Source organism: Coffea eugenioides, chromosome 4 (genome assembly GCF_003713205.1).
Source record: "Coffea eugenioides isolate CCC68of chromosome 4, Ceug_1.0, whole genome shotgun sequence".
Classification (NCBI taxonomy): Eukaryota; Viridiplantae; Streptophyta; class Magnoliopsida; order Gentianales; family Rubiaceae; genus Coffea; species Coffea eugenioides.
The window spans coordinates 7,534,499-7,604,250 of record NC_040038.1 but is presented as its reverse complement, the minus strand read 5'-3'; the positions used below and the strand labels follow the sequence as shown (position 1 = coordinate 7,604,250).

The window sequence follows — 69,752 nt, the reverse complement described above, 5'->3', positions numbered from 1 at the left end:
TGGGCTGGGGAAAGTTTTAGGGGCATCAGGTGCCTCTAAGTTAGTTGGGGAAAAAGGGGTACCTCTACTAACAGTTGTAAGTTTCCTTCTAAGACATATATAGAGGGGTAACTGTAACTAAGCCAAGTCAAGGCCAAGGGCTAGGGGCCAAGGCCACGGGATGACTATGGCTTGGTGGGTTGTTCGGGTGGTTCCAAGTGCTTGGAACCACGGTGCCTAAGATTGCTAAGTGTTGGGGCAAAGCTGGGCGCAGAACGTTGCCGATGGCGGGAAACGGGGCGCGCGGAAGTGGGCGGCAGTTGCCTGTGCGCGCCAAAGCTAGACGTTGGGCGGTTGCTAACCGTTGCTGGGAGTTGCTGGCGGTTACCAGCAACTCAGCCTTGTTCTTAGCGGATTCCTAAGTTTGGGGACGTTCAGATAAGACCAGCGGTTGGGTCTTTTGTCAACCGTAATTGTGCCTATAAATAATGGGCTAGGCAGAGACTAAAAGGGAGGAGATTCTAAGATAGAGAGAATCACCTTTAGATGTTCTGCACGCCAAGTGTTTGTAGAAAGTCCTTGTAACCGTTGTGGTGTGAAATACAGGGTTGGCCGTGTTGGCTGTAACTTGTGCGTGTGTTCATTTATTTTGCCTAAGTGTTCTAGGTTCTGAATACTTGTGTGCAAGTGCGTTGTGTGGGCTGACTGGTAGCGGCTACCAGTGCCATTACGTGCGTGGTTTGCTAGGGTAGGTAAACACCTCGTGACACCTAGCCACCACATGTAGGGTTTAGCATGGGTCGGATATCCGTCTTGTACACTGTTTAGTTGACTCAGACTAACCAATTATTTTTTGATCCTTATTCATCTTGCATATGAGTGGTTACTTAGTTGTCAGATACTTGTCAAAAAAAGATTAGATCAATGAGTACCCTGCTCCACTCATTATTTAATTTTTTAAATGATTGATATTAATTTACTTTTATATTTTACATATTCATCTAAAACCCAATATAGATTTTTTTTCTAGAAAAAAAAGTTTCTTGCTAAGAAACAAATATACAAAGAGAATACACTAAAAAGGAAAAATTTTAAATAATTCAAAATCAATGAAAATTTAAAATAAGTAGTTCCCTTTTTTTAATATATATTCTACATCAATTAAACTCTTTCCTTAAAAACATAAGACCATGACATCTATCAATAAATCTTATAAACAAACTATAGTTTCTTATATTTGTAGTGCAATGTAAACTACAGTTTCATGTATTTGCAGTGCAATTTGTTTGATGAAATTATTTAGTTAATTCAAAAAATATTATTTTATAATATGTGTATAAAAATAAAAAATATATATATAGGGTAGGTCGGGTATTCGCGAATTTTTAATCCTGTAACTCTCATCCGCCTCGCATATAAGTAGGTATCCGATCCTCTTTTGACCTAGTTAAATAATTTGAATCGAATACCCTATTCTTCAAAACAAATTGGATCAGATATTCTGGATTTTTTGAGTGCACGAATATTTTTGCCCACTCCTAACCGCATGGCACATTGGTGTATCGGGCGGTAAGCTACAGTAAGTAACTGTACTCATAACTATTCTAAGCAGACCGACATAGCTAAAGCTAATTCGTGAATATCCCAATGTATGATTGTTGCAAATAGACAAACTATGAAAGACGCAAATAGACTCTATCTAGTTTGGGAGATGAGATTCGAGTAGAAAAGAAAAGAAGGGAAGAGAAAGTTTGGTGTTTTCAATGTTTAGAAATTTTAGTGAAATAAAAAAGAAAAGAAACTGACTGATTTGGGGGGAAGAGGCTCGCTACAGTTAAAAAATTTTCCGTCCAAAATCGGGCAGAAAATGAATGAAAGTTGTAGAAAGCCTACAAAAAATTTTTAAATTGTTCATTTTATTCTTGAAAAGCTATTGAATGAAATTTTATTGACCTAGATGTTCAAAATCATTTTCTTTCTTTCATAAACTCCCAACCAACATTAAAATCTCCTTTGTTTATCTTATCCATTCTTTTCTTTTCTATCCTCAACTCCCAAACTAGCTATAATAAATAATTGATGAAAAGCAGCAAGTAGTTTATGTTGTAGGCCTTAAGCTAATTCATGAGTGTACCAATATATATCTGTTGCAAATAAACCAAAGAGATTTATTGATCCTTTATTCTTCTTACATCATGGGTTGATGAACAATTGAATTGAACTAACAACAATGTTTGAGATTTATTGATTTTTGGTTCAATCAAAGGCTCCACGAACAAGAAAAAGGATCATCATAGTATAGTATCAATGGTGGACTTCTTGGAAGGAAATCCAGATTAATAGAGATCAGCGTAACCATCTTACACTTTCCTGAGATAAAAACGGGTTTTCCGTGAATACTAACTACATTCCGTATCAGTAACTTCAACTCAGAATTGGTCATAACTTCTATAACCTGCCATTCTTTCAAAATCAACGACAGAAAATCATTTCTGTACTCTTCATTCTATCAGTGCCAGAAAGTGATAACCTATCATCAAAAACATCTACACACCCGAAAGCATCTGTACCTGGAGGGCACTCCAATGCCGCTTCAAAAACCCGATGATGAATACCATGAGAGTCAACTGAATGCCCACCTTTGTGATCATGTCCTGCTAGACAGACCTTGACACAACTGTACCGGTGTAGTACTTCCATCACTTCATCATAATTCCATAATAGAGCTTCACGAGATGATGCATTAGGATCCAGAGGCAGATGGCAGCACACCACTACTTTCTGATTCAGCCTTGTTGCATCTGATAGCACATTTTCCAACCATTCTAACTGTTCTTTCCCGACAGCTCCATTGAACATAAGGAACCTTCTCTCCAGAGCAACCAGCCCATTTGGACTGTTCTTGTCTGAATTGGGATTCTTCTCATTTAGAAATTTTAAGGCTTTCAAAGTTTTAGGATGATCCTTGGGCCAGCCAATGGCACTGATATCATAGCCATCAAGGATTACAAATCTATATTCAGGAATTGGAGAAAAATCATAGTAGGCATGATCATTGTGGCTATGGATTCTCAAAAGGGGAAGCAATTTCTCTCGAGGGAGATTGTAGAGGCAGTGATTGCCAATCATGTGATAAACGGGACCATTGAAATTATCAAATTCCATTACCAGTTTCTTCACAGCATTGAGAGATTGCTCTTTGGGACAAAATCCATCAATAATGTCCCCAAAATTCATTATGAAGTTAGGCCTTCGGTGGTTCCATTTCTTTACAGCCCTTTGCAATACAAGAAGGCTGTGTCGGTAATAGCGTGGAACCCCAAGGAATGAACGCCCATCGGGAATGTCAGCATACTGGACATCTGTTATGACCCCAAATGAAAAAAGAGGTTGATTACTTTGGACATTCACAAGGCCATTTGCAGAACCCATAGCCCCAATCCTGAGAATGTGCAGTAACAAGATGTAAGAAGCATTTCATAATTGCAAAAGGAAAGATGCAGGTAACAAAAAATGAAAAGGTGCTCCATAAAAGAGATAACAGGAAAATTGAAGCAACAAGAAGCCACATAATATTCCAGTAAAGAAACTTAGGATCACTATCACATACATCGCTTCCAATCAGAATTACAGGAAAACCATAAAATAAGGAAAATCATATTCCTTCAACCTGAGGTAAAACAAACCAGCATATTAAATACCAAGACAAGGTTACAAACATAATCATGCATAAATCTTCCGCTTTTGCTGTTCTTTTCTCCATCTCTGGCATTATAAGACAATAAGTTGTAAATCATTGGTTATAGATCTTTGCATTGCATGACAGAGACTTCAGGAAATTCTTCAACAAACAGCAACAATGTCTGAGTGTGCAATAAGCTACCTTGCAACAGAGAAATAATAGCACATGCATTCTGTAGCCTGAATCTTCCAAAAGCACTAAGATATATGTATCATCACAATTGAGTACTTCACACAAAATCAGAACTCAAACAGAATTCTTGTTCCACTTGAAGTCAGCAGGGATCTCAAGTAGATAAAAGATATAGCCACACACTATGTGCCAATTCATGCTCAAGGAAAAATATAACACTATCAGGCAATCAATTAGCTAATCTCAAGAGATGATTAACCACTTTCAATACATATTTACATGTGCTAAATGTACTTCCATAAAAATTTAAGAAATAAATGAGTTCATGGAGAATAACCAAGGAAGCAAGCTACATCTAAAAGCACAAAGCCGTACTTATCCAGTCATGTTTGGCCTACATATAACTTAAACTAGTAGTATGCAGGGGAAGAGGCAGGATGACAATTTGGACACCAAATTTGACTTGCATTAATGCCCTCAAACTTCAGGGGAATAAACTACAAAATCTCCCCTAACTTCTATTAGCATATGCAGAGTGTGTGAGAGTGGACGGTAGGTAGGATGGCTAGAAGCTTGAATTGGGACTTCAAGTCAGCAAACTAAATCACAAGAGCTAAAAATTGTGTTAAAACAGCTATGAGTGTCTGAAATGATGTGGAACTATCTGCAACTAAGGTAAAATACGAAAATGTCATGAGCATGCGAAAACACAAAGGACTCTGGGTAAAAAATCATTTTTACAATATAACATCTTGATAAAGTTCCTGAAGTGTGCTTTCCAATTGGAAATCAAATAACTCTCTCTCTCTCTCTCTCAATTCAACTAAGATTCACAAAATGGCTTTATCATGCAATTTAACAAGTTTTAAAATAGTTTTACTCCAACTAGGAAAATTCATTCCACATTTCCTACATCACTCTCAATTTTACATCTCGATCCTGAAAAGTGCTTTCCAATTGGAAATCAAATAATCTCTCTCTCTCTCTCTCTCTCTCTCTCTCTGCCTCCAGTAAAGGTTCACCAAATGGCTTAAAAAAAGTTTCAAAATAGTTTTTTCTATGTCGGAAATTTCATTTTACATCTCCTACATCACTAGGAATTTGTCCAGTCTACCAACAAAAAAAAAGATATAAAATAAACTAGGAAGTTATTCAGGGAAAATTCTGTAAAACTAAGAAGTAACATGTAGACCAAAAAAAAAACAGTTAATGTCTGTTCCACAACAAAATTAAAGTAACAAGAGACTTTTTTACACATTGCAAGTAGGCCCCAATAGGTCCAATAGGAAGGATCAAACTCCAGTTGAGGTTACAATACCATCCTCCATCAAAGCTTCTCACTACCTCATCTCTTCTCAGATGTACACCTGCCTCCACCTAGTGTTCTTGAGAAAATAAGGGCCAGTGTCTAAGTACTAAAGCAACTCACACTGTGATTCAAATTCGTAAAAGGGCTTCTTATCAATAGCTTAAAACAACCTATAGGCAGCTTATCTGAAATTGATAAACAAGTCAAGTCTAAAATTCTGCTAAAAGTTTTGAATTTTTTTTCCAACTTCCCATATATTAGTTGATAAAATTGATCAAAAAAGAAAAGGGATAAAAGAACTTCCCAGGAAAAAAAAGAAAAAGAAAGAAATAATAACCAAAGATACCTCAAACAGAGAATTAGCCAGAAATTACGGAACAAAACGTTGATAGAACACACATTATTCAACTGCATTCTCTCTTCAGAGCAATACATTTAAAATTGAGCGAAAAAATTCCCTCTTTGGTTTGTTTTCACATGTGGGCTGTTGAATAAATTTAAAAACAAACACTCTGCAGTGGGTTAAGGAATTACCAGACTAATGTGAATCATAAATCTCATGAAAAAAGATACATGATCATAGATTAATACACACAACAATCAGTACCCAAAAAAAAAAAGCCTAATTAAAATCCTTTTCTAGAGAGAGAGATTAAATAAGAAATATGCAATTCATATACGTACCGCTTTTAGCGAATCTGATGAAGGCTTTGGTGTGTGTTTTCTTTTCTGATGATGGTTGGGAGGTCTGGTTCTATTGTTATGAAGGATTGTACTACAAATATAAGGAGCGAAGGAGGGCGATAAAACGACGACGTAGTAATGACTTCTGGTCCTTTTTGAGGAAGGAGTTGTTTGTTGGTGGTTTTTTTAGTTCTTTTTAATTCTGGAACTTGCCACGTGTAGGAAGTGGCAGTTGATTGCGGGTTTTGGATTCTTTGCTTTTCTGACTGCCCAACAAAAACACTCCACGTGGCTCTTGCCTGACTTTTTGAGACAGGATTTTGATTCCATGACATATTCGGTCTTTGGTCAGAGCACTTCTTTGGTCAGTCCGGTATGTATACCTGTAGCCCTTGCCAAGTCTCTTTAGAGTTCTCCTCCGTGTATAATAGAATAGATTAGATTATACAAATATTATCATTGTCGATAAAAAAAAAAATTATACTTCATATTTGGTTTAGTTTTCTAACGGATATCCTATTTGTCAACACATCTAATATTCACTTAATCTATTATATGTATATATACAGACTAATAATTATTATTCTTATTTACATTTATATACTTTTCTTATTTAATCTTATCTACCCTTCTCTTGTATTTACTTACTTTCTCTAATTAATTTTACATTTTAAAAAATATGACATCGCAATATATTTTAACGGTTGCTCTATAGACAGACGGTAGAAGAATTTAGTAAGTCAAGAAGGCCTTAGTCTAAAGTTAAAATTTCACGGTCTTGGATTCTAATTCTTCCTTCATTCTTACTGCTTTTTGAATATTATCCCTCCTCTATTTTTAAATTAAAAAAATTCTACCATTTAAGAAGGACAAATGGTATTGCACATCACAAATTTTACTTCCATAGCAATTTTTTTTCAAATAACAACTATTCCCTTCACTATTCAAAGATTAAGTTCATTTTGGAAGGTATAAATTTGTCGTTTTATAAATAATTTGCTGTGAAACTAAAATAGGTACTTTAGCATTATCACTAGCAAAAAATTCAGGCATGCTTTCCATACCTTTGCATTAATTTATAACTTATTCTTCAAGTTTGAAATTCTGCATTTCAATTAACGTTTATTTTTTTTATGACCAATTACTATTTGAATGTCCCATTGGTTTGACCAATTTAAAATTAGTTTCAATATTATCATATTTGGTTATCGTCATGGTTTTAACTTTTACATCCTCTAATGAAGACCATTGGGTGTGAATTGTACTTTTAACCCACTAATACCTATAATGAAAATCACAAAATATTTTGGACAATTTTCAACAACTAATTATATTTGGATGTGATTAAATCATCTACCCATTATCTTTCGATATTCTTAAATCAGTGTATTTAATAAAAATGAAGTCTAAAATCTGAAATCTGAAATTTGCATATATTAAGTTGTTGAATTGTTAAGTACTGAAATCTTATCATTTGAACGTATTTTACATTAAGTGAAAAATGAACTCTTATTACTTATTTGTTGGAATAAGTTTTGTCTAACAATTTAGGCTCACTTAATTTATTAAGATGTTCAATTTTTTATTATCAAACATATTTAAACCCGTTAAGATCTAAATCCATTAGATTTAAAGACTGAACTGGATTATCAAACGTGAACTTTGTCATATCCACTCCCAATTTTATACTTATGTTTATATACAGTTCTCTAAATCATAAGCGAGAGATAGTAATAATTCTCAGTGACTTACAAAAGCCACTAGAGCACTAAAATAATTACTAGTACTTTCCAAATTCCAATGTTTCCTAATTGCCTCGTCTTAGTTTACAGATACTATTGTCTTTTTTTTTTTTTTTTTTTTCAGTGCAGCATTTTTACATCTGGTCCTATATTGGGGGAGGGAGGAACGGGATGGAAATGGATTCACCTAGGTTATTGAGAACTCTAAAGGAACTAAGTTACCTCAACTGGTCCTATATTAGGGGAGGGAGAAAAGAGATGGAGATGGATTCAATTAAGTTATTGAGAATTCTAATGGAACTAATAAGTTACCTCCGGAAATGTTTCAAAAAATTCTGAACGAAAATGTATACCTAGGCCCAAGAAGGGACTTCTAGTGGCCAACTGTTGGTTAGATGCCATTGTCTATTGCACAAGTTCCATGTGTTGTGGAAGTCCCCACATAATGCTGGGCCGATAAAGTGTACCTTAATTAACAGACTCGAGGCAAAATAACTAAGCTCGCGCTCGACATCAATTTATGGAACTCGACCTCGAGTTTAATTAAATGTAATAAATTTAAATCAAGCTCAATCGAGCTTATTCGAGCTCAATCAAGTCTAATCAAGCTCAAGTAATAAAAATTAATATTTTATATATAATTTTAAATAATCGATATTATTGACATTTCACAATAATAAAAATTAAAATATATATTATAAAAAACTCGATAGAGCTCGTCGAGCTCTCGAGTATCATATTTCCAAAATCGAACTCGACTCGATAGCTCTAACGAGCAACTCAAGCTCGAGATCGAGCTTGGTCAACCGAGCTCGAGTTCAAGTTGCTGACCAAATAGCTCGCGAGCTCGAGCCGAACTACTTGGTTCAACTCCAGCCCTACACCCACCCTATCTCCACCGCACCAAGTAAAAATTTGTAACACTAAATTTTTGTACCGTCATGCAAATTATTTTTATTATTCAACGTTAGCCTCTGTTTTGTTTCTTCTTTAAAAAATTCAATTTAATAAACACGTGACTAATTGTTTCAATAATTAAAAAAATCCTCGACAATCTTAAATTTGCTTTAAAGTGGAAAATCCAGAACTTGATTTGTTTTTGTTAAAACTTTAGCAACTAATTTTTGTTTTTGAATGCCAAATATTAATCACCTAATTTGTTTCTGTTGAATATTTATGAATTAAAATTGCACATGTGCAAAACATTGAGAATCAACACTGAAGATTTTTTTTTTTTTTTGGATAACCATATGATTCATGTGAATTTGGGACACAAACGGTTGCCAGATCAACCTTTTGTTGTTTCGATTTTGTCCAATTCCACGAGATATAACTCACTTTTAACAAAAAATTATTATGAAACAAATTTTTATGAATCCCACGTATGCATGGCGTTGAAAATGATATACATGCAGTGATCTGAGTCTTATGTTTTCTTTTTGGTCAATCTTGGTGTTAACTGCTCAAGAATGGTCATTCCTGCTTCCGATTCATGTATATCTCATGAGTTGAAGATAGGAGTTTTGTCGCTTCTTTCCTCTCTGGTCTTTTACTCCTTGAACTTAACTTCACACAAGTAGAAAAAGCAAAACCAAATTAGTATTGCTATAGCTGCCTGATCCTTCTTTCTTTCAAACTTCTGTTCTTTTTGCTAATCAATCATGAATCTGTTCTTTTTGCTAATGAATCTGTTCTTTTTCTTTCAAACCTGTTTTGAGTTCCAAATAAGCCATCTTTGACAGCTTTGTCAAAAAGCTACTCTTATCATTATCACAGAGTTAGTTCTGAAGGAAACAAGGAAATGTAAGCAAACAAATATATCTGGCCTGATCTATATGCCAGAGATCTAACTTCAGTCAAAACTAATTAGTTGAAAATCAAAACTAAAAAGAGAAATAAATTAAAAGAAAAAGACGCATTTGTATACAACACAACCAGTCTCTATCAGAGACATTCTCTACGGTAAAAATTCTTTGGAGGATAGCTTCCGTTGAAGGCCTTCACATCCCAAGAAAGAACAGTCTGAAATTCGCATTCAATACAGGATAGCCATTGGTTGCTTTACAATCACCCGTGCTTTCAGTAACTCGTACTTTTGTCGGAATGATGAAGGATTTGATGAATTAGTTTCTCTGGAAGTCTTTTTGTTGCCTGCAGGTAGCAGTCAACCAGAGCCAGTTAATAACAGACAACATAAATAGCTCTGTAAGAATAGTCGAGACTGTTAAGGAAATATACCTGGAAGTGTCTCATGTGGAGAATTGGTTCACAACCAACATCTGCGATCAGTTTTCCATTAGGAGTTTTCATGCTGAATCTTCCTGCCTCATAGGCTGACAGTTTACTTTTATTGTTGGGCAGATCCTGGCAAACTTTTAGTAGCGAGTCAAGTGAATTCATCTGTCAGATCAACAAATAATAACGGGTAAGAAACCCAAATTTTATAATAAATGAACTGCGAAGGATGTATTAAATTAATGATCAGACACATTGACATCTAGAACTGTGCCTCCATTTTGCTCATATGTAGACCAAAACAGAAAACTTTAGCTGCAGCAATTAACAACACAACAAAATTTGGGCAGGTCCAGAATAGCCAGCCTTTGGAACCAAAAATGGGGTAGCAGAAATCAGATCTTAATGAATATTCAAAGCTTCTCATAGAAGTAGAACCCCACACCTGGCAGTAGGATGCTTTAAAGCCAGTTCCATGGGGAAAAAATGCAACGGAAAATAGTATACACAGCCAATAGCTAGCTCTTGGTTGCCTCAACATTATCTCAAGAAATGAAGATTATACTATCCATTCTCATAGGGTGTATCAATCCAATAAAGATTTTAACATCCCAAAAGTCGATGCAAAAATATCAATTGCACCTATCTTGTGCATATTTTGGCTGAATACTCACTAGCGCTATGCACATAAAATGGCGACAATAGCTAATAGCCAAAAATTACGAAGGCAGAAGCCAGCTATGGTTGTCACTACAGCCACCTCATGTCAATTAAATTCCAACTATAAAGCTCTTAAGACTGCTGAATAAAGGGCATGAAATGTGTGGAGGCACAGGTAAAAAGGTAAGCCCAATGTTGCAACCTAAACACACAGTGTGTCTTAACCATACAAGCATTTAATCAACAGGCTATGACATAAGCAATTGATATAAGAGAAAGATGAGGAGTATGCCAACCTTCATATATGGACAGGAGGCACAGCCACCATGGAGGGAGCATCCCTCTCCACTTGCAACACCGGGTATAACTGAAACTCCCATTAATTCCCTTGAATCACCCAAATTTAGACCCACAGATGAACTTGGAGCTGTTCTTGTCACCGACTCTGATGAGACAGGAAAGACAATCTCAACACTAACTTTTCCTCTGTCAGAAGATGAGTTGGCAGAACCTAATAATTGGCGCACTGCTGCCACAATTGAAGTCACCATACCAGATTCAGTCCCCAATACAAATTGAAGATGGTCATCAACATTTCTGTTCAAAGCCTCTTGCAGTTTCTGTTTGATAAAATCTAGTATGTTTTTGGTGGAACCAACTACTCCCATTCCCCGTCTCTTTGCTTCCATCGCCAAAGAAAACATTTCACCAGGAACTTCAAGGTGGGCAGTTAAAAATGCATCACAATACATTTCATTTATCCTCTCAACAACTTCGTGACCAAAAAGGTGATGAACGACGCACGTTCCATCCTGTATCAGAAAAAACAGAGTCAAGAAAATTAATACTTGCATAGCTAATCAGACTGCAAACTAATCCGACTTTTGGTGTGAATTATCAAAATTTTCCCTCTAATTTATTATATCATTCTTGAGCCATTCTATTTAATTCCTTTCTTATGAATGCAGGCGCCGACATTAAGACGGATGTACTTGTCACTGATTCAGAACCAATACTTGAACTCTACTTAAAATGACTACAATAGAATCATCTGTTCCAACAGTATAACCGAGCACCAAACTCAGAACACCTGAAAATAGTGCAGGCAAGGCAGCAAAGACTTGACTGAGCTTCTACTATGTTTTGGATGTATCTCAGCAATTTCTTCATCAGTCATCACAGCCATTTGGCGGAACAGTTCCGCGATGTTTGCACCCATGTAGGAATCAGGCCCATACCATACACTCAAGTTAGGCACTTCAGCAAATGCCTGCATATACATATAATGGCAGTGGGGTTTAACAGAGTACATAAAATTGAATAGAAAAGCAAAGTAAAGAAAATATACTAATATTTCCATAAGGTATTAGACCTGTAAAATTGTTTGTACAACGTTCGAAGAAGTGCAAGTTATTGTAGGCACAATTTCATGAGAATATGCTTTTGTCTCCAGAGAAGTGTTTATATAAACTACATGCAGCGGTGGAGAAGAAACAGAAGCCCCAGCAAGATAATCCATATATGCTGGACTGGCAGCAGCATCAGCCAAAGAACAACCAATCCGTTCATTAGACATCCTGTACACTCCAACCTGCAAATGGTAGATGATCATCAACATTTTGAAACATGTACAACACTCATCCACATAACCTACAATAAAGTCAACGACAGTACTACGTACATACAAACTGATCTTGAAGACTTCTGCATCATCAACCAGGGCTCTGCTACTTAACAAAACAGTATATATTAAGCAATAAAACTGAATAACAAGGGTTCAAATTCAACGATAGATATTAATCAATAAAAAACCATATAACAAGGGTCCATCTATAACGGTAGATGTTAAGCAATAAAAAAACAAATAACAAGGTTCAAATTCTTTCTTTTCATGACGTGAGGAGCAATTCTTGTTAGTTACTTGATTCCTGTCATATGTTGGATATTCTTAGTCTCAACAGTGTTTGGCTTTCCTGTCATATCATATATTGTATTAATTCTTAGTAAATCCATTCATTACTTGACTAAATGACTTCAAGGGGGGGAAAAAAAAAACTTCAACTACTAAATCTTATATCTTTAGGCACCCAAATATCATAGTTAAGAAATAATCCTTATAGAACAAGTACAATTAATTACAATATCTTCCCATTGCTGCTGTTCCTGTCTCATTAAAGCTTACAGCGTCCTACGTGTTAATAGGAAATAATGAACTTAACCAGCAACAACTGAAAAAGTTGGTCCAATACAAGACATCCTAACAATACTCTCCATTTCATGCAACAAGAAAGTTAAGAAACTGCACAGTAAAATGCTCATGAGAATCTATAACATGTCATGGCCCCCCCCCCCACCCCCCACGTGGGGAGGGGGCCCTTTTCCCTTTATGGCAGGTAGAAAATCAAATGACATTCCTAACCAAGAACATAATGCAAATTCCTAATATATGCTATGTCTCTCTACCACTCCACCTAATGACAGTAATAACAGGCCACATCAAAATATTTATTCTGCTACATGACTAATTCTGTCATAATGTAGTAAGTTACAAAGGAAATGAATCCATGAGAAGAATGTCAACTACTCCAATTTTATTGGTGAAAACTTAACCTACAATTGCATCTGATGCGTTTGAAATCAAAATGGTTTGGAAGCCTACGTATGAGAAAAACATATATGGAAACAAAGGTCAGAATGATCAGAATAATCCAGGTAAGCTAAATATTAACCTCAACGATATCCCAATCTATCTCTCTCCATCTCACTCTCTCTCAAATCTCTACCAACAAGTCTTCATCACTCACTCCTTTATCCAGAGCTTCAAAGGTTCTGTCTTTAGCTATGTTATCTCATGATAATTATTCCATAAACAGAAGACAAGAATCTCAAACCAGTTATTTAAAACAACTAAGTACCTTTCTCTAAGTTAAATTTACCAAATTGTTTCCCACCTCATGGTTTGATAGAACGAGGAGTAATTCACTAACTACATACCAGGTTATAAGCAATATGTCTTCAGATCTATCATAGGTTCTTGATTTTGACCACAAGGATATTTTACAATATGTAAAGGCCATAATGGAGTTAGAACAGATTTAAAGAATACTAATACAAAGTTCATAGTTCCTGTTCCCATTTGAGATCTCCTCCTAACTGTGTCATGATTGTGCATTTAAAGGAATCAAATTTTGCCCTCAGAAGATGCATAATTTCTTCTTCCCCCTCTTTGGGGTACTGTTGATAGATACCTAATTCAGGGTGATAGCACTTTCTGACTGCATACAGGGAGGAAAGTAAGAAATTACAGTCCACACAAGCAAAATTAACTAATGTACATGTGCCATAGGCACACGTCCACAGCTATGTAAAACTAAAGCTTGCATGATAGATTATGTAAATCAAAATAGGCTGGGAGAATGTAATGGAGGAGGAAGTACCTCTGTAAATCCTCCCTGATCGAGGATTGCACGTACATTCTCTGACATAAAATCTACTCCTAGAACAGTTATGAATTTGCATCCAGCTTTTGCCATCTTGACAGCTGAATCTGCCATAACCAAGGAATCAGATATATGGATGTGAGGCCACAGCTTCTGGGCAGCAGTTAAAACACCTTGGACCTCAGGGTCCATGTAAAAATGTGCTACAACACCAATTTTCTTCTCCTTAAGCAAATTGGCAAGTTCTTGAACTTTTAATGGATCAGGGGACAAAAACCTAGCCTGCATTTGAACTACAATGAAACTGAGGCTTTTAACAGTCCAAGAATTTCATATTCATTATTAAAGACGACTTAAAGAAGTAATCAACAATAATAAAATATATAATATTCCAGAAACACTCCTGAATATCACCAGATTTAAAAATTTTAAATGGTTCGATTATCTAATCCTCGCCCATTCAAACCTTATGCTTGTTACACCTCCGAACCATGGGAAGGCAGTTGAGTGAGAGCGTGTGTGTGTGAACTGATTCATACTTTCAAAACAACATGGTACTCCTCAAAGGAGGGGCAGAGAATAATCATGCATAAGAAAAACGCACTCTTTAAACAAAGGTTATTCTGACAACAATGGAGTCAAGAAATCAAATCACCCAATCTTTGTCTAAGAGTACATTCTCTCTCCCTAATCTTTTCATATCAACTTATGTGATTGATGTTGAAAATTCAGATATTCAGGTTCGGACACCAGTTCACCTTGTAGGAAACCAGTTCACAATTCTCAAGTTAAAGTTTAACCAGGCCAGATTTCAAGAAAACCATTCAACTCTCCTCCAACTAAAACCACTGCTAAGAGTATGCTATTTGAACAGTTTCCAAAGCCAGATACAGCAAGTAGAATTCTTCTAAAGCCAATTGCATAAGAACTGAATATACATCACATGGTGTGAGGAAACTGAATATAGAAACTTGCTTAAACTTGTAATTCAGATTGCAAGTTTCTATATTCAGTCCAAAAGATCCACACTTTTTCACTAAATTACCAATAAACTTGCCTCTATTTGTGGAAATCACTCCTCTTATAGCTCCTTTTTGGTTCTAAACAATGTTGGAACCTGAATGCTCTAGCCAGCCACTCAATGGTATGTCTAAGCAAACCATAAAGTTACATTCTTTGTAGAACTTAACCTAGCATAAATCCTTATAGCAAGATAAAGATCCAGTAACAATTAAACTTGCAGAAAAGAAGAAAAGAATGAACATCTATCCAATCAGCGAATCATCATATTTGACATCAATAAAAAACTTAAAGGGAAAGATAATTCCACCTGAGCTTGAGCATAGCTCCCTTTAGCTTCTATGCCGTCAGCATTCACAATAAGAGATGGGAACGGCTCGCCACGCGGCCTACCTTGGCGCTCAGCCACCAAAGCCTTGGTCCTTTTCTGCATACTAACCAACACATTGTGCCAAGTATTAACTCTAGAAGCAGTAGAACTTAAACCGCCTATTCCATTCAATCCCACAACACTCAAAGCACCCAAATCTTCAGTTTTCAACTCCAATACCTCCTTAGCCGTAGCCCCATCGAGAACCGAAATCAAACAAGAACAGAACCCTTTAGTAATCTCCGAGTCACTATCAGCTAAAAACCTCATTCTCTGATCATCATCCATCATCACATACAACCAAACCTGAGCTGTGCAGCCTGGAACCCTATTTGCGGCTATTTTCAGGGATGCTTCCATCGATGGACAACAAGAAGCATAGTTCAAAAGACGCTTAACGCGATCAACAGGCTCCTTAAGGGCCTGAAACTCAGAAACTAAGAGCTGCAGTTTTTCCCTTGAATTGGACGAAATATTGGGTTGATGAGAAGTGAAAGAGGTGACAGCAGACCAAGAAAAAGATGGGATTTTTCCAGAAGGGTCTTCTGAGGTGGATTTGAAAAGGGGTTGTGAATTGGGGTCGGAATTTAAAATATCTAAGCATCTGATTGGTGGTTTGTAAAAAGGAAAACAAGGCCGCAGAGTTCTATGATTGGTATTAAAAGGGCTGAGCGATTTTGAGAAAAAACTTGAACAGGATGCCCTCATAGCTAGGCTTGCTGTTTCCATCTTTATGTATTTTGAATAAAAATTTGTGCTTTTCTTTTTTCTGGGTTTTCTGTGTTCTCGTGTGTGTGTGTGCGTGCTATTGATTTGCAGAGAAAGTGTGTGTAGTGTGTGTTTTTGGAGCCCTGGGAATGCGGGAATGGAGAGTTAATAAGGAGGAGTATAAGTAGAGTTAGAGCAGGAGAGGAGAAAGAGGGAGGGGAGGGGAAGGAGGATGGAAGGCCACGAATTGAGGCGCGCAAAGGAAAGGAAAAGGGGTGAGGTAATGAGCGAGCAAAGAATGGTGGTGAATATTATAATATTAGATTTTCCCAAAAGGGTCATCTTTTTGTAGTATTTTATGATTGGATAGGGAATATATTATTACAAATTTGATTTTATATAGCAATGAATTAGACCTGTTGTATACAAATTTCTGGCACGATGGATGACAAAAATTGTGGCGGCTCGGTGATGATTTCTGCCAGTCACGGCCATTTGAAAAAAGGAAAAGATTCATTTATTGTAGATACGTACATTTTCACCGTTAAATATATGAAACATAATTTTTATTTAAGTTTAAATTTTATATTTTGCATGTGTACGATACATTCAATCGTAATAGTCGTAATGATCAGAGAAACCCTTTGGTCTAACAAAAGCAAATCTACGAAGCAAAGAAAAAGCTGTCTATAAAACAGAATGAAACTAAAACTAGAAAAATCTCAGAATAAAAAACATATTATTTATCTCATGTATCTAATTAGCTAGAAAATTTTTTTAAATACTTTTAAAAGTGGAATCTATTGCTCGTTTTGAACGAATTTTTCACTTCTGCAATACAAGATAATTGAAAATATATAAGAGGAGGCAAGAAATAAATAATTGTGATGTATAGGAGATCTATGAAGCCCATTTGCTCATGTGTTCAAAGTTGAGGGAGAATTGAAAACACAGCTGTGTGGTGTGTGAACTGTGAACTGTGAAGTCTCTTTCTATTTGCCTTTGTGGAGTAAAGGTGTCCTGAGAGAAGAGGTGCACAAAAAGGATACGCAAACTCACACACACACACTTGGCAGCAAAATTGAAATGGATATCACTTTCTTGGATACCAGCAGCAGCTGAGAAAAGTGGAAACATCCTATGAAATGAAGTTTTTTAGGGTCGGATAATATCGATGTACTCTTTTAAGGTAGGATTATTGAAGCCAGGCAAATGTTTTCCAGTCGCTAGGCCATTTCTTGTGCATGGTTTAAATTGACAAGTCCATTAGCTTCTTATCTAACAAGCCTCAATTTGTCAGCCTTTGAGCCACTCATATGACAATCAAATTCTCGTCACTGAGAAAATCATGTGTCCTTGCCCCACCACACAAATTATTATATTCCAACAGATAATCATGGGTTTGTTTGGATACCCCAATTATTTCAAATAATATTTTACTTGTATCATAAACATATTTTTTAATCCACATTTTTATATTTCTAACCACTTTTTTATCTCATATACATCACATCACAAAAAATGTTACAGTAATTATTCCAAATAATATTTCAATTAATACACTATCCAAAACAAACCCCATCTTTGTACCTGTGAATGAATTTATTTGCAACATAATAATATATATTGCAAGGAATTTCTCTAATTCTCGTTTAGTAGGTGACATATTCTTTTAATTTTATAATGGTCTCACTCTTGGAAAAGTTGTTTTTGATTTATTATTAAAATGGCCTTTGCTCTCTGCTTGCAAAGTGAGATTAAATAAAAGGGGAAGTCAGTTTAATCTTAAGAAATTCAAACCGGATTCATTTATGTATGAAAAAACTCAAAAGAGCTTAATACCGTACGTGGATCTAATTCGAAGAGTAAAGTGAACAAATAATCATTTCCAACTAAATTTTTGTTGTCTCGTACGTGTAAGAAAAGCATAGATTTTTTAAGCTTATATTACATTTTTGTCCTTTGCTTATTTATTGTCCGTACTCTCAAAAGATCCCTTTTGTACCGTCCTTTGACTCTTCTGATGTGGGCTTTTTGGTCAATTAGTTTGACAAGATTGCTATGTTAAATCACTAAATAGTAATTTCAGGCCCCAATTTACTAATTCCTCCTCAAAGATGCTTTTCTTATGGGTTATGATGATATTTTTGATTGAGGCTAAAATTGGAAAGTAAGTTTTTTGTATCTACTTGCATGTTTCTACTGTTTCCAATGCCATTTTCAGCAGAATCACAATCATATACGTGCAAAAACTCAATATGGAGATAGAGATGTACTGTGCCTCATAGATATAAGCTTTGTTCTTTTAGCATTTGCATTTCAAGTGCTCTATTGCTTCTGGTTACTTTCAACTTAAATTCATCTGCCCGTCTGCATTTTCGTTGCTGGTAATGATTTTTTTTTTTTCTGTTTCTCTTTGCTATAGATGTTAAGATTTTGTTTTTGCTTCAATCTCATTCACTTTTTTTTTTGATGATTTTTCTATTGTATGCATATTCTTCAATAAATAACAACTAGTCAGTTATTTTCCTCTTGCTTTGGATGTTTTAGTGCTGCATGGTTCCGTTCACTGTGAATTTATGGTTTGCATGCATGCATTTTTGACGTTTTTATTCTTTTTTTTTCCAGCAACTACTTAATACTTGTGCAGATCTTTTGATCGGTAATGTTTCCTCACCTATATTTGGTTACTTTTGCTTTGATTTTCTCCATCTGCATGGTTGCATGAAATTTGATTTATATTCCGATCCATCTTTTTCGAAGAAGCATTAACTAAATACATTTTTCTCTCATTTGTGAATTTTAGCCAGTAATATTAAAGTGCTTGTACTCGTCATTGTTAAATGTATAAAGCAAAGCATAGTTAACTATATCATAGGATGAGTAGTTATAGTAATAGCGATAAGGTAGCTGCGCGAAAAGCTATTCATAATCAAAAGTTGAGGGAGAAATGTGCTATGTTATCATCTGAAGAGAAAGAATTGCGCCGTCTCAAGCAGAGAGAGGCCTATCAAAAGAGGAAAGCAAAAAAAAAAAAAAAAAACTATTCATTCAGAGAGAAACCGGTAGCAAAGCTGTGATTTTGCTCTGCCCTGACATGCAAGTTACTCCTGATGAAGGTACAAATATTATTCATTGTAATTACTTATTGAAATTTAGTATCGATCACAATTCTCATCTGCATGAATGATAATTATTCGGTGTGATTGTTTGTCTGTTAGGATTGGTGGATAACCATCCTAACAAATGCTGTGAAGAATCCATTAGTGCTCAGAATTTATCAGCTGGCAGCAATTTTGATCATTAATTGCAGGCTAAGATGCCTTTATGTATTGATGATGAGACTATTTTTAATTGGAAAAAGGGTAGATTTAATGCTATTGCATTGCCATTTCATTTCTGCTATTGTTTAAGAATTTTAGTCGGGAATAAGGGAGACTTCATCTAATGATGTCTAGACTGTTGGACAATTCATGTCTCCCAATTTTGCGTGTACAAATCATAATTATTACCTGATGCACTGCAACCTGCTGATAAGCAGTCTTGCGAAGAAAGTATCCATTCTCAGAATTGCATCAGGTCTAAAAATGTGCAAAGACAATTACAGTCTAATGAAGTTTCTGGAGAACGAAGTTTTGCATGCTGGCCACTGAAAGTCCAGTTTGTAGCAAATGAAGGTTTATCTAGACTGTTACATGCATAAAAACACACATAGAGAGACTTAGTTATTTGTTTATTTGTTCGGTTATTTATTCGTTTCATCATGCATTGTATAGTTTTTATAAGCAGTTCGTAAGTGTACTTAGCCATTGCATAACAATCAGATGATTGATTATATACTTATAAATTTGTAGTTATTGCAACCATTCCTGACCAGTCTAAAGGAAATCTCAACATTTCTTTGTTTGACTGTTCAATATATGAGCAAGGTTATATTACTTTCAATTAATATACCATGTCCTACCTGCTTTTTTTTTTTTTTTTTTTTTTTTGTCGACACAGGGGTGTCCGGGTCAATTCTTACGGGGCTCGACTAATCCCCTGCGGCCCGGGCCTTGGCGCCCTAACCCGACCCAAGCACGATAAGTGCGCGGAGGAATCCAGCAGCGCAGGGACTCGAACCTGAGACCTAGAGGTTTACTAGGAGGAGGTGCCGCCGCTGGACCATTCACGCGGGGGCATGTCCTACCTGCTTAAAGCCCATACTTCTTCACTATGAATTTGATTTGGTTATGTTTATCTTCTCTAGGTTCTTCTTCAAAACTGCAATGTCTCCATCAAGCCTTGCAATCCAATACACTGCAAAATTCAGGTTCATTTGCCTAACTATATAACACTTTTTCTAAGTGTCATTGCTTACTAACTACTCTTATCCAGCAGGTCAATCTCCAATCTGCAACAATTGTTATAATATCTTTCAGATGCAATACAAAGTACCTCAGGTTCCTGACTGCCATTTTCAACAGGTAAGCTACCTCAGTTGTTAAGACAATAGCATGAGAATTTGCCTCTGTATCATGGAATTTGTAGCGAACATTCCAACTTTTCAACTTTTGCTTAATTCACTCTCAAACCCTTATTGTCTTAGCAACTTCAAACTATTATTTTCTACAACTTTCATGTGGAAAAACTTTATCAATATTAAAATCCAGAACACTTTATATATGCGCGCAACATTAAAAGACAAATTTAATAATACTATTAAAAATTCAAAGAACTCAAACGAAATTAAGACAAGTTTGAAATTTGTAAGCCCTTAAACTATTCAATTTTGCTCCTCAATTGTTTCAAATATTTCATTTTACTATTCAATTAATCCTCAAAATTTTTTCTAACACATGCAACAAAAACACAATTCACAGCCACCCCCGCGCCTGGCGCGGGAAGAACAATCTAGTATATATATAATTTGAATCATTCTCTTCATATGTAGTGATATCCATCAGGTAGATACTGGGTGCTACAAAGCTGTCCATGAGCAAATGTCAGCTGGGAAAGGGCATAATCATAATAAAAAACAACTTGAGGCTAAAGCTAAATAATAATAAATAAAAAAAAACAACTTGATGCTAACGCTGCCAAACAAAGGATTTTTCTAGACAGACTTACAATTAAAAATAGTTTGTATTGAGAAAAAAATTAAAAAAGACCAAACAAACAATTAATTAAAAGGTTGTATTGAAAAGTTGAAGTACTATGAGATTTGCCCAATAGTACTTCTTGTCATCATAATTTAGTGTTTAAATGTATTAGTGTTAAAGTGATGTAACCTTAACGGTAATATGATTTTTTTAAAGCAAATATTAATCTTACTCCAATTTTTTTCTATGTATATAAACATTATAATTTCATTAAATCTGTACCGATGGCAGAATGGTAATATGATTTTGAAAGTGAGAGGAAAAAAAATCTTATACTAACCAATACTTTGGAATAAGAAGTTTTACAAGCACAAATATTTATACAAGTACAATATTTGAAGGCATATATATATATCAAATTAATTTTTTCCCCCATTTGGTTTTTCATGGATAAAAGCAGACTAGACAACTTTATTATCTAAACTTTGCTGCTAGGATCAAACTAACCAATACTTTGTTAAATTGGACATAGTGTCGTGAAATAGGGCAGAATCATTTTAAAAAAAAAAAAGGTAAAAATTCAAATGGCAAAGCCAGTTGTTCTTCCACTTTAACTTCTTTGAACTTATATATTCACAAGAATGAAGGAATAGTTAAAAATAACCATGCAGAGCCGGCAAGGCGGCAAGTTTGATTTGTTCAGTTCATGCAAACTTCCAAATTGGACTCCTTCGGCCCTATCCTAATCTGCTACGAATTCTTAACTTCTCCATTTGGCTTCTGCTCTTCAGTTTCCAGTCCAGAAAAATAATGTCCCTCTTCCAATTGATCTTCTGCTGCTGCTGCCTGATTCTTATGATCAGAACAGCGGTTTCTCAACACAGCTATGACAGTTCTAATTGTACTTCAGGTATCCAAGCCCCTGGTTCCAACTACCAATGCAGCCCCAATAGTCCTTCATGCGAAACTTTTATAGTTTACAGAGCTCAAAAAGATTATCAAACACTTAATTCCATTGCTTCTCTTTTCAGTTCAAGCATAGCAGAAATCCTATCTTACAACAACTTCTCCCAAGTTGATCAAAATCTACTCCAACCTGGCTATGAAATTGTCATCCCGGTTACATGCTTTTGCTCAGAAGCCAAGTTCTCTCGTGCTGTTTATCAGCATAATGCATCTCGCTCAGACTCTTTATCAGCAATTGCTTGTGGTACTTTTGAAGGGTTGATGACTGCAGCAAGTCTGAGGGACTATAATCAAGATTTTCAAGGTGACAATCAAAGCATTTCTTCCATCCAAGTGCCTATAAAATGTGCTTGTCCTAATACGTCTGATATTGAAAATGGCATAAATTATCTTGTGACGTATCCCATCTTAGAGCATGATAATACAAGTTTGATTAGTCTGAAATTTGATATCCCGCAGAAAATGTTGGCAGATGCAAACAGATTAGTACCATTTCACGCCATTTTCCCTCAAACAACTTTGCTCGTTCCCTTGACTTACAAACCATTCCTTAACCCTGCTGCTATTGTTTCATCTCAAGATGAAGGATCTAGTCCTGGAGTTTTGGTTCCAGGTATATCAGAAACAGAAACAAAAAGCAAGAACTTATTTGCAATTTTGGGAGGGGTAATGTTTGCTGCCAGCTTTTGTATTGCTATGATCTATGGAACAGTATGCTTCATATGGAGGAAAAACGGCCAAGACACAGTTAAGGACTTGTCCAGAAGAGCTCCAAGGTGGTCAAATTTCGGCTCGGAATTTCTTGATGACATGTCAAAGTTGAAACACTCATTCACATATTTCAGCATGGAGGAACTCATGGTTGCTACAGAGAACTTCAGTGAAGGTTCATTGTTGGGTGCAGGAGTTTATAGAGGCAAAATTGGTGATTCTTGCATGGTAATTAAGCAAATAAGTTCAAGGGAAGTGGCAAATAACATCATTTGCATACTGACAAAGATCAATCATTTAAACGTTGTGAAGCTAGAAGGTTTCTATGATGGAACCTTACCTTACCTTGTGTTTGAGCTTGCTGAAAATGGTAGCTTAAGAGAGTGCCTATCACACTCGAATGTAGGTAAGCAGTTAACTTGGAATATAAGGACCCAAGTAGCTTTTGACCTTGCAGAGGGATTGCACTACTTACATTACTGCACAAAGCCTACCTATGTTCATCGGAACATAAACAGCAGAAATGTTCTTTTGACTGCAGATTGGAGGGCCAAGATTTCAGGGTTTGGATCAGCAAAGCCGCTTGACGTGAATAATGAAAAGGGTAAAGACTACTCGAAAGAATCAGCAATAGTGGGCAGAGAAGGGTATTTGGCACCTGAGTATCTTAAATACGGGCAGGCTTCAACTAAGGTGGATGTCTATGCATTTGGTGTAGTCCTAATAGAGTTGTTATCAGGGAAAGAAGCCACTACAAATGGGGAACTTTTGAAGAATTTTCTCAAATCTGCAGCAAATAAAGAGCTTCATCAAGGTTCTCCAGGCTACTTGGAGATGTTGGAACAGTTTATGGATCCTCTCTTGGAGAAGGATTATCCAGTGGATGATGCCTTATATTTAGCATGCTTAGCCAAGGCCTGTATGGAAGAAGACCCCCTTAGCAGGCCTACCATGAACGATGTGCTGATGGCTCTTTCAAGAATATTATGATATTCTTCCATTCTATCTTCTGCTCAATCCTTTTCAGTTTTCTCCTGTCATGCTAATTATAGAAATATCAAGCAAGCTATCATTGAAGAGCAAATTCAATGACTATTCTACTTTTACATAGCAAAATCATAAAACCGAAATAGAATGTTGATCAGTCCAAGGAGAAAAGTTAAAGGTGGTATAGCTCGGTTCATATGTTAATGCTGAGAGCCTGAGACAAGTCTAGCAAGGAATTGGATACAACCAGTTTCGCACAGTACGTAACAAACAGGACTGTTGAGAATTAGCATTTGCAGGGGGTATAATTATTAGCTAGAAGACTGAAAATCCATGCGTAACTTCATATTGGAGGCCGTAGAGGAATAAAACCGGCATTGATCATTAGCATCCGATTCTGGTTTCACAAATCTGCAAATTTTGGCTTCGGAAATCTGCACCGGCCATTGATTCGCAGAACTGCAGAAATTTGAATATGAAGTTACGCATGGATTTTTTCTTTTTTAACCCATCGTATCAATTTATTTAAACTGGTGTTAAGCGCTCGTGCTCAACTACAAATTCCCACATAATTAGGGAGAACCATTACCGAATCTCCCCATATTGATACGATAGCTAATTTAGTCGGCTAGCAAGCGATTGCAGAACAACTCAAAAGATACACAATAGCCTGTCGAACCCAATTTTTTTCTTTTTCTAGTGTACTTTTAATATAAAAGATTAATCCAGTATCCATTGCACTCCTATGGGCAATAACTTCTTCTATTCTCCTTTGCAATTTTTCGGCTCCAGTGAATTATCAGCCCTAAATTCTTAACGCCTCGAGTAGCATCTTGCATTGCGTTTGCTTCCCAAGCCACATTAACGAAAAAATGACTAGGCAAAGAAAACTAAAACGCGAGGCAATACGGCAGTTTTATTATCCATAGAAGGAGCGAAAAACAAAAGCCAAGACAAAATAAAGGAGACATTTCCATTAAACCTAGAAATAATCACGAGGGTCACACTATGTACCATTAATCTGAAAGTCAAAAGTAAGCACTTTGTACAAAGCTGACAATCCAAACCCTCGCTTCATATCACAACTTCATCAGTCAGTGTTAGTATTCCCATAACTAAAAATCTAAATGAGAACAATTTCAGATTTCAGAAGCCAAAATTGGATGTCACAGCAACTGCCTTTGCAGCATCTTTACCAACGATATGCACAAACTGCTGCTGCTTCCATTGCTGATATTGGAGTGTAGAATAGATAACAGCTGTTATCTTTCATTCAAACTAGAAGTAACTAATAGAGAACCAGCACGAATAAACTTTCCATGGTTTACAAACAGCAGCATGCATTGCATTTCCTTCCCTGGCACAATCTTACTCCATTGAAATCGTCAGGATCTCCTGAGATAATCCCTGGTGAAAAACGGATTCCTCAAGGCCTCACGTGCTGTTAGCCTCTCCATCGGCTCATACTTGAGAAGACCTTGTAGAAGATGTATCAAATCCCCAGCCGAATGGTCCACATGTTGCATAATTAAATTCTGGAAGTGGAAGGATATTTCATTCACATTCAAAATCAGGAGCAAAAACTATTCCACCACTAAAATAATCCTTAAGCTGAGAAGCTTAGAAAATTCTAGATAATACACAAACCTGAAGCCGAGGCAACTTATTAACAGCTTTAATACTATCACGGGAGGTTGCTCCCTCAGGCCAGTCAAGTCGACCCCTTCTAACATATTTTTCAGCATGACGGCTAGATTAAACAAGGTGAACAGATTAGGCCCTTGAAAACTTACAGCACCAGATATTACAAGTGGGCTAATAAACAACACTCACTCTGATTTCTTCAGCATATGTTGGGGCAGGGGACCAAGTACCCTCTCCATCATTGCAAGGTGTTCCAAATTCTCATGTGTTTGGAAAAGAGCTTCTCCCTGCACATTATCAAATAATGTCGATCAGGGCTGATTCAGGTAGAATATACATACAAATGCATTGCGGATGAGAAAACATCATAATCCAGGAGCTAGCAAAGAATCATACCGAACATAACTCAACCAATATGCACCCAACACTCCATACATCACAAGGATAACTCCATCCAAGCCCTGCATAATTCAGCATTACAGGTACCCATATGAGTATTACTGCAGAGTGTGAGAGCGACACACACACTAGCACGCCTATGACTATTAAAAAGTTCCATTTACCTAGAATGACTTCTGGGGCACGGTAATGACGAGTTGACACAATGTACGACTGATCTTGACGATCATAAGTTGTGCTGCCAAAATCAATCACCTTGATGGCACTTGATTTTGGAATTCTCTTATAATATGAATTGTCTTTTGGTGACCTTGCAGAAGCCTGCAAAGATTAATGATCCAATAGGTTAAAACTGCCAAAGACAGAGAACACACAAAAAGTAGAAAGCAAGATCACACAAACTAATAAAACAAGGTCATATACAGTGTTTTGTATTAGAAAAATGCTAGCTCAAGCACAAGCCCATGCAAACATTCCAACCACAAGAAGGGAACACCTAAATCATTACCCTGTAATCAGGAACTTTAATGTACTCTGGGGAGGTAAGAAGAATATTCTCGGGCTTTAAATCAGTGTGGATAAGGTGCAGATCATGCATAACTGCAAATTTTGAAGCCAAAAATAAAGTTAAAGGCAATGATGGACAGATTGCAGACATAGACTGTCTGCAATTCTGTACAATAAACAAGGGATGTAAATACTTAAGATGCCTATACATATAACACAATAAGAAACTATCATGCTTTGTGAAAAATCATGTGCTGCAATAAATAAAGAAAATCTAGAACAAGTAATTACTACACACATGCTACACATTCCAATAGTTGTCTGCCAATCTCTCGGACAAGATCAATGGGAAATGACCGGTAATTGTTTTTCCGAAGAAAATCGTATAAGCTTGGTCCAAGCTTCTCAAAGACCTGTTAAAACCATTTAAGTTCATCCACAATCTTAACCCCCGAAATATTGTTAAGTTGGGGAAATTAATCCACCAAATCAATCACACTATATACTTACAATACAGATATGGTTACGATAGTCAAACCAGTTCCGTATTTGCACACAACTGCAAGAGATAAACCAGCTCAACAACCAACACATTACACAAGAGCCTAAAATGGCATCAACAATTAAACGAGATGAGTGACAAAAGCACATTGATACTCACCGATTCCCCCCTTTATCATGTTTACCAAGTTGTTGGAGGACTTCAACTTCAATCATGGCAGCTTCCCGATACTTCTTAATGCCACGCACAATTTTAACGGCAACCATTTCCATCCTTTCTCTATCCCAGCATTCTAGAACCTGGCCAAATGTGCCTGAATAAAGCCCGCAGATATGAGTACAGATGAAATGTATAGACATGTAGGAAGGAATACCAACAGACAGCACAATGCACTAAGTACCTTCGCCCATCTTGCTGTGAATTTTATCTGCAGCAACAATCAGAAATAAAAAACAGAACATCTTAAGTCAGAAGAGTAGTACACTAAAGAAGTGAAAAAATACAAGCTATACTTATCTAAAGATCAAGAACCTCAATGTTATTGAAGAACAGAAATATTTCCCCTACGTCCAAAACATTCAAAATAAAATGAAAGACATGCAAAATTTGAAATCCCAACCAACAGAACTATACAGCTACTTGTTACACTAAATCTAATAAGCAAAAATTCACCACGTCATTCAAACATGAGAACAAAACTATAAACATAATTTTCTGGATGATGGTAAAAGTAGTTACAGCGCGAAGTTAAATTTTCTCCAAGCTCAAACAAATAATGCCCATCTTTGTCATCTCCTCGCCATGGGGGAGAACCAGTTCCAGCCACACCCTTAACAAACAGGGAACTAGTATGGTCTGGGGTTGCCCTTGAAGATGCATAGCTTGTCACATTTCCAACTTCTTGTCCACAAAACAACCCTAGCTGAGCCTACACACAGGCACCCATTCACATTTTTATTTAATAACAAAATTAATTTTGATTACCTCGGTACACCTCCTATCCTTCCAACAAACTAAATTGTCAATGAGTTTAGGTGAACAACATGATTAAATAATCAAATAAAAATACCATACAACCTGAAACAACACAAACAGAAGACAGAAAATATGTCAACTCTCAAACATCAAGTACTAAGATAACAAATCTCACCAAACAAAGCATAATTTTACCCTTCTCGTTCCCATTTTATGCAGATTTGGGATAAAAATAACTCAACAGAGTAATAAAAAATAGCAGCTAAATCAGTCAAAACATTCAATTGAATCCCCATAGAACAATTCCCACACATACTCGGTTTAAAATAAAAAAAGTTCTTAAAGCCAGTTTTTTTAAGCGAAATTTAAAGGGAAACCCGTTCAAAATCTGGAAAACAAAAAGCATGTTGAAAAGATTGGATCGACTCAATTTGCACATCAAAAAGGACGAAAAATTTAAACAAAGAATCTAATTGAACCAAAAAAATCAAAAAGTTGTAAATTTTTACTACAAAAAACACCGTATCAAAAATTATAGATCTCACGAAACCCTAGGTCAATTAATCTACACATCAAAATTAAACCTTTTGCATACCTGATCAGAAAAAACCTAATAAACTTAACCAGATCTATCAAAACAAAATCAAGAAAAAGGAAAAACCCAAAAAAGAACAGATCTTTAGCAAATCAGAACAAATCCCATACCTTAGGAGCCACCTGAGGATGAATCGGAACTGGAGCTTGAGGCATAACATCCCAACCCAAACGCTGCCGTTTCCTCGGCCTCCGATCCATGTGGGTGTGGGGAAATTCCGTCATGCGCTCCATCTCCATCACTACAAGAATCAGACTCTGGAAAAAAAAATCGAAAAAACTATGCAAAACTATTCCGAGAGAGAGAGTTTGAAGAAATCTAGAGAGAGAGAGTTTCAACAACAGGGGAGAGAGGGAGAGAGAGAGAGACAGGGAGAGAATGATAACTGGGGGTTGGTTGAGGAAGGGCTAACCCTACGCCACAGAAAGCTAAAGAGGATGAGCATTGTCGGTTGAGATGAAATCTGGCCGTCCACGTGTACGTTTCTGGGACGTCGTTCTTTTAGTTGGTGGGTTTGGTTTATGGGATTCTTCGCTGTTGCGCGCGATTGAATTATTCGCTTTGGGCTGGGAGTTGAGTTAACTAGAGTTAGTGGGTGAGGGTCGAATCTAATCCTGGTTGAGTTAGGGTGTTGACAAGGTTGGGTTGAATCTGGGATCTGTATATTGGGCTGGGTAACAAACATGCTGAATGGTTTTTGGGCCTTGTCCCGGCCATCGTTACTTGTATGAACTACGAAGTGGTAGTACAATTGTTTTCCCGTACGGGGAAATTGTGTTTGGATAATGGATTATTTGAAATAATATTGTAGAACCTTTTTTTTGTGATATAATATATGTGAAATATAAATGTGGTTAAAAAGATAAAATAGTATTTGAAAAATATGTTTATAGTGCAAGTAAAAAAAAAAAATCACAAATAAGAACATATTCTAACAATCTTGATCCTCTCTCCTATGAGCTTCAAGTTTTGCTTGATAATCATCGATTAATGTTGAATCAATTGATAATTTTTGGGTGCAAATTGCAAGCATGCCAATGTTTATTTTGTAGTTTTTTACAGAAAATTTTTACATTTTTTGTGAACACATTTTTCAATCACCTTTTTATTTCACAAACATCAAATTATTACTATATATATATATTACAAAACTCCTAAAGATGGCAATGTGAGTTCCAACGTTTCATCAATTACAGACACTAGACATTGGTGTACTTTAAGATTCTCCGATAAACCCAATAATGTAGAAATGGAGTAAACATAACATATTTGTCTATTGTAATCTAATTTTCAGTCTGGACATCTATTTTTTGACTAATTCTTTTTGGATGTTTCTTAAATATGTCTCTAATCATTTTTTCATATTTCCAATTTTTTATCTCTCAGAAACATTACATCCCAAAAAGTCTTTTTTAAAAAAAAAAAAATTTGGTTTTGCAAGTTAATACTTGGAACTCCAAACCTTTTACTCTGGATTTCGATCAACTTTGAATAACTTGAAGATCCTCCGGTGCAACTTGCAACAATGCTGCAATGTTCAGCCAAAACATAGAATTACTCGATGATTAGAAATTGATATCAAAGCAATGGAAGTTGGAGTTTTCTAAGCCTCAAGGGTTTGCGTGAATTTCTCAATAAACTCCAGTATCTTGTATACCCACTAATCTTGCTTGATCAAAACTCTCCCATTTCAAAGCATAACAATATTCCTAGACAGTGAGAAGCAAGAAGACAACATTTAGGGGAAACAAGAGTTTATTTCATCTATGCATTGGTAAAATATATGAATCATTTTCACTCAGCAGCCTTGGAGCACCCAAAAGCTTTGAAGGGCGCCTCTTGATGCATGTGGGCTGTTTATAAACTCCTGGTGTGTGGGGATTTAAAGATGGTTGGCTTTACCAAAATATGATGATTTACACGTCCACTCCTGTTGAGGCACTAGTTTCATGACTGGAATATTTTTAATATGTCAAATCTCAGATTTTTCAGGTTATCATAGAAAATATACATTAACTGTGTACATGTTTATGCTAGAGTGTGCTTAATGTATAACAATTTTTGCACACATATGACCATTGGATTTTTCTAGCGGTGTTCATTAGACACTCATTAATACATTTCATTTCTACCAAACTTAGTATATGAAAATACATAATATATTTATTGCACTTGAACTCTCTTAGCGAGTACCTATTGGACACCAATTAATGAAACCCTTACAATACTTAATTAATCTTAGCTATTGACAAATGAAAGTAGATCTATCTAATGGGCACTTGTTAAGGTGGAGCTCATGTGTTAATTTTTAGAAAAAAATTAAAGTTAAATAGGGTGAGTTGATATGTGTAAACGAGGATAGTGTGTGCATTCACATGATAAATTAAGAGTAATTTAAGTGTAGCAATAAGGATGCCCATTAAAAAATCCATGAAATTAAACCACCAAATACTTATGCTCAAATATCTTAGTGGGCAAAATAAACTTTACTCCATTGTGGTTTAGCGATTTTTCACATAACTTGCCTATAGTTTTAAAGGTTATTATTTAACTTTCTCATAGTTTGAATTAAAGTGTCAAAGTGATAAAAATGATCATTTGTAACGGAACCCATGAAAATATCAAAATTACCGTTGTTTAAAAACTAAAATGGCTGAAATGATCAAAATATATAAACATAATATACATGACACTCTAATCCCGTATGATTTTATATTTCACTATATAACCTCCTTATGATTTAGTGTTTCACTATAGAACACCCTTATGATTTTCAAAATATATATATAACCCCCGTGGTTAATAAATAATTTTCAACTTTACATAGAAGTGCTTTTGATATTTTAGTTGACTCTGTTATGGAATGTAAATTCCGTCATTTTGACATCTTAATCCAAATCGTAAGAGGATTATATATAATTTTTAAACTATAGGGGGATTATGTGAAAAATGCTAAACTACAGAGAGTAAAGTGTATTTTGCCCTACCTTATTTTATCATCTTTGTCAAACATTGATAGAATAAATCCAGTTGTGCAAACCTATTTATTGGCCTTTCTATGTAGGCTATCTTAATCGAAATCACAAATATTACACATCTCTAAAAGATTCCTGCCATAAAACTCTCACCTTCTAATTGCATATGAAGATACTAAAACAGGAAGAATAGATTGATCTATCATTCATCAGCCAGGCGGCCCAGGCTAAGGCTCGTATGAATATCGCTTTGTAACTCGTTTTCTGACCGGTTGTGAAGAAAAAAAGTCAGCACACGAAAAAAATAAAAAACTAGAGCCTATTTTATTGCGCAATTATCTACAAAAAAAAAGGATTAAAAACTTCTAGTTCATTTTCTTAATCCATAAATAGAATACAATTCAGAGATTAGAGCCTTTCATTGTGCAATTTTTTTGGGAATACACAACGAACAAAGTGAAGTTCTATAAGTAGGATCATCCTGTGAACACTACAACTGATCACTTTTTAAGTTTCTCACTTTATTCACTTCAGGCATCAAGAAGGCAATATGGTGTTTCTTTTGCATCCTACACTTTCTCTTTTCTTCCCCTTGTTTTCTTCACTCTCTTCCTCTACAGATGGTTCTTCCATGCTTCTTCAAAATCCCCAAAAAACTTACCACCATCTCCACCAAAGCTCCCAGTAATTGGGAATTTTCACCAACTTGGCTTGCTTCCCAACCGCTCACTCCAAACGTTATAAAAAAAGTATGGTCCCTTAATGCTGCTTCATTTGGGCGGCCTCTTCAGTTGATGCAGCTCGTGAAATCATGAAAAACCATGATTTGGTCTTTTCGAACAGGCCAAAATCAGGCATTGATGCTAGACTCATCTATGGTTCCAAGGACGTGGCATTTACACCTTATGGTGAGTATTGGAGACAAGTAAGAAGTGTTTGTGTGCTTCAACTTCTAAGTAGCAAAAGGGTTCAAAGCTATCGACATGTTCGAGAAGAAGAGACTTATGATTGAACATACTAGACAAAACTGCTCTTCTTCAGTTGTGAACTTGACTGAGTTATTCGTAACACTTACAAATGATTTAGGCCAAGGAAAATCAGAGATAACTGAGGATGATTTTGACAAAATGCAATATCTAAAGCTAGTGATTAACGAAACTCTGCGGCCTCATTCCCCAGTTCCATCACTAGTTCCTCGAGAATCAACTCGAGACATCAAAGTAATGGGGTACGATATACCGATTCGAACATGAGTAATCGCCAATGCATGGGCAATTGGAAGAGACCCTTTGCTTTGGGAGAAGCCAGAGGAATTTCAGCCAGAGAGATTTCTGAATGTTGGTATAGATTTTTGAGGTTTGGACTTTGAGTTGATCCCATTTGGTGCCGGCCGAAGGGGATGCCCGGGTAAGACCTTTGCCATGGCTATCAATAAACTTGCATTAGCAAAATTACTGCACAAATTTGACCTTGCCTTGCCTGATGGAGGAAAACCAGAGGACATGGACATGACTGAAGCTGGTGGCATCGATGTGCATAGAAAACTTGCTATACTTGTTGTTGCCACTCCATATTCTCCTTAGTTTCTCTCCTGGCACAGAGAAGTTTAGCATGTCCTAGGGCAAGGTTTACAAGATCAAGTTGAGAACTTATGTAAATTGTCTTGCCTGTTATATTTAGCCTGCATGTAGCTCTTGGAAATTCTCCCTGAAAATTCTTATTGCTTAATAAGAAAATCAAAAGACAAGTAAGGCACTAAGCAATATTGCTTAATGAACAAATAATTGTCATTAATTTTGATCGTATTAGTTAAGCTTTACAGTGACCTTGATATTATTAATATTGGAGAGGGAAATAAGCCTTTCCCTTTTTTTTGTTATTTTTGCTGCTAATTTCAAGATCATAAATCAATTTCAACATGTATGAATATAAGTCCAATCCAATTTTTGGAATTTGCTTATGAGTAGGACTTATCATCCAAAATTTGTTCTTTCACTACAGCTACTAAAGTCAAAACAGTCGGCCAGGCTTTATAGATATTGTTTCCAATGTGTGGCCTTGATTCATTTACTGAGGATGCATTTGCTACCGTCACAAACTGAAATTTCAAGGATCATCAGAACAGAAGCAGAATTCTGCTGATCCTTTTCGACTTAATGAAGTAGGCATATGGCCAATTGTAGCAGCAACAATAAACTTGTGCTTTCTTGATTTGGCCCTTTCTCCAATTTTCGAGAAGCATGTAATGGCGTTTGTTTTGGATCTTACATTTTCCTCTCTTCTTCCCGTGGCTTTGCTACTTCTAACCCTTTTCATATGGTTCTATGCTTCTTCTAAACCCCAACAAAGGTTACCACCTTCTCCACCGAAGTTTCCAGTTGTTGGAAATCTTTTCCAACTCGGGCTATATCCTCACCGCAAACTTCAATCATTATCAAGAAAATATGGTTCCCTCATGCTGGTTCATTTTGGCAGCAAGCCCGTGGTTGTTGCTTCTTCAGCTGATGCAGCTTGTGAAATCATGAGAACCCATGATTTAGTCTTTGCTAACAGGCCTAAAACAAGCATATTTGATAGGCTTCTATATGGCAGCAAGGATATTGGAGCCTCACCTTACGGTGAGTATTGGAGGCAAGTGAGAAGTATTTGTGTGCTTCAGCTTCTAAGTCATAAGAGGGTTCAATCATTTCGATATGTAAGAGAGGAAGAGACTTCACTTATCGTTGAAAAGATTACAAGTTTTTCGGCTTCTTCGCCACCTTTATCGGCCATAAACTTGAGTGATCTTCTTATGACACTGACAAATGATGTGATTTGTAGGGTGGCCTTGGGGAGGAAGTACAGTGATAGGGAAGATGGGAGCAAAAGTATGCAAATCGTGAAGGAATTTGTTGAGTTGTTAGGTACTACTGATATAGGAGATTTTGTTCCATGGCTTGGATGGTTGAGACATCTTAATGATTTGGATGATAAAGTGGAAAAAGTTGTTAAGCAACTTGATGAATTTCTGGAGGGTGTCATTAAGGAGCACAAAGATAGGAAAAATGGAAAGGCTAACACTGATGATGGTATAGAGGGAAAAGGCTCAGATTTGGTGGATATCTTGCTTGAAATTCAGGGGGAAAAGTCGACAGGCTTTACACTCGAACTTGACAGTCTCAAAGCAATCATTTTGGTAAGAAATCTTGTTTGTAGGGTACTCCAACCATAAACTCATTAGGCTCTTCTACCGTGCTGGCTTATGCCATTTCTCTTGTCCTGAAAATCTTTTTGTATATATCCGATCTAAACTTAGAATACCTTCATTTTATTATTCAATTTGCATTAAATTTTAAAGATTTTTCTAATGGTTGCCTAGTGAGCATTGATTTAATACATTTAAATTACAAATAATTTATCATGTGAATTTACACAATCACAATTATTGCGCATCTTACATTTAGACACTTTTTCAAATTAAATTAACTACACTTTTTAAAAAGAACTAATCTTGAACCCGCTCTTAATGAGCACCCATTATTCAAACTAGTTTTTGGGCAAAATACACTTTACCCCCCGTGGTATAGCTATTTTTTTACATAACTCCATATAGTTTTAAAAACTATATATAACTCTCTCATAGTTTGAATTAAAATGTCAAAGTGACGGAAATTATCATTCATAACAGAACCTATAAAAATGTCAAAATTACCCTTGTTTAAAAACTGAAATGATTAAAAAGACCAAAATATATAAACATAAAATGCACGATACTCTAATCTCGTATGATTTTATATTTTATCAGATAACCTCCTTATGATTTAGTGCTTTACCATATAACCTCCTTATGATTTTCAAATTATATACATAACCCCCTACAAGTAATAAATAGGTATTTTTGGCATTTTAGTTGACTCCTTTATGGATTACAAATTTCATCATTTTGACGCTTTAATTCAAACCATGAGTGGTTTAAGTATAATTTTTGAAATCATAAGGGGTTACCTAAAAAAGTACTAAATCACAGGGGCTTAAAGTGTAATTTGCCCCTAGTTTTTTAAATGAATAAAGGTTAGTTTGGATGGGGTTGGTTTTCACAAATTTAATCTTGAAAATGCGTTCTCCAATAATTTTCTATCTCACACATACATGTTAAAAGCCAGTACAATAACCATGATATGTGGTTAAACACACTTTCGAAAATAAGTGCAAATTTGTAGTCAGGCAGATGGGGTCTGCTAAAGAATTTTCAATGAATTACTTTCCTCTCTATTGGCTTGGATGTTAGACGGTTTTTCATAGTAATTCATCCCACGGATAAGTACTTTTGGATAAAGGATCATATGTATTAACGATAATGAACAAGTAGAGCTTTTCCTATAGAAATTTCAACAATCAAAGTTTTTAGCACGTTCGAAGGTGGAATATAATTATACTAGTTTTTTTGAGATTAACAAAATTATACTTGGTATCCAAAGAATTATACTTGTTAGCGTCGAGCAACCACTTATCAAACTTACTTGATCAGCATACAGTTAACTATACAAAGCTCAAGCAGAGCAATTTGAGTAATTGACTTAGATGACAAGTGATAAATAGTGATCAAGTCAAGTTTGAATACATTTTGTAGGATTCAAAAAAATCTTACCATGTTTCAGTACTAAATCTTAAATGAAATGTTTCAGTATGCAGTATGTACTATGAACCACTTATTTGTGTATTAGCAGGCTTGTGGAATATTACATACTTCAGCTTTAACACATCAATTGATACAATGCCAAACCAAACTGTTTTATCTGTATTTAATGATGTTCACCATTGATGAGCTAAACTTCTTACAAATGTTTTCCTCATATTAGTTTCTCAACTTTCAATGACATTTTTTTTTTCAATTAAACAACATCTGTTTTTCTTCTTTATTTTGTATGATTAGGACATGTTCGCTGCTGGGACTGATACGACACACACAGATATGGATTGGACAATGACTGAAATCTTGGAGAAATTGCTGACTGAGGTGAGACAAGTAGCTCAAGGAAAACCAGAAATCTCTGAGGATGATCTGGACAAAATGGACTACTTAAAAGCAGTGATCAAGGAGACCTTACGACTTCATACGCCAGTCCCACTACTCGTTCCTCGAGAATCAACACAACACGGTAGATTATTTTAGTTCAATTCCGATGGTAATCTTCAAGATTTATTATTGACAAAGACAACTTACTCTTTTGTTTCTCCTCAAAAAAAAAAAAATACTTTTGTACATTAATATGTGTTTGAAATATTCAAGAGTCAAGCCACACGCATGGATTTGTTATTTAAACACAACCATAAGCACGAGAGGCTAATCAAGGACCTTTGCATTTTCATTGCTAATTTGTTCATTTTGGATTTTTCATTGTCTCTTCTCCTTATCTTGGTCTTACTCTTCCTATGCTTCTTCAAGATCAGGCAAATAGCCAATTATAGCACTTAAAAAAAGAAAAATAAAATTGGGCTTTCTTTCATTTCCTAATTTTGAAGAAGTTAAGGGAGATGGGAGGAAGGAAAGGGAGAAAGAGTGAGAGAGAAGAGAGGAGGAGGGCAGGGGTGGAGGTGGGGGGATTTTTATTTTTAAAAATATCCCAACAATAATATTTAAAATTCTAAAAACACTCCAATAAAAAACTATAGTAACAATTTTTTCATATATACTGTTATAGTAAAATTTATGAAAATCAGGTCTAAAAATATCCAATCCATACAGAGCTTTAGTAATAAACAGTATTTTGTAGAAGACTAAAATTATATTCTACTTGTACCTGGAGTTCAACATTTTGTTTTGCGTAATTAGAATTTTTTTTGTCTTTTTTTTTCCACAAACGTTAACAGTTATATATATTTGATAAACCCTTGATAAATACAAGAATTAATTACAAAAAGGGGCAACTACCCTCATTTGCTTCCTCACTAAATCCATCAGCAAACTGGGAAATTTTGCGTAATTAGAATTTTTTTTTGTCAATTAGCTACATTTATACTACCCTATTCTAGGAGAGAGGGGGAATCTAAATGGGTTGTATAAGGAGTTAGATGGAAGACGAGCTCATCTAAACTAAAGAGGTGATCTAACACACTTTTTAGATTTTTTTAATTGCAGGGTAGGAGATAAAATCAATCACAGAGTATCAAAAAAAGAGAACAAATTATTATTGATAGGGTATAATTTGTTAGTATTTTTATTATTAATTTTCCCTTCTATCCCTGACAAATATTGTGTTAATTGCTGATATTTACTCATATTTGGTATTTGGAATCAATTTCAGGAATGAATCAGAAAATTACCAAAAAGGAGGGACTTTGTGAAAAATATGGAGACTTCTAAGGGCTTCAATCCTTGGGCCCTTGAATTGGTGGGGGACCACAAGCTAGTGAAAGGCATTTGGTCATTTGGACTTCAAAGAAAGCAACGTAGAGAGACTTGGAACAAGAAGTACTTGGGAGGCTTTGTCCACATGTGTGGGGACCACCTAGATAGCTTTTAGTCATCTTTCTTTTGTTGCTTTAAAAGGGGACAACGTACAGAAGCAAAATAGATCGAGGGCTTTAGTTTTAGTTTTTTAGTTTAGTTCTAGTTTTCTTTCTTTGGACTGGCCTCTGACACACGCCAGGTATTCGACAATATTCCCCAACGGGGAGATTTTCTCATGAGGCGTGGTTAAGCTTCTCTAGTCAAGGGGACAACTGACGATTTGGTTCGACAATTACTGTGAGATCGAATCTGTTTTAATTATTTTCTTCATTTATTGGTATTTATATGTTTCTTGATTTTAATTGCTATGGCCTTGTGTATGATTGATTAGTGCGCAATAATTAATTATTCATATAGGCTATTTTTGCTAAATAGGGGTAATTGAATCCGTAATTGTTCGTTATCTCTACCTCAGTAGCAACTGGCGTAATTGGGTTTATGTCAGGGGAGCATATGATCTAATTTAAACAAACCCTCGTAGCGTATTTGTTGGTTAGGATTGGGCTTTTCTAATTATTAATGCAATTTAGAAATTAAATCCTACAGTCGTACCTAGGGTTATTTTTGGGTTAGAGAAATAGCTAACGGTCGTACCTTAGCTATCGAGAAATTAAGGAAGGGTTGGTTGTTTATCGCGTGCATGACAACTATAACTAATCTATTGCTAAATGTTGGAATTATTTATGCATCAATGATCAGTGCATGAACCATTTCTGATGTGTACCCTTGGCTAGAGTTTCCCCAATCATTTCTTTTAATTAATTATTTTCTGCAGTTAATTTATTTAGTTAGCATTTAATCCAAAACCCCCCATACTTTGGACTCTAGAAGAAACAAATTATCACCAGTCCCTGTGGATTCGACCCTACTCACCGCTATATACAAAATCTGTATTTTTCTCGAGTAGGTATTTATTATTGTACAGGTTCGGCACCTGTCAATTTTTGGCGCCGTTGCCGGGGACTGGTGTCAGATTAATTTGTTTCTTTTTGAGTTCATCTTGTTTTTATTTTTATTTTTTTTATTTTTCTCATATTTTTTTTATATAGTTTATGGCTTCTAACACTCCGTATTTTGGTGATAGATTGGATTTTGTTTCCAGGGAAGGCAATGAGGCTAGTTTTTTTGCTAAGTTTGCATATTCAGAGGCACTAAACTCTATTAGAGAAAGAATGGCTGCTGCAACCTGTAAAATTTGTTATGCCAGGGATCATTCAACCGGTATGTGTCCCGAATATCAAGATAATCTGAGTGTCCCACTCAATAATTATGGAGATTTTTCACCCTGGTCTCAAACGTGGTATAACCCTAATCCAAACGGGTATGATCAAGAATGGTGGGATAACTCCGATTATAATTATACAACGGGGCCAATGAATTTTCAGCAGTATGAGTCTCAAGAATCGTCATCTATGTCAGGTATGTCTCTTGATGAAATAGTTGAATCAATAGCTATTAATACATATCAATTCCAACAGGAGACACAAAGGAGAAATGAGATGATGAAGGAGGCAATGAGTAATCTGGAAGATCAAATGTGTCTATTGACATCCAGAATAAATCGACTGGCTTCTCAATTTGAAGAATTGCCCTCGAAAACCATTGTTGAAAATGAGAGTGCAATTTGCCTGACTAGTGATGAGGAGCTGCAAGATTTTCAAGAAGAGAGATGTACAGATGCAGTTGAAAAAGAAGCCGAAAAGGAAGAAATGGAACCCCAACCGCAACCCATTCAAGTGAAAGAATCCAGTGAAGAATCATCAAATGTGGTGACACCATCTCCATTCCCTAACCCGCATTTTCTTAACTCTTACTCTATGGTTTCTGTTAATGAGATTGATTTTGTTATACCGGAAGTTCTTGAGTCTCATGACAGGAATGAGTTAAGAGTAGCTATGGTCAAATATCTTGAACCGTTGAATGCTCTTGATGGAGGAGTGGATGAAGAATTGCGATCAATGCTTGATTATTTGGCGCCATCAACTAGTCCATGGAAGACCGTAGCTCGTGTGTTCAAAGATTACTCCATCTATGAGGGTTACCAGGATCATATTGAAGATGAAGCATTGAAGCGAGCCACAAGATTTTATCCTCCGTGAACAAGCATAGCATGTCTAGCCAAAGACATTAAAGAAAGGCGCTTTTTGGGAGGCAACTCAATTGTTAATTTTATTGTTTTAGTGCTTAATTATTTAATTATGTCGTTTCTCACGTGGGTACTAGTCACTCTTGATATTTTCTAACTCTGATCAGGATAGGTAATCTTGGCGTGCCCACGCGAGGAGGGAACGCGTTAAAGTGCATAAGGTAACTCTCGAAGTCAGTGGATGCTCTCTAATCTTGGCGTGCCCACGCCATGTTTGACGACCCAAAAACAAAGAAAATAATTTTTCACTTTCAAAAAAATAAAAAAAAAAATTTTTTCTCTTTCTTTAAATAAAAGTAATTTCCTTCTTCATTTTCAGTTTTGGTATTCAAAAATCGAATTTTCCAATCTCAATTCAATTTTAAAAAAAAAAAATTCCCAAAAAAAAAAAAAAAATTTTTTTTTCTTTTTCTTTCTTTCTTTCTTTTTCTTCTTCTTCTCCACCGCTCCCCTGTTTCCCCTTTTCCTTCTATTCCTTCATCAGCCGCACGCTGCAGCCCTCTCCCCTGCGAGCCCGTTGCGCCATCCCCACCTGCGCTTCCTCCCACAGCCCACGACCACCGCCGTGCAGTCAACCTCAGCCGCCGCTGCTGCAGTCCACCGGGTCGCCACTCTTCACACGCCGCCGCCTGCTTCAGAGCGTCCCCAGTCGCGCGCCGCCAACACCCCATCTCTCTCTCTCCTCGCGCGGCTGCCCACCTCTACCAGCCTGCAAGCCACCACTCTGTCCTCCAGCTCAGCTCAACCCCCTCCAGCCCGCCGCCTGCACCCCAGCGCCCAGCCTCGCGCGAGCGCAGCTCGCACTCCCCGTGCCAGCAGCTCGCCTCCTGCGCGCCCAGCAGCCAGGCGCACAGCACGCCGCGCGCCGCACGGACCAGCAGCCATCAGCAGTTTCCTGCGCGACTCCACCGTGCGCAGATCCAGCTCCTCAGGGGACCAAGCCCAGCAGTTCGCGCCTCCAGCCGAGCCTCCTCGCGCAACAAGAGTGGCAGAGCAGCAACTCAGCCTCCGCGTGCTTGCCAGAGTGCGTGCGACACACGCGCGTACTAGGTCCTACCCTGCTCTCCATTTCACCCACGGCCAGTCAAACACTCCGGTGACTTCTTATTTAATTTTCTGTCATTAATTAGTTGAGGCCAGATTACTTGCTTTTATTAGCTGATGCCAGATTTTAATTTCTTAGTTGAGGCCAGATTTCTTTTAATTTGCTAGCTGAGGACAGAGATTTTGTGCTATTTGGGTGCTGTAATATATTTGTGGTTCATTGTGGTCTATTTGTGAAATTTTGTGCTCGACCGGTGATATTTGGGGGATGTTTTTACTCTGACTACCTGTTTAATTAATTTTTGGGAAAATTTGTTGTGCTTACCTAATTAATTTATTTTTGGGTTGAATTTGTGGTATTTGGGGAAAATTTTGCTGCTGACAGGTTTAATTAATTCTTGGGGGTGTGTTCATCGGCCGTTTCTGCACTTGTCTGTGATTGGAAGCTGTATTTAGTTGTCATTTGCTTTGTTGGCTGGTTGATTAATTTTTCCCTGCGACTCACCAGTGGTACTGGTTGAGATCTTTTGCCTATCGTTGTTGCGGCTATTTGAAGCTACTTGCTTATTTTAAAGTTTAAGTTCTCGTGGTTGAGTTGCTGTCGTTGATTTAATACTTTCCTGTCTGAGCACCAGTGGTACTGGTTGCAGTGTTGCTTAAAATTATTAATTCTCAATTTCTATTTGGTTACTGCTGGAATTGCTAGTTCCGTGGCTCAAGTGCTACTTTTGAGCGTTTGACGTGGGTAATTGACTGTCCAATTGGTGACATTTGTTGAGTTTCACTTGCTCGAATTGCTTGAATTCACTGCTTTGTTGGGGTCATTTTTGGTATCACTTGAGTCCTATTTTGCTGATTTCCGTATTGAGTCCATTGACGTGATATGTTGGAATATTTTGGGCTGTGACGAAGTGCTACTTTGCTTGGAATTTCTGTTGTGCCGTTAGTGGGATAACTGTTGGGTTTGTCTATTGACTCTCGCGGCACCTGTGTCCCTTGTTTGGTTATTGCCATTGGTTGATTTTCATTGACTTGTTGGGAACGATTTGCTATTGTTGGGAGAAATTGACCGGTGGGACATTTGTCGAGTGAGACACATTGGTGGATATTGACTTGCTTATTGTCCTTATTGGTGGCTGTAGTTGTTATTGAATTGTCTAGGACCCCTCGACCCACATCATTGTTGGAGTGTTTATGTACCATACGGGTCCTGCACCTCAATTTCCACCTCAACCGCCGCTGTGACTCCGTCCCTATTTTGATGATTTCAGGGAAGTACCGTTGCCCTTCTCCTTCCTTCTGCTTTTACATTATCACATTGAGGGTAATGTGTGAATTAGGTGTGGGGGGGAGATCAGTTGGGGTGCTAGTATTTTTGTTTTTAGTTTCTAGGGGCTTTTCCTTTATTTTTAGTTAGTTTTTGCCTATTTTTCATTTATTTTATTTTATTTTTCTTTCTAGTGGTCAGTCCTTAAATGAATACCAAGTTTTGATGCTGGATTGTTGCCTCTAATTATGCTATTGCCAAGTTTTATTAATAAAAGGGTATTAAATTAATGTGGTTGAGTTCATGAACATCTCTCTGGTGAATATCGGTAATTGCTTGAATTTTCTAATTTTTGGTTAACTTTTCTAGGCATAGGGAATGATTGTTGGCATTTTTCATGTGAATTGGTCCAATTATTAATTTTAGTTCTCCATGTTTGGAAATTTGAGGCTGGCTGCTGTTATTTTTGTGATATTTTCTAGTTATTGTGGTATGTTATCATAAATAAGAGGTGACTGTACTCCACTAGTTGTTACTACTGAGTAACCGGGGATCTTCACCTAAAGTGTCGATTCTCGCGTCAAAAGGTAGTAGTTACTATGAGTGCGTGGTCCCGTAGCAATTAGAGCTGAGTAACCGGGCTCCTCCATCTGTCAAATGTTGGAGTTCGCGTCAAAAGGCTCTAAGGGCTATAGACTAAGTCTTTTGTTACTCAAAAACAAAAAAAAACAAAAAAAAAGGAAAAAATAAAATAAAGATTGTGTTAGTATGTGAATAAGTCAGCTTGCCGGTTTGTGATTTTAATGTCGAGATTTTGGTTAATAGTTGGACCATTTGCTGATAAATGTGAGCAACCATTCCTTTTTCTTAGATTAGTTTGCTTTAAATTGGAGGAGTTGGTGGTTGGGAAGCTAACCGGAGTGGTCTTTCTTAGATCTTAACTGTGATGCGTGATATATGTTTTTCTGAGTATCTTGGCAATACGGTAGTTAGAGCGATAGCCATTGTCAAAATTTTGGTGTTCAATTGCTGCTCCCATGCTTGAGGGCAAGCATGATTCAGGTGTGGGGGGAATTGATAGGGTATAATTTGTTAGTATTTTTATTATTAATTTTCCCTTCTATCCCTGACAAATATTGTGTTAATTGCTGATATTTACTCATATTTGGTATTTGGAATCAATTTCAGGAATGAAGCAGAAAACTACCAAAAAGGAGGGATTTTGTGAAAAATATGGAGACTTCTAAGAGCTTCAATCATTGGGCCCTTGAATTGGTGGGGGACCACAAGCTAGTGAAAAGGCATTTGGTCATTTGGGTTTCAAAGAAAGCAACGTAGAGAGACTTGGAACAAGAAGTACTTGGGAGGTTTTGTCCACATGTGTGGGGACCACTTTTTAGTTTTAGTTTTTAGCCTAGTCTTTAGTTTTTTTCTTTCTTTCTCCTGACTGGCCTCTGACGCACGCCAGGTGTTCGACAATATTCCCCAACGGGAAAAACACCTTTTATTCCTTACTTCTTAATAGAAAACGCAATGCCTTTGCATTCTATTAATTCGTGTGGTACTTTTATTATGCGGCTTGGCTAGAGTTTCCCCAATCATTTCCTTTAATTAATTATTTTCTGCAGTTAATTTATTTAGTTAGCATTTAATCCAAAACCCCCCATACTTTGGACTCTAGAAGAAACAAATTATCCCTAATCCCTGTGGATTCGACCCTACTCACCGCCATATACAAAATCTGTATTTTTCTTGAGTAGGTATTTATTATTGTACAGGTTCGGCACCTGTCAAAACCCCACAGTCTCTTCCACCCGTAAACTACACCACCATGCAAACCTACTTGAAGTATTTATTTCTTGTCTATTTCTCTCTTTCCGTGGTACTTAACTATCAGCCCCCTTGTTTATTTCTTCTCTGTATTATAATTTGCGTATCTTAAAGAATCAAAATTTCCAAAATTACAAATTGAGGGAGCAAATGAAAATTTCATGGTCAATTTAGATGGAGATGATGAAGATGGTTGTGATAGAAAAGAAAAAAATAAAATTAATGGGCTATAGTTGGAAGAGAAAAAGGGATGACTCTGGATTGTGCTATTATGTCTATTATGCACTAGAATCTAATATCTTCATTTATTTTCATTTTTGTTTGATTTACAAGTATTGGTGGTGGTTTGTCATAAAGATTAGTTTATCTGTTTCTAATTAATGCCATTGGAGTATGGGGTTGCTCTTGGCATAGACATCAATAAATTGGGATTTTAGTGATACCAAAATTGATAGAATTTGGGAATTAAATTGGAGTTTGCTTGAACGGTTGATGAGGTTTTGGGTTTACAATTATCGTGAAAGCATAGCAAATTTGGATAAAAAGTGTTTGTTACTTTTTTTTTTGTTAAATTGATCACTAAACCTTTTTTTCACTTTTTTTTATGTTATGATATTGCATAAGGGTATTTTAGGATACTTAAGTATAATTCTAGCCTAATGGGTCTATAATGTTACTTAAATAGTAAAAGTAAGGGAGGTCAGTGTAATTTTCTAAAATTAAGAGGAGTTGAGTGAAATTGTTAGAAACCTCAAGGGAGGTTTCTGAAATTATCCCTTTAAAGATTGCAAAGCATAAGTGAACTTGGGCTAGCTCCAATTCAGCATGTTGATGAAAACGAAAGACACGTTTTGAAGGAAAAATCTAAGGATAAAGAAAAAAAAAAGGCTACAAGGCTTTGTTACACTAACAATTTGACCGGTAACAGCAACACCACTGCAAAAGATCAATCTTATGAATTTGCTGGAAATGTTTAGATATACTGCTCACTATTTTAGATAACATAATATAATAGTTTAAGAAATTATGTATTGAAGCTCAATTGTAGAAATTATTAAGTTAAACTGATATTTCAGTTTGCCGTTTTATTTGGTACTAGGTTGCATGTTTAAGAGTTTGAAGGACAAATCTACTAGATAAAGCATTCACTAAAAGCAGTAATACTACTTAGTCATCCATCTGCTGTATTTCTAAGGACACAGAGCTCCATAGGGGTACCGTTGACTCATCAGAAGAACTACCATTGCTGCTTCTTGGCATGGATATGGGAGAATCCGGAGGATAAAACAAAGGTTTAAGAGGCAACTTTAGGCCACTAGCATCACCTTCAAATATTTCCAAGACTTCCCTCATTGAAGGACGATCCACAGGCAGTGTTTTCAGAACAGGACCGGACTGGCCGGTTCTACCGGTTGGACCGCGAACCGGCCATGTCACCGGTCCGGTCTAATGCTAAAGCCGGAAGTTCATGGAGAACCGTTGAAACCCGGACGAACCGTGTGAACCGTTAAGAACCGTGAACCGGCGATTTTTTAAATTTTTCAACAAAATATCAAGAATGGTGTAGCCATGATTTGAACTTGGGTCTCCCAGTTTGCATATGACAATCTTACAGAACAGGACCGGACTGGCCGGTTCTACCGGTTGGACCGCGAACCGGCCATGTCACCGGTCCGGTCTAATGCTAAAGCCGGAAGTTCATGGAGAACCGTTGAAACCCGGACGAACCGTGTGAACCGTTAAGAACCGTGAACCGGCGATTTTTTAAATTTTTCAACAAAATATCAAGAATGGTGTAGCCATGATTTGAACTTGGGTCTCCCAGTTTGCATATGACAATCTTACAGAACAGGACCGGACTGGCCGGTTCTACCGGTTGGACCGCGAACCGGCCATGTCACCGGTCCGGTCTAATGCTAAAGCCGGAAGTTCATGGAGAACCGTTGAAACCCGGACGAACCGTGTGAACCGTTAAGAACCGTGAACCGGCGATTTTTTAAATTTTTCAACAAAATATCAAGAATGGTGTAGCCATGATTTGAACTTGGGTCTCTCAGTTTGCATATAACAATCTTACCGCTAGACTGTAGTTAAATTTGTTGAAAATTCTACTTGACTAAAAAATATATTAAAACATCAAGTTCTTCTATTATTTTTTTTTTCAATTTTTTCTTCTTAACCATTTTTAACCCAAATATCCACAACAAGATTTTCTCAAGTTTTCACCATTATTATCAGGTTATTATCTTTAGCAGATTGTAAACAAGATGAAAATTTCAGCTCGAGTCTCCTTAATTAGTCATTTGACTTTAGCTGGTTAAAGTATTATAATCAACTTTTGTAAATCAATTCCAATTACCAAGTCAAATCCTCCCCTAATCAGTCATAGTTATAAATTCCACAAAAAATGTTGGGGGGGGGGGCGGTTAACAACAGAAACTGTCGTGAACGTTTAGAGGAAATGAAGAAAGTGCAGAAAAAAACCTCGTCAAAGCAGAACATGAGCTCAGGTCAGTCAATGGTCGACTGTTGCAATTCCCACAGTACTGGCTTTCTCCATTTTTCTCCTTACCCCACCATTATGTGTCATTCTCAAAGAAATTTCCTGACAGGTTCAAAACACAACTCATGCTAAAACTCAGACAGGCGTAGACTTGACTCCAAACCATTTATCTATACAGAGAAAACTGCTCTTCCATCAAACCTGAAAACTCATTAGAAGAAAAAGAAAAAAAAAATGGAAATCTGGAGATTGATCATAGTGGCCATTAGCTTTTCTTCTCTACTAAGCCCTGCAATCTTTGCGGACAACGTCTCAATTGCACCAGCAGCAGTACCACCTGACGATGTCTGTGCAGTGAAAAGATGTAGCCCCGAAGGTCCGACCGTAAGATTCCCATTTCTGCTAAGAGGAAAGCAGCCTGAAGAGTGTGGCTACAATAATCCAGGGTACAATCTTTATTGTGACAACGGAAACCATACCTTACTTGAGTTTCCCCCTTCATCAATGAAATTTGTGGTCAAGAGCATCAACTATAAGACTCAAATGATCCAAGTCCAGTTTGCTGAAGGTTGCCAACTCAAGTATCTGAGAAATCTTGATTTATCTTCTACCCCGTTTCAGTTTTCTGCACCAGACTACACGATAGATCGATATACTTTGTTCAATTGCTCATTGGCAAATGGTGATGGTTGGTCTTCGGATGACGAATATGACTTTAGTTGTTTAGACACCCATGGATACAAAGTGCGTGCAACGCGTTCTGATACTGAAATTCGGTTTTTGTCTGTGGAATTATGCACAAAGATGTATGACACAAATTTGGTTTCGGGGGAACTATTTGGAATGCGAGACTTGCTAAACCTGGCCTGGTCCTTGCCTGAATGCAAAAAATGTGAGGTACACCAAGGTGGAATTTGCAGATGGAAGAATGGAACGAACAATAAATTTGACTGCTTTGGAGGAAAGCCCGACTCTGGTACGTACCATTTACTGCCCCTTCCTGGTCCATTTCTTGATATTTCTCGTCGAAGTGCTTCAGATAGACTAATTGACTAAAGATTCAGACCACAAACAGAATGAGAGCACCAGATATTTGATTGTCTAGAAGAAGTTTTTAGATGAATCTACACCAGAAATTTGAACATTTACATCTTGAAAAGGATAAATTTAAAGAAAGGTCTCATGTAGCTATACCCTTCCCTGTCTTCTGAACTCACCCAATTTGGTGACTGTGTATTGATAAAATGGACCAAGAGCACGAACAATACTAGGAACATATGTAAGAGGCGACAATAAAAAGAAAGAAAGAAAGAAGAGAGAGAAATTCACATTTCTAGTTAACCTTGACTGTTGTACATAGATGTCTTTTTGACATTTGCTAGTATGTTACAGGTGTATCGAAGAAATTACTCATTTCAGGTGAGAATCTTGCTGTACATTTTTCTCAGTTAATTTTTCTAGTATAGAGAAAAGAAAAAGTAAAATTGACATGTGCCTTTAACAACAGGTCCAATCGTGGGGTGTTTCTTTCTCATATTAGCGACCCTTTACAATGTCTATAAAACAAAGAAAATAGACAGAGAAAATCAGAAGAGAATCAGAACATTTTTGGAGGACTACGCTGCCATGAAGCCTACTCGATATTCCTATGCTGATATCAAGAGGATCACAAATGACTTCAAGGATAAATTAGGTGAAGGAGGCTATGGAAATGTGTTCAAAGGCAAAATTTCAAATGAAATATTTGTTGCCGTGAAGCTGCTGCACAATTCCACAGGAAATGGGGAAGAGTTTATCAATGAAGTAGGAACAATGGGCACCATCCACCATGTAAATGTTGTCCGCTTGGTAGGCTTCTGTGCTGATGGATTCAAAAGAGCTCTTGTTTATGAATTTTTGCCAAACGGTTCTCTGGACAAGTTCATATTTCCGGAAGGTCAAGAGCATCATAACCTTGGAATGGAGAAGTTACAAAACATTGCATTTGGCATTGCGCGAGGTATCGAGTACCTTCACCAAGGATGCGAACAGAGGATCCTCCATTTCGATATCAAACCACATAACATCTTGCTTGACAACAGCTTTAACCCAAAAATATCTGATTTTGGGTTAGCCAAGCTTTGTGAAAAGGGAAGAAGTGCAGTTTCAATGACTGCTGCGAGAGGAACCATGGGCTACATTGCCCCTGAAGTCTTCTCAAGGCACTTTGGCAATGTGTCTTACAAATCAGATATCTATAGTTTTGGGATGCTGTTGCTTGAAATGGTTGGACGACGGAAGAACATTGATGCCAATGTGCAAAATGTTAGCCAAGTGTACTATCCCGAATGGGTTTACGGACGGTTGGTTCAAGGGGAAGACTTGAGAATCCAAGTTGAGGAAGATGGAGAGGATGTCATTGCCAAAAAATTGGCAATTGTGGGACTTTGGTGCATTCAGTGGAACCCTGTGGATCGTCCTTCAATAACCTTCGTTCTTCAGATGCTTGAAGGAAATGGAGGAAGTCCGAGTCTTCCACCAAGTCCTTTCACCTCAACAGATCCCATGAATCCAAGCAATCCAAGCTTGCATAGAAGACATTTGGCTTCAGGATTGGCAGTGATCTCTGAGTTAGAATAGATGCTAAAGGTTAATTTCGACTGAAAGTCTTGTGTATTAATAGCTTCCAATGTTCTGCAAATACAAGAAACAAAAAGAAGAAATTGATGAATAAAGTAGAGGTAATCAATGATATTTTTTTGCATATGTACTGTATTACGGCTGATGGTTAAACTATTATTGACTCTGATGGTTAAACTACTAAATTCCATGATGCCTGTTAAACAGACAGTTGAATTCTTCAACACAAGGCAAAACCATGGCTTAAATAACTGAACCATAAGAAAGAAGGAACCAGAAGAAACGCTACTCCGTCTTCATGATTATTTGATAAGTCTACCAGTTAGATCATTGAGCATTCAACTCCAATTATCCAGGCAGGCAGCATCCAGAAATGTCTTATTGGGCCCATTGATGAAAAGGAAAGACACGGTTTAAAGAAACAAGGCTACAAGTCTAGGTTAAACTAACTAACAATTTGGCGAGTAACACCAAGAAGTCTATATTGCTCATTGTCTCAGGTAGCATAACATCTCAAGATATTACATATTGGAGCTCAGTGGATACAAATTATTGGAGCTATATTTACATATGATGCATCTCTGAAGGTTCTAAATTTCAGTTTTACTGGTACCAAATGAGTTTTCAATTTGCGTTTTCAACTGTTACTAGGTGGCAGATTGGCAGATTTAAGAGTTTGAAAAACAAATCTGAAATACAAAGCTTCCACTAAAAGTTAGGAGCACTTCTTAGTCATCCATCTGCTCTATTTCTAAAGCCATAGAGCTACACAGCGTTGCTGTTGACTCATCAGAAGAGCTAATATTACTGCTTCCTTGCATGGATATGGGTGAATCCGGAGGGTAAAACAATGGTCTGTGGGGCAACTTTAGGCCACTAAGATCACCTTCAAGCATTTCTAAGACTTCTCGCATTGAAGGACGATCCTCAGGTGTCATTTGTGTGCACCATAATGCAATCAAAATCAATCTTCTACTAATTGATTTTTCTTCTTCAGTTGCATGATCTCCAATTTCCAATTCCTCCCCTCGATCAAATTTATCGTATATCCAGGACGGGAAGTATATTTGACTTGAATGTTCTACATGTCCATTACCATTTCTCCTCCTTCCTGCCATCTCCATTAGCAACATTCCATAGCTGTAAACGTCTGCCTTGTGACAGGTTGTCGAAGCCTGTACAATAATAAAACCTGCTCAAACTAAAGTTAATTCTGTAGATAGCGGTGAGCAGGGTCGAATCCACAGGGACTGGAGATAATTCGTTTCTTCTAGAGTCCAAAGTATGGGGGGTTTTGGATTAAATGCTAACTAAATAAATTAACTGCAGAAAATAATTAATTAAAAGAAATGATTGGGGAAACTCTAGCCAAGGATACACTTCAGAAATGGTTCATGCAACTGATCATTGATGTAGAAATAATTCCAACATTTAGTAATAGATTAGTTATAGTTGTCATGCACGCGATAAACAACCAACCCTTCCTTAATTTCTCGATAGCTAAGGTACGACCATTAGCTATTTCTCTAACCCAAAAATAACCCTAGGTACGACCGTAGGATTTAATTTCTAGATTGCATTAAGAATTAGAAAGGCCCAATCCTAACTAACAAACACGCTACGAGGGTTTGTTTAAGTTAGATCGTATATTCCCCTGACATAAACCCAATTACGCCAGTTGCTACTGAGATAGAGATAACGAACAATTACGGATTCAATCACCCCTATTTAGCAAAATAGCCTATATGAATAATTAAATATTGCGCATCTATTCAATCACTCACATGAGCTATAGCAATTAAAAGCAGGAAACATATAAATATCAATAAATTAAGGAAACAATTAAAATAAATTAGATCTCACAGTAATTGTTGAACCAAATCTTCAGTTGTCCCCTTGACTAGAATTGAGAGGTTAGTCCTCCATTAATGGAGAACAACCATGCGAAAGAATAAAACTAAACTATGCTAAGAGCTAAGCTAAAACTATTGAATGATCCCCCTTCTCTGTACGTTTTGCCTCCTTTTTAAAGCCAACAATGACTCAAGTTATCTAGTGGTCCCCACGGATTAGAAGTCAAGGAGCAAAAGAATTGGAGCCCTGCCGAATTGCTTGTTTCCTATTGCCAGTAGAGCTCTAATCTCCTAATCAGCAAGCAAATGCAGTCTGTCTCTTCCTCTCCTTGTGGGCCCTCTTCCTCTCCTTGTGGGCCAGGTCGATGGAGCCTTCTTGAAGTCTCCCACTTATGGAGCAAGTCCCTACTTTTTGGTAGTTTTCTGCTTCATTCCTGAAATTAAGTCCAGATACCAAATATGAGTAAATATTAACAATTAAGCAATATTTGGTAAGGATAAAAAGGGAGATTAATAATAAAATAACCAACAATTAACACCCTATCAATTCCCCCCACACCTGAATCATGCTTGCCCTCAAGCATGGGAACAGCAATTGAACACCAAAATTTGACAATGGCTACTGCTCCAACTACCGTATTGCCAAGACACCAAGAAAATCATATATCAAGCGGCACAGGTCAAGATCCAAGAAAAATCACTCCGGTTAGCATATAAACTACCAACTCCTCCAATTTCAAGCAAACTAATCTAAGAAAAAGGAATGGTTGCTCACATTTATCAGCAAATGGTCCATCTATTAACCAAAATCTCGACATTAAGATCACAAACTGGCAAGCTGACTTATTCACATACTAACACAATCTTTATTTTATTATTTTTTTCTTTTTGTTTTGTTTTTGTTTCTTTTTTTTTTTTTTTTTTTTTTTTTTTTTGAGTAACAAAAGACTTAGTCTATAGCCCTTAGAGCCTTTTGACGCGAACTCCAACATTTGATAGATGGAGGAGCCCGGTTACTCAACTCTAATTGCTACGGGACCATGCACTCATAGCAACTACTACCTTTTGACGCGAAAATCAACACTTTAGGTGAAGATCCCCGGTTACTCAGTAGTAACAACTAGTGAAGTACAGTCACCTCTTATTTATGATAACATACCACAATAACTAGAAAATATCACAAAAATAACAGCAGTCAGCCTCAAATTTCCAAACATGGAGAACTAAAATTAATAATTGGACCAATTCACATGAAAAATGCCAACAATCATTCCCTATGCCTAGAAAAGTTAACCAAAAATTGAAAAAGTTAAGCAATTATTGATATTCACCAGAGAGATGTTCCTGAACTCAACCACATCAACTTGATATCCTTTTATTACTAAAACTTGGCAATAGCAGAATTAGAGACAACAATCCAGCATCAAACTTGGTATTCATATGAAGACTAACCACTAGGAAAAAAAAAGAAAAGAAAATAAACGAAAAAGGAGATAAATATCAAACTAAAAATAAAGGAAAAACCTTTAGAAACTAAAAATAAAAATACTAGCACCCAAAACTGACCCCCCCACACCTAAGTCACACATTGCCCTCAATGTGATAATGTAACAACAGAAGAAAAGAGAGGAGCAACGGTACTTCCCTGAAGTCATCAAAACAGGGGCGGTTCAGGTGGAAATTGAGGATCAAGGCCTGCATGGGGCATAAATGCTGCCAAATTCTGCGCATGTGATGCAGGTTGACGTCAATGTGGGTCATCCGAGTTGCTAGTCGTTCAACTCGCATCTGGAGCTGGTGCCATTCGTCAGCCCCTGGGGTAGGAGGAGGCTGCGAGTGTCTAGGTGTCCTAAACCTAGAAGCGGATCTTGGCCTTACCATGATCTCTAGATGTCACTCTAATCACAAGGGACTACAATTGCCAACAGATAATGGAAACAGGAATTTCAAAGTAATAACAATTTTTTTGTTTAAAACCAACCCAATGAACAATAGGCACAATTCAATCACCCACAGGTTATACGAATACCTGAACACTAATAACAAATGCAATCAATGAGCCCCTGTGGTCCAAATGTAGTCAAATTCAGAATCAAGGCAGTCCAATCATGCAGCAAGTGCTCCAAATAGCTTAGTAAAGGAAACCAAAAGGATAAAATGCTCCTAAACAAGGCAATCAGAGGCAACTAACTTCAATAAGCAAATTTAAGCGTTATAGGCACCTCCCAATTTAACAAGCAAATTACCCACAATTAGACACAAATCACAGCAAAATAGACACAATTGGTCCCAAAATAGTAACAGCTGCCTCCAATTGGACAGTCCATTCCCCAATTCAACCTGCCAAAATCAGCAATTGACCCAAGAAAATGGTAACTCCAGCAACAGTTCAGGAACCAACACTCAAGAATCAAATAGGTAGTCTGGCACAGAGGATTAAGAAATGGAAAGCAACACTGCAACCAGTACCACTGGTGCACAGACAGGAAAGAATTAAATTCAACGGCAGCGACTCAATCACAAGAACTTAAACTTTAAAATAAGCAAGTATCTTCAAATAGCAGCAACAACGATAGGGAAAAGATCTCAACCAGTACCACTGGTGAGTCACAGGGAAAAAATTAATCAAGCGGCCAACAAATGAATAAATAGCAGAAAATCTCCCCACTATGGCAGCAATTAAACCCAATTCTGTCCAAAAAGTACCCCCAGAAAATGCCTAAATGACCTCCTGCTTTATCCAAAACAACTCAATCACAGGTTGGACAGAAACGATTCAATCACAAATGCCCAGTAGTCACAACTCGATCAATTGGTCAACCAATAACACAGGATTAACAAATGTTAAACAATTACCAACGCCAGTACCACTGGTAAACGCACAGGGACAAATTAAATCAAAGAGCCAACCGAATCCACTAAGAGATACAAACAACACCAGATAGTACTCCAAGAGCCTAAACAAATGACAGTTTTATCAGACTAGGCAAATCAGTTGCAGGACATAACCCAATGCACTGGGTCTCCAATTTAATCAAAATAAGATAAAGGGGCACGATACAGAAACTAACAAAGCAGAACTCAAGTGATACCAACAGGGACCCCAACAGAGCAATGAATTCAACTAATTGGAGCAAGTGAAACTCAACGAATGTCACAAATTGGTCATTCAATTACCCACTTCAAGTGACCAAACCTTAAGAAATTTAAGAGTCCCAGCAAACAGGCAATTCCAGCAACCACAGTTCAGAGTTCGGACAACAGTTTAATCCCAGCAGTCAATCAGGTAGGCAATCGCATAAGATTAATAAATTTTAGGCAAACCACCACAACCAATACCACTGGTGCACGCATAGGGAAGAACTAAATCAAATGGCCCACTCAAATGTGATCCCCACAGATGAAAATAGAGGCCTTGAGTAGATAAAACCCAATCAATGCTCAACAATGTAATTAATACCAGAAAATACCCCCAAATGGAGCAGCAAAGAAACGTAATTCCACCCTTATAATGAAACCCAGAAAATGCCCAAATTACTTACTGGCTTCAGCCATCACAAAACCCACAAAAAATGTGCAAAATCCAGTAATTTAAGGACCAGAGAAATACTAATCAAGGTGAAATTGGAATACCTCCACCTGCCAATTTTGGGCAGGTTGTGACGCGCGGCAAGGAGGTGGTGGCGATGGAGCTACTGGAGGTTGGCGTGAGCGGAGGCGGAGCTGATGATGGCCGCGGGAGAGAGAAGAGGGAGGTGGCGCGCGGTGGTGGCCGCGGCTGTGGAGCGTGGGCAGGCGGTGGTCAAAGGCGCTGGTGAGTGGAGGTGGCGGGGATGAAGCTTGGAACGGAGGCGGCGGCGATGGCAGCTGGTCAGCGGCGTGCGGCAAGTGGGTAGCCGGTGGTGGATGGCGGCTAGTCAGCAGCTGAGCGCGCAAAAGGACAGGAAACTTGGAGCTTGGAGGTGGTCGAGAGGGTGGCAAGCTGGTGGTGCTCGCGTGGTGGTGGCGGAGACGCGCGGAGTGAGCTCGCCGCTGTGTGGGCTGTCGTGCTTGGTGGTGTGCGGAGGATGGAGGGCAGCCGAAAGAAGAAATAAAAGAAAAGGAAAGCAGGGCAGCGGGGAAGAAGAGAAGGAAAGAAAGAAAGAAAGAAAGAAAAAGAAGAAAGAAAGAGAGAAAAAGAAAAGAGAAAAAAAAAATAGTTTTTTTTTTCTTTGGATTCTTAATTTTTTTTTTCTTTTTGGGTTTTTTTTCTCAATGTTTTTTTTTTCAAATTTTTTCCTGAAATTTGAAATTCCAAAATTTGAATTTTTGAAGAGAAAGAAAAATGCCTTTTGAATTTTTGAATTTTCTCAATGTGAAATTTTGAAACTTTTTTTTTTTTTTTTTTTTTTTATGTTTTGGGTCGTCAAACACCGCGCGGGCATGCCAAGATTACAAAACATCCACTGACCTCAAGAGACCCAAACACCGCGTGGGCACGCCAAGATTGGTGTTCGTCCTCTGATCTCAGGAGACCTAAACACTGCGTGGGCACGCCAAGATTTCACTTCCTAATCACAATGGAGAAAAATATCAAGACCAACTACTATCCAAATGAGAAACAACAGAACGAAAGAATTGAACAACTAAAAATAATGAAACCAATATTTGGGTTGCCTCCCAAAAAGCGCCTTTCTTTAATGTCTTTGGCTAGACATTGTTATGTCTTGTTCATGGAGGATAAAATCTTGTGGCTCGCTTCAATGCTTCACCTTCAATATGATCCTGGTAACCCTCATAGATGGAGTAATCTTTGAGCACACGAGCTACGGGCTTCCATGGACTAGTAAATGGTGCTAAACAAGTCAACGATAATTTGCATTCTCCATTCACTCCTCCATCACATGCATTCTTCGGTTCAAGATATTTTTCCATTGCCACTCTTAACTTATTCCTGTCATGAAATTCAAAATTGTCTGGTATAATAAAGTCAATTTCATTAATAGGAATTGAAGAGTAAGAGTCAGGAGAATAGTGATGAAGGAGTGGAGGGGATGTCACCGCATTTGGAGATTGTTCACTGGATTCATTCACTTGAATGAGTTGATCCTGGAGTCTCATTTTTTGCACTTCAACTTCCTTTTCAACTGCATCTTTAAATCCGTTCCCTTGAAACTCTTGCAGTTCCATGTCATTTGGCCAGATAATTGCACTCTCATCTCCTTCAAGATTGATATTGATTTGTGAGGGCAATTCTTCACGGTGAGAAGCTAATCGCTCTATCCTGGATGTCAATTGACGCATTTGATCCGCCAGGTCGCGAAGGCTCGCTTGTGTCTTCTGATGAAATCGATTTAGACTCGCTTGTGTCTCCTGATGAAATCGATTTGTATTAGCAATTAGTAATCCCATCATTTCTTCAAGAGACATACCTGACACGGAGGATGATTGCTGAGACTCTTGCTGTTGAAAATCCATTGGTCCGGTCGCATAATCAAAATTGGAATTATCCCACCATCCTTGATCATACCCGTTTGAATAAGGGTCATACTGCATTTGATATTGGGGTGGAAAATCTCCGAAAGTATCAATTGGAGCACTTAGATTGTCTTGAAGTGCGGGGCATGTGTCAGTTGAATAACCTGAGTCAAAATAAGTTCCACAATTTGCAACAGCCCATTGATCATTAGGAAAAACATGACTCTCATAACCCCATTCAGGAACAAAGTCCAGTCTATCATCAAAATATGGAATGTTAGCAGCCATAAAAAAAATAAGAGAAAAATAAATTGAAAATAAAAACAAGGTGAACTCAAAAAGAAATAAATCAATCTGGCACCAGTCCCCGGCAACGGCGCCAAAAATTGACAGGTTGTCGAAGCCTGTACAATAATAAAACCTGCTCAAACTAAAGTTAATTCTGTAGATAGCGGTGAGCAGGGTCGAATCCACAGGGACTGGAGATAATTCGTTTCTTCTAGAGTCCAAAGTATGGGGGGTTTTGGATTAAATGCTAACTAAATAAATTAACTGCAGAAAATAATTAATTAAAAGAAATGATTGGGGAAACTCTAGCCAAGGATACACTTCAGAAATGGTTCATGCAACTGATCATTGATGTAGAAATAATTCCAACATTTAGTAATAGATTAGTTATAGTTGTCATGCACGCGATAAACAACCAACCCTTCCTTAATTTCTCGATAGCTAAGGTACGACCATTAGCTATTTCTCTAACCCAAAAATAACCCTAGGTACGACCGTAGGATTTAATTTCTAGATTGCATTAAGAATTAGAAAGGCCCAATCCTAACTAACAAACACGCTACGAGGGTTTGTTTAAGTTAGATCGTATATTCCCCTGACATAAACCCAATTACGCCAGTTGCTACTGAGATAGAGATAACGAACAATTACGGATTCAATCACCCCTATTTAGCAAAATAGCCTATATGAATAATTAAATATTGCGCATCTATTCAATCACTCACATGAGCTATAGCAATTAAAAGCAGGAAACATATAAATATCAATAAATTAAGGAAACAATTAAAATAAATTAGATCTCACAGTAATTGTTGAACCAAATCTTCAGTTGTCCCCTTGACTAGAATTGAGAGGTTAGTCCTCCATTAATGGAGAACAACCATGCGAAAGAATAAAACTAAACTATGCTAAGAGCTAAGCTAAAACTATTGAATGATCCCCCTTCTCTGTACGTTTTGCCTCCTTTTTAAAGCCAACAATGACTCAAGTTATCTAGTGGTCCCCACGGATTAGAAGTCAAGGAGCAAAAGAATTGGAGCCCTGCCGAATTGCTTGTTTCCTATTGCCAGTAGAGCTCTAATCTCCTAATCAGCAAGCAAATGCAGTCTGTCTCTTCCTCTCCTTGTGGGCCCTCTTCCTCTCCTTGTGGGCCAGGTCGATGGAGCCTTCTTGAAGTCTCCCACTTATGGAGCAAGTCCCTACTTTTTGGTAGTTTTCTGCTTCATTCCTGAAATTAAGTCCAGATACCAAATATGAGTAAATATTAACAATTAAGCAATATTTGGTAAGGATAAAAAGGGAGATTAATAATAAAATAACCAACAATTAACACCCTATCACCTTGTCTGAGACTCTTCCAATCTTTTTGTAGAACAATTCCGGAGCCATGTAACCTAATGTTCCTCTGACAGCTGTAAGACTTGAAACACTCTTTTGCATCGGGTAAAGTTTTGCGAGTCCAAAGTCTGCAACTTTTGGAACAAAGTTCTCATCAAGTAAGATGTTATGTGGCTTAATATCAAAATGCAGAATTTGCATATTGCACCCCTGATGCAAGTATTCCATCCCACGAGCAACTCCTTTTGCAATCTCACAAGTTTGCTTCCAACTCAATGGATGACCATTTTGACTATCTGAGAAAATTAACTTATCCAGAGAGCCATTCGGCATGTAATCATATACTAGGGCATGTTTCGAGGGAGCAACACAAAATCCTACCAACCGAACCACGTTCACATGGTGAATTTGTCCAATAGTTGCGACTTCATTAATGAACTCTTGCCCATCAGCTTTTGATTTGTTCAGCATCTTGACAGCAACTACATCTCCACTCCGCAGTTTTCCTTTGTAAACCAAACCATAGCCTCCTTCACCTAATTTCTCCTTAAAGTTGTTGGTCATTGCCCTTATGTGTTTGTATGAATACCTAATGGGTATGAGGCCGTTGTTTGTTTGTAGGAAATCTTCTATTGTGTCATACCTGGATAAATGCCTCCGATGACACCTATAAAGGAGAAAAGCACACAAGAGGGCAATGCCAATGACACTTTTTGCTGCAATGAGCAGAACTGAAATAGAAGAAGAAAGCAACATTTATCAGTGATTTACTCTGTATCATACACCCAATACTGAGTTATCAACTATAAATCAAATGCCTTACCAAAAAATTTGACAGCAAAACCCACGCCAGCTGCTTATTACAAAAATTCAAAGGATTATTAAGGAAAAATTGAAACGGAAAGGATGAGACTGACTGAAAAAATCATTTCTGTATATTTTAAGAATAAGTGACTCACTCCCAAACTTGACATGATTGTAGAATGGTGCTACCAGAAGACCTGCATTGTCCAGGAACAAAGATCAAGATTAATGTCCAATTGCATTCTTGAACTTCAACTTTTAACAGAGCTTCAAATGCTAGAAGAAAAAATTCAATGCACCTTAATCAATTGTACAATTTTCAAATCGAGAGGAAAATCTCAGAGATCCTAAATTTACACCTTCACAATCTAAATCAACACCGTCAATGCATTAATCAAGTGCACTATGATAGTAAGACTTGTATAAAGTGAGACAGATAGAGAAGTTTGGATTTGGCTTTTGAGATCAACAGCAGAACTACTATACTTGTTAGCCTACAAATATACCACTCCATTTCCTAACTTAAATCTTTCAAGATACGGTAACTTGTCATTAAATTCCCAAAAACATAGTTTCATTCAGTAGAATTTAATACTTTCCAAGAGATCATCGTAACCAATTATCAATCACCGAAATGGACAACCTTCAACCTTTCTGGGTAAGTAAGAATTTATTAATACCCAAGAAGAAAGTAACATACAAGGCAGGTCTGCAAAGTTAGTGTACTTACAAAGAATTGATCTCCGCAGTGTCGACCTTGTTGACAAACTGAGCTCCAACCCATTAGCCAGAGCATTGTGGATGTCTTGAAACGAAATATCTCCTGTTACCTTAGGTAGACACCGAAGGTCTGCACGAACTATTTTATGGATTGTGCCCGACTCTTCAATATCGGATGCGACCACATTTTTACCAATCACAACATAACTGTAATAATCAGATTGAGCATTCATTTTTGAAAAATGATTTGCAGTGATATTACAAGAAGCAGTGTCTATATAAAGAGGAGATTTCGATTCCACTGGATTTTTACAGCTGAGAAAGACCAATTCACTGGTGTCGGGATCAATATCCACGAATCGTCCATAACGGATATCCCCAACTTGCTTTTCATTGGTGTATTCATAAAATGAGTAAATTGGAAGAGTAGAACAGTTGTCCTTTTGCACTCCAGGATCAAATATACGAAGTGTTTGTTTCCTGTAGTCAATGCTGTCTATATCTGCATAAAAGCGCTGTTCCTCCCCATCAACATCCGTTGTTAAGGGAAGTACTGTGCGATTATGGTCACAAGAGAACTCCAAAGCATCAGGGCACAAATCTGCATGATCACCTTTGAACTGAAACGGGCACTTTAAACTGACATCAGTGCCTCTGCAAGAAGATGGGCTATGGTCACAACCGGTGTGTTTGGAATTGAAGGTATGATAACCATTTGCGTAACAATGGCTATCGACAATAGTATCAAATCTGAATCGGGATACCAAAAAGTAAATCAAGATCAGGGACAACAAAACTACCAAAATCTGAACTTGCAACATGCTATTAATGGGTTGACTCAAAATAGCCGGATATGCAGAAGGTGCTGCTTGGCAAGTAAGGTTTTAGAGCAAATGAATGCACTTTAACTAAATTTTAACCTCCTTTCCCGGTAAAGATTTAAGGGAATCCAATCTAAACTTGACTGCTGCAGTTGTTTATTAAGAAAAACTTTTCCATTAACCTCAATTGACTTTGGACTAGCCACCCAATTTAGACTTTTCATTCTTCCATTTTCTTTTTTCATTTTTTTAAGGGAGTCCAATCTAAACTTCTGTTATGTGGAAGGCAGTCCAGTCTAGACTTTAGCACTTACTTGGTAGTTATTATCATTAAAATTTGCAGTTTATGAAAATTAAAAATCCCCTCCCCTGCTGGTTCCAGAAGAGAGGGGGGGAAGGTTGTGGGGGAAGGGTGGAGGGGAGAGGAGGAAGAGGGAGGGAGGGAGGGAGGAGGAGGAAAGCGGGAGGAGAAGAGAGAGAGAGAGAGAGAGGGGAGCCCCCGCCGGCGGGGAGAGTTGGGTGTGGGCCGTGTGGCAGTGGGTAGGGAGGACGGAAGGGAGAAGGAGGGAAAAAGAAAATGAAAAGAAAAAAGAAAATGAAAAGGAAAAGGAAAAGAAAAAGAAAAAAAGAAAGTTCGTCTTTCCAACTCTCAAATATACAAAAATTAAAATTTTCTAGTGTAGAACAATAAGTTACAATAAAATTTTATATAAACACCTAAAAATACACCGTCCAAACACACCCTAACTTGCTCTTATGTCTATCAGGTTTTTCTTATCAAGAGTATAACTAGTTAAGAGTTTGTGGCATTTATAAATGTTCTTGAACGGTGTAAAACCTTCTTACCAAATAATTAATCATTATAGGTTATTTGTATAATTTTGTAACAGAGATGAAAAACTTCCATAGTGTTCATTTTGGAAATACATGCTAGTGGTATTAGAATTATGTGTTGTTACTTGGTTTGTATGTTTTAAATTTCATCATATTGACAAAATAAGAATAAAATACAAAAAAATTAAAAATTAAAAATTAAAACAAAGTAGAAGATGCATAGAGTGTGTCTAGATAGTGTATTATTCAAAATATTATTTGAAATAATTATTAAAATATTTTTTATGATGTTGATGTATGTGAGATAAAAACTTGGATGAAAATATATAAAAAAAACTAGTTGGAAAGCATGTTTATGAGCAAACAAAGTAATATATTTGAAAAAAATGAGAAATAACTTCCATAGCTATAAGAATGACAAAGTTTTTAAAAAATCTAAAAAATAAGAATGAGAAAGTTAGGCAGCACCATTTTCTAAAGCAACAGAGTCACAATAGAAGAATTATTACTGCATCCAGAACCCAAAAACAAAAAAATTTAAGAAAGGATGAAATCTAAGGCAGGTCACCAAGTTGTAATTCAAGATTAGGGACAACAAAGCTACCAAAATCTGAACTTGCGACATACTGTTAATGATTGATCCGGTCAATGTTAAAAACTAATGCTGAACTCCGGAGTAAAGAACTAAGTCAACATACTCTTTTTTTTGCCTTTTTTGAGCGAACCCAATCTAAACTTGACTACTTGTGTCATTTTTCTTGTCTCCACAGCACCACTGGAAAATACACGGTCAGATCTGCTTATGAAGCCTTCACAGCGGAGGATAGTATGCCTAATGCACCTGTGAGCAATCTGGGAGAAACAAGCTGGATTGGGGGCTGCAACAAAGTCTGGAAACAGCTATGGAAATTGAGAATAAGACACAAACACAAGTTGTTTCTATGGAAGTGTTTACACCAGGTGTTACCCGTCAGAGAGGCTATATTTAGGAGAACGGGAAAGGGTGAGCTAATCTGTAAGCAGTGTGGAGAAACAACTGAGACGGTTGAGCACATTTTCTTCCAATGTACCAAAGCAAAGCTGATATGGAAGATGGCTCCGTTACAGTGGGATGGGCTTCATGAGGACACAACTGATTTCAGGAAGTGGTGGAGCAGGCTAATGGGAGTAAAGGAACGAAAGGATGGAATGCAACACATTTGCCTAACTGTGGATATTCTTTGGCACATTTGGAAATCCAGAAATGCAGTAGAATTTGAAGGCAAATATAGGCATCCAATGGAGGTAGTCAGAAAGGCAGTGAATGACTTTGAGGAGTACTATAACTGCCAACAGGCACGGCAATGTATGAGCATTTCTGAAACAGACATAGCAAATGATCAAGAGCAAACGAGGGAACCAGAGCAGGACATCCTGAGAGTTCATATACATGTGGGGCAACACATTGAAGGACTAAATATGGGAATTGGCATCACAGTAACAAATGCACTGAATCAGCTTGGGGCAGGGTGGATGCTCACAGAAAGAAGTACTGGATCGTCTGTGCTGGACACATTGGTGGCGATACAACTGGCTCTTTGTAAGCTAAAGGAACGGGACTTGCAAAACATACAGGTTCATATTTCATGCAACCGCACTTTAAAGATGATACGCTGCCAATGTCCAAGCAACTTCCTTATAGCAGGCCATCTCGAATGCATCACTGATCTCAGCTTAATGTTTAGGACATGCTCATTTCTTTGCCAACCCAGTAATATTAGTATTAATACACTCAGTTATGAACTGAGTAAGCAAGCAATGCACATCTATTCTGATGAGGAGTTCGTTGATCCTCGGTGTCTCAGTACACCTTTGTAAACCACAACTTGAGCCCTTGCTCATATATTGTATTTTCTCTATTCGTAGAAATAAATTAATCTATCGTTTCTGGAAAAAAAAAAAAAATCTATTCTTTTTGTTGAAATACACACCATTGTCAATTGAAACAATTCAGATCGCAGGTCCAACTTTGGACTTTTCGTACTTGTAAGTATTGCTGTCAAACAAACCCATTTAATTAAGTTTACTCATACTTACCTATGAATAAATGTTTATGGGTATCTTAAATTTTTATATATAGGTATAAATGGATATTATTGAGTAATCCATCAAATCCAATTAATCCATTTAAAATTATCTTTTCCCAAACCTCCTCTCTTCCCTCATCCATTTTATTTTTCAAAATTTTCATTTTGTCATGATGTTAACTACTTTTGTTTCATTATTATTATTCTTATTTGTTGGTTTTATCTTATCATTTTATTTTCTCTTAGTTTGTTAACTTGCTCATTTTTCAGCATTACCAATTTATGACAAGTTTTAGCCTCTTTTCTTACTTTTCCAAAATGAAATTTTAAATTTGCACACAAAAAAATGTAAGAGGTTCAAAATTTTTGGATTAAATTTTTATGTTAACTTTTATAGTACTTAGTTCAAATTTTTATATTCTTATTGTTTAATTATTAAATTGTATGTAATTTTACAACAAAGAGTACAGATGAAAAAAATTGATAATTAGGTTTATTGAGCATTATAAATAAATATTTAAAACTAATGATGGGTGCAAAGGATGGTATAAATTGATAACTTAGTTTGCAAAAATTAATTTACAAAAAGTTAAATAAATGGATTATAAATGGGTAATTGGGTTGTCCAATTCATTTTTTGACTTACCTATTGATACCCATCTAATTAAATGGGTATAAATGGGTTGACTCACTTATACCCATTACCCATTTTATCCAATCCAAACCCACCCAAATCACTCATTTTGACACCTCTACTTATAAGGCACTCTAATCTAGAATTTAGCACTGAAGTCGTCGTCGTCGTCGTTGTTGTTGTTGTTGTTGTTGTTGTTGTTGACAAAATCAAATTGTTATTTTTTTTGGGTCAACTCCTTTTGTTGTTATTGTTGTATTTTTATTATTATTATTATTGACAAAATCAAATTGTTATTTTTTTGGGTCAACTCCTTTTGTTGTTATTGTTGTATTTTAAAAAAAAAAAGAAAATTGTCCCCTTATTACCTCCATTTGTTTTGTTAGGTAAGGTATTCATTTTATTGATATAGCAAAGACAGAACTTGTTATGATTAGTAGCAAAAAGCCAAACCAGCAACACCGTCCAAAGTACACTAATTGCAAACAACACCCAAGGTCACCAACTAAACAAACAGAATACTAACGATAAGAATATAAGATCAAAATTCCATGCTATACTTTGTTAGTTTAATCTTCTTCCAAGAAGCTACCACCGCTCTAACCTCAGCGCTGATGGGTTGCAAGATGATAGGAGTAGCTTTTTCTTCCTTAGTGAAAATTCTCTTGTTTCTCTCTTCCAATATATGATAGACACAATATGCAAGAGACGACCTGACTATTTAATCAAGAAAATTTTTCCTAATATAAGCGTAATACTCATGACCGCGTTACTGATAGGGTATAATTTGTTAGTAATTTTATTATTGATTTCCCCTTCTATCCCTGACAAATATTGTGTTAATTGCTGATATTTACTCATATTTGGTATTTGGACTTAATTTCAGGAATAAAGCAGAAAACTACCAAAAAGGAGGGACTTTATGGAAAATATGGAGATTTCTAAGGGTTTCAATGCTTGGGCTCTTGAATTGGTGGGGACCACAAGCTAGTGGAAGGCATCTAGTCATTTGGACTCTGAAAAGAAAGCTACGGAAAGAGACTTGGGGGCAAGAAGTACTTTGAAGGCTTTGTCCACATGTGTGGGGACCACCTAGATAGCCTTTAGTCATCTTTCTTTTATTGCTTAAATAGGGATAACGTAGAGTATGAGGGATATCTCTAGTTTTAGTTTAGTTTTAGTTTCTTTTCTTTCTTTCCTTAGACTGGCCTCTGACACACGCCAGGTGTTCGACAATATTCCCCAACGGGGAGATTTTCTCATGAGGCGTGGTTAAGCTTTTCTAGTTAAGGGGACAACTGAAGATTTGGTTCAACAATTACTGTGAGATCTAATTTATTTTAATTGCTTCCTTAATTTATTGGTATTTATATGTTTCCTGCTTTTAATTGCTATAGCTCGTGTGAGTGATTGAATAGATGCGCAATATTTAATTATTCACATAGGCTATTTTGCTAAATAGGGATAATTGAATCCGTAATTGTTCGTTATCTTTATCTCAGTAGCAACTGGCGTAATTGGGTTTATGTCAGAGGAGCATACGATCTAACTTAAACAAACCCTCGTAGCGTGTTTGTTAGTTAGGATTGGGCCTTTCTAATTATTAATGCAATCTAGAAATTAAATCCTACGGTCGTACCTAGGGTTGTTTTTGGGTTAGAGAAATAGTTAACGGTCGTACCTTAACTATCGAAAAAGTAAGGAAAGGTTGGTTGTTTATCGCGTGCATGACAACTATAACTAATCTATTAATAAATGTTGGAATTATATTTGAATCGATGATCAGTTGCATGAACCATTTCTGATGTGTACCCTTGGCTAGAGTTTCCCCAATTATTTCTTTTAATTAATTATTTTCTGCAGTTAATTTATTTAGTTAGCATTTAATCCAAAACCCCCCATACTTTGGACTCCAGAAGAAACGAATTATCCCCAGTCCCTGTGGATTCGACCCTACTCACCGCTATATACAAAATCTGTATTTTTCTTGAGTAGGTAATTATTATTGCACAGGTTCGGCTCCTGTCAATTTTTGGCGCCGTTGCCGGGGACTGGTGTCAGATTAATTTGTTTCTTTTTGAGTTCATTTTGTTTTTATTTTTTATTTTATTTTTAATTTTTCTCATATTTTTTTTATATAGTTTATGGCTTCTAACACTCCATATTTTGGTGATAGTCTGGATCTTGTTTCCGGGGAAGGCGATGAGACTAGTTTTTTTGCTAAGTTTGAATATTCAGAGGCACTAAACTCTATTAGAGAAAGAATGGCTGCTGCAACCTGTAAAATTTGTTATGCCAGGGATCATTTAACCGGTATGTGCCCCGAATATCAAGATAATCTGAGTGTCCCCCTCAATAATTATGGAGATTTTTCACCCTGGTCTCAAACGTGGTATAACTCTAATCCAAACGGGTATGATCAAGAATGGTGGGATAACTCCGATTATAATTATACAACGGGGCCAATGAATTTTCAGCAGTATGAGTCTCAAGAATCGTCATCTATGTCAGGTATGTCTCTTGAAGAAATAGTTGAATCAATAGCTATTAATACATATCAATTTCAACAGGAGACACAAAGGAGAAATGAGATGATGAAGGAGGCAATGAGTAATCTGGAAGATCAAATGTGTCTATTGACATCCAGAATAAATCGACTGGCTTCTCAATTTGAAGAATTGCCCTCGAAAACCATTGTTGAAAATGAGAGTGCAATTCGCCTGACTAGTGATGAGGAGCTGCAAGATTTTCAAGAAGAGAGATGTACAGATGCAGTTGAAAAAGAAGCCGAAAAGGAAGAAATGGAACCCCAACCGCAACCCATTCAAGTGAAAGAATCCAGTGAAGAATCATCAAATGTGGTGACACTATCTCCATTCCCTAACCCGCATTTTCTTAACTCTGACTCTATAATTTCTGTTAATGAGATTGATTTTGTTATACCGGAAGTTCTTGAGTCTCATGGCAGGAATGAGTTACGAGTAGCTATGGTCAAATATCTTGAACCGTTGAGTGCTCTTGATGGAGGAGTGGATGAAGAATTGAGATCACTGCTTGATTATTTGGCGCCATCTACTACTCCATGGAAGACCGTAGCTCGTGTGTTCAAACATTACTCCATCTATGAGGATTACCAGGATCACATTGAAGATGAAGCATTGAGACGAGCCACACGATTTTATCCTCCATGAAAAAAAAACATAATAATGTCTAGCCAAAGACATTAAAGAAAGGCGCTTTTTGGGAGGCAACCCAAATATTGATTTTATTATTTTTCGTTGTTCATTTCTTTCGTTTTTCGTTTCTCAGTTGAGTAGTAATCGATCTTCATATTTTTCTCCACTGTGGCAGGAAGTGCAATCTTGGCGTGCCCACGCGGTGTTTGTGACTCCTGAGATCAGTGGACGTTTGTCAATCTTGGCGTGCCCACGCGGTGTTTGACGACCCAAAGACAAAAGAAAAATTTTTATATTTTTATATTTCTCTTTATTGAAAAAAAAAAATTTTTTTTAGAAAAAAATAAAAAAAATACTTTCCATTGTAACCTGCGATTTTATTTTGGAAAATTCAAATTCTAAACTAAAAAAAAAAAAAAAAAATCCCAAAAAACTATTTTTTTTTTCTTTTCTTTTTTCTTTCCTTCTTTTTCTTTTCTTTTCTTTCTTTCTTCTTTTTCTTTCTTCCTTCTTCCCCGCTGCTTTCCCCTTCCCCCTGTCCTTTTCTACTTCAGCCGCAGCCTCCATGCTCCATGCCATCAGATCGCACGCCATCAGCTCGCGGCCAAGCCGCGCCTCTCCTCCACTCTCACCTTCCAGGAGCGCCGCCCCCTCAGCTTAGCTCGCCGCACCCCACCCACGGCCTGCTCCATCACCGTGCGCCTCCTCCAGCTTCGTCCGCCGCACGCCGCGGCTCCCTTTCCCATCGCGCGCAGCTCCTCCTGAGCTCGCGCGCCTCCACCGCCACCAGGAGCTCGCTGCGCCTCTCTTCACTGACCAGCTGCGCCGCACCACCAGCTCTTCAGCCCTTCACCTGCGCGAGAAGCCGCCGCCTCAGCTCGCCACTCCGCCGCTGCCATCGCGACAGCCCACGAGCCCCGCCTATTTCTCCCTCTCTCTGCCGCACGTCACCTCCACCCCAGCTCATCCGCCTCGCGTGCACCTCCTCCGTCGCGCCCCAGCTTCACCCCGCGCCGCCCTCCAGCCAGCTCCACCTCTGCACCTCCAAGCTTCACCGCCAGTCCACACAGCGCAAGCCACCTGTCAAATTCCTTTGACAGGTGGAGGTATTGAATTCTTCCCCAAATTAGTTTCACTCTCTGAAAGTTGTGGTTGAATTTCTTGATGGATAAACGAAGGTGATAATTTGGGCATTTTCTAGGGTAAATTTTGAACAGAGTTGGGTTTAATTGCTGACATAGTGGGGATATTTTCTGCTATTATTTGAATTTTTGGCCGGTTGATTAATTTTTCCCTGTGACTCACCAGTGGTACTGGTTGATTAATTTTAAAGTTTAAGTTCTTGCGGTTGTGTTGCTGCCATTGAATTTAATTCTTTCCTGTCTGTGCACCAGTGGTACTGGTTGCAGTGTTGCTTTCCATTTCTTAATCCTCTGTGCTGGACTGCCTATTCGATTCTTGAGTTTTGGTGCCTGAACTGTCTCTCGATTCTTACCATTAGTTGCTGGAATTGCTGGTTTCTTGGGTCATTTGCTAATTTTGGTGGGTTTAACTGGGTATTTAACTGTCCAATTGGAGACAGTTGTTGAGATTTTGGGTGGATATGTGTCCAATTGCTGAAATTTGTTGCTTTGTTTAGTTACTCACACTGCTCCTAGTTTGCTCGAGTGAAAGTGGTTGGACGTCCCTTGCCCGTGGAGTTTAACTGTTACATTGTTTGGGGTGCTCTCTGGTGTTGATTATATTGTTGAATATTATTTGGGTTTTGACTACTTGAGATTTCTATTGCATCTGGGAGATAAAATTTGCCGGCTCTTGTGCCAGTTCATTTGTTTGGGAATGGTTGGGGTTGATTTGGGAGGTAGTTTCCAATTGCTTGTCGTTTTGATTTCTGCTCATTTTTGGTGCTACTTGGTGTGTTCGGATTTATCAGGTGCAGTGGGTTGGCCATTTGATTTAATTTTTTTTCCCTGTACCTGCAGCGGAGGTACTGGTTGTGGTGTTGACTAAAATTTCTTATTCCTTTATGCTTGACTGCCTACTTGATTCTTGGGTTTTAGTGCTTAAATTGTTTCTCAAATTCTAAACGGTGGTTGCTAGAATTGCCTATTGCTTGGCCCAATTGCTAGGTTTGGTCGTTTAAAGTGGGTAATTGAATGTCCAATTGGTGACATTTATTGAGTTTCACTTGCTCCGTTTGGTTAAATTCTTTGCTCTATTGGGGTCCCTGTTGGTATCACTTGAGTTCTGCTTTGTTAGTTTCTGTATCGTGCCCCTTGATCTTATTTTGACTGAATGGGAGACCCAGTGCATATTCATTCAATTTGCTGTGTTGTTAGGGTACTTTTCTAGCATTTTGGGTGCCTTAGGGGTGCATTTTATTGTTTAGTTTGGCCGTGTGATTTACTTCTTTTCTACATGTGCACCAGTGGTACTGGTTGTGGTGTTTGGCGTATAATTTATTCGTCTTATGTGCACCAATGGTACTGGTTGTGTTGG

At 37.3% G+C, this 69,752-nt stretch overlaps 8 protein-coding genes and 2 long non-coding RNA genes across 12 annotated transcripts; 5 read left to right on the top strand and 5 right to left on the bottom strand.

The window, feature by feature from the left end:
• Positions 1 to 2,256: 2,256 nt before the first annotated feature.
• Positions 2,257 to 6,054, bottom strand: LOC113768636 (manganese-dependent ADP-ribose/CDP-alcohol diphosphatase-like). The gene is made up of 2 exons (XM_027313075.1): positions 5,847 to 6,054; positions 2,257 to 3,421 (listed from the first exon to the last, which is right to left on the bottom strand). The coding sequence occupies exon 2, from the start codon at positions 3,409 to 3,411 to the stop codon at positions 2,452 to 2,454; it is 960 nt and encodes a 319-aa protein (XP_027168876.1). The 5' UTR covers positions 3,412 to 3,421; positions 5,847 to 6,054; the 3' UTR covers positions 2,257 to 2,451.
• Positions 6,055 to 9,331: 3,277 nt separating this feature from the next.
• On the bottom strand, positions 9,332 to 16,280 carry LOC113768728 (quinolinate synthase, chloroplastic). Its single transcript, XM_027313186.1, has 7 exons — positions 15,254 to 16,280; positions 13,921 to 14,205; positions 11,856 to 12,074; positions 11,574 to 11,753; positions 10,780 to 11,295; positions 9,827 to 9,988; positions 9,332 to 9,739 (listed from the first exon to the last, which is right to left on the bottom strand). The coding sequence occupies exons 1-7, from the start codon at positions 16,040 to 16,042 to the stop codon at positions 9,668 to 9,670; spliced, it is 2,223 nt and encodes a 740-aa protein (XP_027168987.1). The 5' UTR covers positions 16,043 to 16,280; the 3' UTR covers positions 9,332 to 9,667.
• Positions 16,281 to 19,086: 2,806 nt separating this feature from the next.
• LOC113767614 lies at positions 19,087 to 20,455 on the top strand. The gene is made up of 3 exons (XR_003468036.1): positions 19,087 to 19,140; positions 20,271 to 20,333; positions 20,402 to 20,455. It is a non-coding gene; the product is annotated as an uncharacterized LOC113767614 (long non-coding RNA).
• A 1,457-nt stretch (positions 20,456 to 21,912) lies between these two features.
• On the top strand, positions 21,913 to 23,769 carry LOC113768926 (protein LYK5-like). Its single transcript, XM_027313427.1, has one exon. It carries the CDS (start codon positions 21,913 to 21,915, stop codon positions 23,767 to 23,769), a length of 1,857 nt encoding a protein of 618 aa, XP_027169228.1.
• An 888-nt stretch (positions 23,770 to 24,657) lies between these two features.
• On the bottom strand, positions 24,658 to 28,745 carry LOC113769473 (serine/threonine-protein kinase AFC2). Of its 3 annotated transcripts, XM_027313926.1 has the most exons (12): positions 28,499 to 28,745; positions 27,557 to 27,746; positions 27,219 to 27,245; positions 26,978 to 27,131; positions 26,827 to 26,875; positions 26,615 to 26,729; positions 26,318 to 26,409; positions 25,974 to 26,130; positions 25,807 to 25,871; positions 25,600 to 25,697; positions 25,414 to 25,516; positions 24,658 to 25,301 (listed from the first exon to the last, which is right to left on the bottom strand). In XM_027313926.1, exons 1-12 carry the CDS (start codon positions 28,625 to 28,627, stop codon positions 25,152 to 25,154), a joined length of 1,329 nt encoding a protein of 442 aa, XP_027169727.1. In that variant the 5' UTR covers positions 28,628 to 28,745; the 3' UTR covers positions 24,658 to 25,151. The 3 variants fall into 3 exon arrangements, with proteins under 3 accessions (XP_027169727.1, XP_027169728.1, XP_027169729.1); XM_027313927.1 differs by lacking the exon at positions 27,557 to 27,746 and having other exon boundaries at positions 28,499 to 28,587; XM_027313928.1 differs by lacking the exons at positions 26,615 to 26,729; positions 26,827 to 26,875; positions 28,499 to 28,745 and having other exon boundaries at positions 27,219 to 27,649.
• Positions 28,746 to 33,608: 4,863 nt separating this feature from the next.
• On the top strand, positions 33,609 to 45,425 carry LOC113768925 (cytochrome P450 71A3-like). The gene is made up of 4 exons (XM_027313426.1): positions 33,609 to 34,538; positions 36,276 to 36,359; positions 40,484 to 41,023; positions 45,336 to 45,425. The coding sequence occupies exons 1-4, from the start codon at positions 33,609 to 33,611 to the stop codon at positions 45,423 to 45,425; spliced, it is 1,644 nt and encodes a 547-aa protein (XP_027169227.1).
• Positions 45,426 to 46,751: 1,326 nt separating this feature from the next.
• LOC113768537 (rust resistance kinase Lr10-like) lies at positions 46,752 to 49,388 on the top strand. Its single transcript, XM_027312939.1, has 3 exons — positions 46,752 to 47,619; positions 48,036 to 48,062; positions 48,151 to 49,388. Exons 1-3 carry the CDS (start codon positions 46,878 to 46,880, stop codon positions 49,260 to 49,262), a joined length of 1,881 nt encoding a protein of 626 aa, XP_027168740.1. The 5' UTR covers positions 46,752 to 46,877; the 3' UTR covers positions 49,263 to 49,388.
• A 508-nt stretch (positions 49,389 to 49,896) lies between these two features.
• On the bottom strand, positions 49,897 to 58,818 carry LOC113768400 (rust resistance kinase Lr10-like). Its single transcript, XM_027312740.1, has 2 exons — positions 58,202 to 58,818; positions 49,897 to 50,416 (listed from the first exon to the last, which is right to left on the bottom strand). Exons 1-2 carry the CDS (start codon positions 58,760 to 58,762, stop codon positions 49,991 to 49,993), a joined length of 987 nt encoding a protein of 328 aa, XP_027168541.1. The 5' UTR covers positions 58,763 to 58,818; the 3' UTR covers positions 49,897 to 49,990.
• A 203-nt stretch (positions 58,819 to 59,021) lies between these two features.
• LOC113768401 lies at positions 59,022 to 59,793 on the bottom strand. The gene is made up of 3 exons (XR_003468069.1): positions 59,733 to 59,793; positions 59,158 to 59,199; positions 59,022 to 59,051 (listed from the first exon to the last, which is right to left on the bottom strand). It is a non-coding gene; the product is annotated as an uncharacterized LOC113768401 (long non-coding RNA).
• Positions 59,794 to 60,575: 782 nt separating this feature from the next.
• On the top strand, positions 60,576 to 63,234 carry LOC113768924. The gene is made up of 2 exons (XM_027313425.1): positions 60,576 to 60,598; positions 62,148 to 63,234. The coding sequence occupies exons 1-2, from the start codon at positions 60,576 to 60,578 to the stop codon at positions 63,232 to 63,234; spliced, it is 1,110 nt and encodes a 369-aa protein (XP_027169226.1).
• The last annotated feature ends 6,518 nt before the right edge of the window (positions 63,235 to 69,752 follow it).

Bases quoted from the DNA above. Each gene is read 5' to 3' on its own strand.
- LOC113768400 (XM_027312740.1), bottom strand. From the start codon at position 58,762: ATGACCAACAACTTTAAGGAGAAATTAGGTGAAGGAGGCTATGGTTTG. The intron at 50,417-58,201 runs GTGATAGGGTGT...ACCTGTCACAAG, and splicing joins TTGGAAGAGTCTCAGACAAG to GCAGACGTTTACAGCTATGG.
- LOC113768924 (XM_027313425.1), top strand. From the start codon at position 60,576: ATGCAGAAGGTGCTGCTTGGCAA. The intron at 60,599-62,147 runs GTAAGGTTTTAG...TTGTCTCCACAG, and splicing joins CAGAAGGTGCTGCTTGGCAA to CACCACTGGAAAATACACGG.
- LOC113768728 (XM_027313186.1), bottom strand. From the start codon at position 16,042: ATGGAAACAGCAAGCCTAGCTATGAGGGCATCCTGTTCAAGTTTTTTC. The intron at 12,075-13,920 runs GTACTTCCTCCT...TACCATTTGCAG, and splicing joins ATCAGGGAGGATTTACAGAG to GTTGGAGTGTACAGGATGTC. The intron at 11,754-11,855 runs GTCTAATACCTT...ATGTATATGCAG, and splicing joins TTGTACAAACAATTTTACAG to GCATTTGCTGAAGTGCCTAA.
- LOC113768636 (XM_027313075.1), bottom strand. From the start codon at position 3,411: ATGGGTTCTGCAAATGGCCTTGTGAATGTCCAAAGTAATCAACCTCTT.
- LOC113769473 (XM_027313926.1), bottom strand. From the start codon at position 28,627: ATGGAGATGGAGCGCATGACGGAATTTCCCCACACCCACATGGATCGG. The intron at 27,747-28,498 runs GTATGGGATTTG...GCCTGTGTGTAG, and splicing joins ATCCTCAGGTGGCTCCTAAG to GCTCAGCTAGGGTTGTTTTG. The intron at 26,876-26,977 runs GTGAGTATCAAT...TATCTCTTGCAG, and splicing joins CATGATAAAGGGGGGAATCG to TTGTGTGCAAATACGGAACT.
- LOC113768537 (XM_027312939.1), top strand. From the start codon at position 46,878: ATGGAAATCTGGAGATTGATCATAGTGGCCATTAGCTTTTCTTCTCTA. The intron at 47,620-48,035 runs GTACGTACCATT...AGTATGTTACAG, and splicing joins TGGAGGAAAGCCCGACTCTG to GTGTATCGAAGAAATTACTC. The intron at 48,063-48,150 runs GTGAGAATCTTG...CTTTAACAACAG, and splicing joins GAAGAAATTACTCATTTCAG to GTCCAATCGTGGGGTGTTTC.
- LOC113768925 (XM_027313426.1), top strand. From the start codon at position 33,609: ATGGCGTTTGTTTTGGATCTTACATTTTCCTCTCTTCTTCCCGTGGCT. The intron at 34,539-36,275 runs GTAAGAAATCTT...TTGTATGATTAG, and splicing joins GTCTCAAAGCAATCATTTTG to GACATGTTCGCTGCTGGGAC. The intron at 41,024-45,335 runs GTGCGTGCGACA...TGTATTTCTAAG, and splicing joins GCCTCCGCGTGCTTGCCAGA to GACACAGAGCTCCATAGGGG.
- LOC113768926 (XM_027313427.1), top strand. From the start codon at position 21,913: ATGTCCCTCTTCCAATTGATCTTCTGCTGCTGCTGCCTGATTCTTATG.